At 31.7% G+C, this 67,246-nt stretch overlaps 3 protein-coding genes across 5 annotated transcripts; 1 reads left to right on the top strand and 2 right to left on the bottom strand.

Moving 5' to 3' along the window:
* Positions 1-8,581: 8,581 nt before the first annotated feature.
* LOC134684603 (toll-like receptor 4) lies at positions 8,582-11,228 on the top strand. The gene has a single exon (XM_063543902.1). The coding sequence runs from the start codon at positions 8,655-8,657 to the stop codon at positions 11,226-11,228; it is 2,574 nt and encodes an 857-aa protein (XP_063399972.1). The 5' UTR covers positions 8,582-8,654.
* Positions 11,229-11,481: 253 nt separating this feature from the next.
* LOC134685677 (aldehyde dehydrogenase, dimeric NADP-preferring-like) lies at positions 11,482-27,419 on the bottom strand. The gene is made up of 15 exons (XM_063545642.1): positions 27,121-27,419; positions 26,287-26,430; positions 24,595-24,738; positions 23,662-23,754; positions 23,013-23,148; positions 22,333-22,418; positions 21,382-21,545; positions 20,409-20,535; positions 19,900-20,003; positions 19,031-19,163; positions 18,292-18,362; positions 17,443-17,558; positions 16,471-16,600; positions 15,128-15,266; positions 11,482-13,351 (listed from the first exon to the last, which is right to left on the bottom strand). Exons 2-15 carry the CDS (start codon positions 26,302-26,304, stop codon positions 13,328-13,330), a joined length of 1,485 nt encoding a protein of 494 aa, XP_063401712.1. The 5' UTR covers positions 26,305-26,430; positions 27,121-27,419; the 3' UTR covers positions 11,482-13,327.
* Positions 27,420-29,549: 2,130 nt separating this feature from the next.
* Positions 29,550-49,096, bottom strand: LOC134685676 (aldehyde dehydrogenase family 3 member B1-like). 3 transcript variants are annotated; one of them, XM_063545639.1, is made up of 14 exons: positions 48,936-49,096; positions 44,227-44,370; positions 42,895-42,990; positions 41,827-41,962; positions 40,148-40,233; positions 39,534-39,697; positions 38,365-38,491; positions 37,206-37,309; positions 36,409-36,541; positions 35,636-35,706; positions 34,759-34,874; positions 33,791-33,920; positions 32,241-32,376; positions 29,550-30,783 (listed from the first exon to the last, which is right to left on the bottom strand). In XM_063545639.1, the coding sequence occupies exons 1-14, from the start codon at positions 48,951-48,953 to the stop codon at positions 30,742-30,744; spliced, it is 1,503 nt and encodes a 500-aa protein (XP_063401709.1). In that variant the 5' UTR covers positions 48,954-49,096; the 3' UTR covers positions 29,550-30,741. The 3 variants fall into 3 exon arrangements, with proteins under 3 accessions (XP_063401709.1, XP_063401711.1, XP_063401710.1); XM_063545641.1 differs by lacking the exon at positions 32,241-32,376 and adding an exon at positions 32,422-32,524; XM_063545640.1 differs by lacking the exon at positions 41,827-41,962 and adding an exon at positions 41,999-42,134.
* Positions 49,097-67,246: the final 18,150 nt, after the last annotated feature.

The following is a 67,246-nucleotide window of genomic DNA, read 5'->3' on the forward strand; positions in this document are numbered from 1 at the left end:
TAGGTATTTGTATTATATGGTGAAAATCAGATCTCGAAGTAAGATACCACAAATCAACAAAGATAAAAATGAATATATGTATGACGCCTTCGTGTCTTATGCAGATGAAGACCAATCATTTGTTCACAAACTATTACTTCAAACATTGGAAAAAGAAAATAATATTCGACTATGCTTACATAATAGAAACTTTTTACCTGGAAATGATATCGCGACTAACATCACTTCCGCTATTCACAATAGTCGTAAAACTATTGTCATTATGACTTATCATTACCTGAAGTCTTACTGGTGTATGTTCGAGTTTAATATGGCGAGAATGGAGAGCATCTACGAACGCAAGAATGAAAATGTACTTTTCCTTGTCGTCTTTGAGCAAATGTCTGCTCGTGATTTTCCTTTACATATTTTAGAAGTCGTTCAATCCCAATCGTACATAGAATTCCCAAACGACGAACAAGGGGATATAGTATTTTGGCGACAGCTTGTCACGGCATTGGAATAACATTGTACCGATATATTTTTAAAATAAAAGATTTGTGTAAAAAAGTGAAAAACACTAAGATCCATCCACGTTCTTTCGGAGATAAAAGGTACATAAAGTTATGTCTCGTATATATATTCACGCATAGACTTGCGCGGGCAGATCAGCAGTAAATTTATGTTACGGTTTTTTATGATAACAACATTTGATTAAATGTTAAACAGTCTGTTGATACTGAAATATATTTGTAAATGATATATAAAAACAGATCATTTGTTATAGTTTTGAATTGTGAGTCTGTTACCATCTGGATTACCCAAATCAATGTTGGTGGTTGCCATTTCTATGATCATCTTTAAAATAAAGATTTACTTTTATATATGTCCCTATTAGTTTGTTCTTAAGCTTCAACATATCTCAAGACTAGTACCAAAATCTTAACTTTTTCCTGGTAAATAATAACACGTCTATATAAGTATTAAGTACACCTAGTAGTGCATAAGTCATTAGCGGTGTATCTTATTCACTCTCAGATATCATTGCCAATGCAAAATGATAGTTTTGAATAATTTAGTTTTGACCATATGTTGTTGATTAGAACGAATGAATGATATATGCATGATATCCAAATTTATCTTACAACATTTTGTTGTAAATGAAAATACCGCCAACAATTATTAAAGGTTCGAAATCGTTTCAATATTGTTTATATATATTCACTGAACAGTACAAACATCTGCAAAAATGTACAGAGGAAATGTTCTGTAGTAAATTATCAGTATATATATATAGAATCATAATTTTAATGAAATAGAACCACTTTTTTGTCAATTTCTCTTGACAACCATGGATTGTTCGTGCCGAAATACGCACAAGGTAATGAAATAAGTAGGGAAGTATACGGATTTTTAATAGGAAAATATGTTTGCTAATACTACCCCCATAAATAAAAAACCACAGAAATATGCATCGCACAAACCAATAAATTTTACGTCCTGGTGATAAGTATGGAGGAAGATAAATAATGAAAAATATAATTGGACGTGTTTTAATCTTTAAAACAAATATTCTTGATCTTGTGAAGCATCGTAAAATATATATCAATAATCTCCATACATGTACTTTAAGGATGTACACCTCTGAGGAGCCAAAAATTTCTAGAATTAAACTTTTTTTCTTAACCTGATTTTTAGGTTTATAAGACTGTAACAAAACAATTGGTGAAAAAAAAATCATATGGTGGTGTGCTTCTTTTTTTGCTACAGCCCTTTGAAAATGCCCAATTTTGATGATTTTTTCACTTTTCATCGATTTTTACCTATTTTTGGGCTATTATCGTGAAAAAATCACAGTTCCACAATTAAACTTTTTTTCATACTTTCCATAAAGATGAAGTGGACCAATCTGAATAAATTTAACCTACAAAAACTATAGGTAGGTGTTAATATAAGAAAGTTTTATCATATTTTGATGCTTTTTTGTGTAAAATTTACCATACTGCCAATTTTGTATTTTTATGATTTTTCTCATTTTAAAGAACAAAATGCTTATTAATTCAACTTTTTTGTTATAAATGATTGAAAAAAATACATATTTAAGAAATTTGAATAGACCAAAATGAGATGGGATGTATAGTATTCTTGTAAAATCATTTTTTGTATCCCTCACCCATTTTCTCAAAATTTTGACTAAAAATACTGACTTGAACAATGTTGAATGGTCGTAAAATTTGAAAACTGGATTACTCAAAAACTGTTCATGGTAAATACACAATTTTTTCACAGAGTTATGTTTGATTATAATATTTATTGATATTTTCCACTTCTATCATATGTTTTGGAAATAATTTAAGAGCGAGATTTCAACGAGACTGAACGAGACTGAAAAGTCAGAAGAATACATCCTTAATCTTCTAACAGCTAATACTGATCATTAAGAATGACAGTAAAAAAAACAAGAGGCTCTCAAGAGCCTAAATCGCTCACCTTAATTTGTTTGGTTAAATCTCTCATCAATGATTATTTTGCCTTTTTCAATTTATTGAAATGTTCTTTGAATCGTCCTATTTTCTTCAAAAGCAAAAAAATAAATCATTTTCTCCGATGTTCTTTTTTAGCCATAGGAGCTATGTTTCTTGACATACTAGGAAATGAAATATAAAATTTATACTAGATACTCTGAAACTCATTTAGCCTAAGTTTGGCTGAAATTGATACAGCAGTTTCAAAGGAGAAGATTTTTTAAAGTACATATGTAAGTCAACATGATGAACAAATTGTGAAAAAAGTCTTTAAAGGGCAATAACTCCTTAAGGGGTTAATTGACAATTTTGGTCAAATTGACTTATTTGTAATCTTAATTTGCCTAACATTTTTGCTATTAACAGTTTATCTGTATCTATAATAATATTCAAGATAATAACCAAAAACTGCAAAATTTCTTTAAAATCATCAATTCAGGAGCATTATACCTGAAAAACCAATTACCCAATTCGGCTGAAAATTTCAGGACAGGTATAGACCTTGACCTAATAAATACTTCAACTTCTTGTCTTATTTTCTCTCAATGCTGGAGTATTTGTGATATAAGCCAAACACTGCATTTTACCCTGTGTTCTATTTTTAGCCATGACGACCATGTTTTTTGACGAAATAGAAAATAAAACACAAACTTTATTTTAAACACCCTACTGATCATTCAGTTGAAATTTGGTTGAATTTGGGTAGTTTAAGAGGAGAAGATTTTTTAAAGTTATCAAATATGATGAACAAATTGTGAAAAATTGTCATTAAAGGACAATAACCCCTTAAGGGGTCAATTGACAATTTTGGTCATAATAACTTATTGTAGATTTTACTTTTCTGATCATTTTTGCTGTTTACAATTTATCTTTATCTATAATAATATTCAAGATAATTACCAAACACTGCAAAATTTCCTTAAAATTACCAATTAAGTGGCAGCAACCCAACAACGGGTTGTTTGATTCATATGAAAATTTCAGGACTGATAGATCTTGACCTAATGAACATTTTTATTCCATGTCAGATTTGCTCTAAATGCTTTTGTTTTTGAGATATAAGCCAAAAACTGCATTTGACCCCTATATTCTATTTTAAGTAACGGCGGCTTTAGTGTAATGTATCTCAATTATAGGAGCAATCGTCTTTTAAGATTTATCGACGGTTATGATTAAGTCATATAATGTATATTTTATTCGTTACATGGTGTGTTAGTGACCTTATACGATATTAATGGGGTCAGTACATTCCATATGAGAGGGGGGAATACCTTTTTGTGTTAACCTATTTCCGGCCTATCAAAGTGACCAAGTCTTTAATACTAAGTATTAAAATCCTACTACCACTTGTCTATACAGAAAACAAATGCCAACAACAGCTTCGTTTTTTTTCCATTTAAAGTCATATGAAACGAGTGAGTGGTGAAAAATAATGTTAATCCAATATTTGAACCAATAAAATTGAGAATGGAAATGGGGAATGTGTCAAAGAGACAACAACCCGACCAAAATAAAAAAAAAATACAACAGCAGAAGGTCACCAACAGGTCTTCAATGTAGCGAGAAATTCCCGCACCCGGAGGCGTCCTTCAGCTGGCCCCTAAACAAATATATACTAGTTCAGTGATAATGAACGCCATACTAATTTCCAAATGGTACACAAGAAACTAAAATTTTAAATAATACAAGACTAACAAAGGCCAGAGGCTCCTGACTTGGGACAGGCGCAAAAATGCGGCGGGGTTAAACATGTTTGTGAGATCTCAACCCTCCCCCTATACCTCTAACCAGTGTAGAAAAGTAAAATCATAACAATACGCACATTAAAATTCAGTTCAAGAGAAGTCCGAGTCTGATGTCAGAAGATGTAACCAAAGAAAATAAACAAAATGACAATAATACATAAATAACAACAGACTACTAGCAGTTAACTGACATGCCAGCTCCAGAGTTCAATTAAACTGACTGAAAGATTATGATTTCATCAAATGAACATCAGGCACAATCCTTCCCGTAAGGGGTTTAGTATCATACCATCATAACATATATGAGAAGAACATAACCCGTGTCATGCCAACAACTGTTTTTAGAATAAATGTGTTTAGTTCCGACGCAAAGACCTTATCAGTGACTCAATATTAACGCCAAAATATGCAATCTTTAATGACTTGACAACAGTATCGTAATTATACCCCTTCTTAATAAGTCTATTCAAAGGTTTTGTAAGTTTATGAGGTGAATACTGACACCTTTGTGCTTTATAAAGAATATTTCCATAAAAAATTGGATGTGAAATACCTGAACGTATAAAAAGTCTGCATGTTGAGCTATATTTACGAATGATGTCTTTATACAATGCATGTATATATCATAAACTTAATCCTCTGTGCACGAATTTCTCATTTTTTACGCAAATATATCGTTTAATCGTCAATTTTTTTTTCTCTCTGTCTGTAATGATTTAACAAATATGGCTGCTCATTAAATGCCGTGTTTTTAAGCCGAAGTTTACTGATTGTCACCTTATATAAACAAATATGATAAAGCATGGGTATTGAACACGTGTTTAACATGTACAATCAGATAATTGTTTATTTTAATGGCAGATCCATGCATATTGCGATCACCGGATTTTTACGAGGAGGGTTACGCTAAGGTTACTATGCATACGGAAAATATGTCGGCAAATTGCTGGCAATTAAAAACAAGTAAACTTCTTCTAAATGTAGACAAATTGAAGAATTTTCCTCAGAAAAAAGTATTTGTACATAAGTTGTATAATGAAAACTATCCATTTATTTATTAAAAACTGATATGCATATTTTTTTTTAATTTGAGTTTTCTTATGACTTTAAATATTATGCCAAATGTACAAAAACAGACTTTTTTTCTGGTAAAACTGAATTGCAAAATAAGAATAAATGGATTTGATGGCATATCTCTCATAATCAGTGACCCTATTAAATCGAATTAAACACAGCCCAAACCTGACGCTTTCCCATGTGTTTTACACTTTTCAAAGATACATTTTGTAGCTAACTGTTTATTTTTATTAAAGTCTTAATTTTCTGATGGACCAGTGGCGGCACCAGAACTTTTTTTTAATGTTTTCCACCAAAAAAGGGCCGTGTCCCCCAGGGGCCCCTTGATCCCCCTTTGTTGGACAATATATAAATGATCTTTTACAAAAATATAAGGTATATACGAAGAGGTTGATCATGCTTACAAATTTTTTTTAACAATTTCCGTTTGAAGAATTGTGTGAATTAACGATCTTACGTATCAAATGAGGATTCTGTTGTTCCATTGGACAGCTTCTACCCTTAATTACTTTTGACTTTTCCTCGAGTGATATCTTGCCATTTAAAGTGAAATTCTACATCAAATTCATCGGGTGTAGCAGGGACAATCTGTCATTTCACATGTGTTCAATGAGATTAAAGTCTGTTGTAAATGCAATTCACTTTATTAACATGCAGAAAATCAAGTTCAAAGGGACACTGTTTTAGTATTTCTTGCTCTTTCATTATCAATTAATTTGGTTTGTGGTTGTCACTGATGAAAATATATTTTGCTTGCGTGGCGCAGTGCAACAATGCTACTGCCTTTTCATAGGGTTCTTTTATAGTTTCAGTTAATATGCAGCGCTGAAATTAGCGGTTTATTGTAAAGTTGATAACATTAAAGCGTCTATAGCAACACCACATGGACTGAACCTGGATGTAATGTTTCAATTGCTTGATTTGAATTTCATTGTTGAGTAGTGCGTTGCGAATCCACAAACGCTTAATTGATTAAATAAAAGATATTGAATGCAACGCATGCCCCATTCACTTCACTTTATAAGCCTTCATCAGGTTAGTAAGTTATCAACTTTTATTCTCCAGGAAGATGCACGCCATGTATAAATAACAAAAAAATCTTTTTTATACTTTTGTTGAAATAATAAAACTAAGGAAAGATGTTTTATATCTACAGTCAATCAGTATATATTTTTAAAGATGAAAGTGTCAAAAATAGGTTACAGACGTCAACATTGTGTTCAAATCTTATTTTAATCACTATAAAACAAATAAATATGTTACTTGGATTGAGAGTTGTCTAAATGGCACTCACACCACATCTTCCTATAACTATATAGACAAATTACATTAGCAAAATGCTATTTCTAAAATTTTGACGTCTTTTGATTAATACGTGAGACCAAATTCAAATTTGTGGAAAAGACTTGGTATGCTCATTGATTTTCAAATCGAAGTTACCAACACAGTAGCTTTCTCATATATTCTGCGTTTTCGCTTTAAACCAATCGTCGAAAAATGTTAAAAACCATTAGGATTGACGGAAGAAGCTCCCTTTCGATTTCGTGGATTTTCAAATTTTGCTATTCTAGAGTAATGACAATTAAAAAATGACATTACTCTAGAATAGCATTATTTTCTTTTGTTTCATCTTCTGACATCAGACTCGGTCTACTCTTGAACTGAATTTAAATGTGCGTATTTTTATGCGTTTACTTTTCTACATTGGCTAGAGGTATAGGGGGGAGTGTTGAGATCTCGTTAACAAGTTTAACCCCACCGCATTTTTGTGTATGTCCCAAGTCAGGAGCCTCTGGCCTTTGTTAGTCTTGTACGATTTTTAATTTTAGTTTCTGGTGTATAATTTGAAGTTTAGTATGGCGTTCATTATCACTGAACTAGTATATATATATTTGTTTATGGGCCAGCTAAAGGACGCACCCGGATGCGAGAATATCTGGCTGCATTGCAGACCTATTGGTGACCTTCTGCGGTTGTATGATCTATGGTCGGGTTGTTGTCTCTTTGACACATTCCCTATTTCCGTTTTCAGTTTTATTATGACACGTAGTTTTGAAATTTTCAAACACCTTTTACTACTAGTCCTTTTTTTAATCTTTTTTAGCAATGGTGTTATCATTCATGAGTTGGACGACCGTTTGGTATATTTCGCCTCTCTTTTGCTGTGATACATTTTCCTGCAATTTAATCACAGGTCTGGAATATATCAAAACTAGCTCCATTTACTTTTGCCATTTTTGATAGTCGAGCGAATATATCCATAAAGAATTCGACATAGCACCCAATAATTATACGATGCTTGTTCTGTTTTCTTCAAATCCTTAAATGTTACAGAAAAGAGGAGAATAATATAAATATACAGTCAAACTCAGATGTTAAAAACAGTCGGACAACGCAATGGCACAAAACTAAAATCGACCAAAGGACAGAGAACATTGTGAAATTTAACTGCCGAATGTAAATAAATTTGTTTGTATATTGGTCCATTGCTTCAATGTGCATTGACCAATTTACTTCAAGATTTACACAACAGTTGGATTTGGAAAAGATGTGAATATTTTGTGTATATTTAATTTTGTGTATTAGTTTACACCGTTCTTACAATTGTTGAATGCATTGCTTTTAACTGTGAACTTTTTCGATTTTGTCGTTTAAGCGTTTATTGATTTTTTACAGTTATTTTTACACCGCAGTGTTAGCTAACATCTGATATCGAACAATCTAGTAGCTGTGCAGCATATTCAACACACAGAGGAAGATCGTAATACTCTATAATGCAAGTCTCAACCTTGAACTAACAACAAAAACTTCATACAAATACGCTGATTTATCTATTAAAATAATAAGTTCTATTATAGATGATAACAAAAGCGGAGCGACGAATTTCTTTTTTTTTCTTTATTAAAAACACTTGCATGATTTCATTTACACAAAAAAAGCAGTTCAAACGATTTTTAAAAAGATGACACATATGAAAAGCAAGAGAAAATTGTACATGTAATATATATATATAGCTGTGAATGTATGGGGACAATGGTACATATATTTCAGATATCCATCTTCTTAAGTTTAACAAATGACAAGGAAGTATATAAGTGAATGTTTAAGTATTGTGTTCCAACATAAAGCGTCTTTTGAAAATGTATTATAAATGTAGAAAACTTCAAGAGCGACAGCATTGAATATACAACATTTAGCGAATACAAAATTTGGGATTTGAGATTATCTTTGAAATCCAATTGATTTTATAACCGGTAATTCATTTCGGTTTAGATATTCTATAGTTTATAAAGAGTTACTAACGATTATCATTTAATATTTAATCATTATGTGGTCGTTTTATATACTAGTTCTATCATTTGGAATACCTTGGACGACAACTACAATAATTAAAAGTCAAAATGACTTTACACCATGTGAGTTCTATCAGAGATGTCAGTGTAAAAAAGACAACAATTCACTATTTTACGATGCAGATTGTTCAGGGCTAAACATGACACACATACGGAGGTTTCCGGATATAATTGTGAAACTAACACTGCGAATGAATAGTTTAAACGAAGTTAAAGACGGTATATTTTTAGAAAACAAACTTCTGAGAACGTTGGATCTTTCTTTCAATAGCATAAATAAACTTTTGCCATCATCCTTCATCGGATTGGAACAGTTGAAAGAACTCGATCTTCAACAAAATAGTCTAAACAGGAAAAGTTTAACATACAATGTATTTGCGATTTTTCAAAGCTTGGTTTATTTGAATTTAAAAGGAAACGTTTATCAAGAATTTCAACCTAATATATCCTCCTTAATGCGTTTGGAAACGTTAAAAATGGATTTTGCATATAAAGAGACAACTATTCTAGGTAAGCAGTTCAGTAATCTGAAGCGATTGGTGCGTCTAGATTTATCCGGGTTTACAGGAAACTGTTCAATAATTCATTTGACACCACAGACATTTCAGTATGTTCTACAAATTCGTCATTTAAATTTATCTTTGTGCAAAATAAAATCAGTGCAGAAAGGTACTTTTGATAAAATGAAAAATATTACCTCTCTTGATTTATCAGGTAATACATGTTTAAAATTTCAAGTCTTAGAAAATGTTACGATCGATCTTCAGTTTTCCGCAATTAAAATTCTAAAATTAAACAAAATTCATAAGGTTTTTGATATGAACACATATCTACAAACATCTCATATCAGACATCTGAACAACACGGCTATCGAAGAATTTCATTTGGACAGCAACCGTCTGCAGCAAATAGAATCTGGTGCTCTGAAATATTTGCCCAAAACATTAAAATATGTATCAACAAGAGATAACATGTTTTCTGTAGGACCGTACCTGTATGACCTGATGTCTATGTCGCTAGAACTTTTTGATATTTCCGATATGTTTAAAGCTCACAAGGAGGATCGTCACCCCGAAACGTGCAACATTCACTTTGTATGTACCTGGCACAAAGAGGCTCAATTTAATGAAAATCAGAATATACAGATGAAAAAACTATTGTTTAAAAGCGGACAACATTACCATGATGATAATGCTGTCACCATCATACCTATACCCTATAGACTAAAAACATTGCTCTTTCGATCTAGTGACGCCAAATATAAGATCACGGCAGTAACTTTATCTAATAATAAACTAGAACGTATGGATGCGAGTAACAATATCTTGTCACACTTGATAGGTCCTTTAAAAAATACCAAGAATTTGAAATACTTAAACCTATCTTCGAATGTGTGCTCCAACATTTCGACATTCTTCTTTAGTCCCGACTTTAACAAATTAGAGGAACTACTGTTGGAAAATAATTTGTTAGGTCTTGTGTTACCGTCCGATACCTTCGGACAAATATTCCAAAATTTGCTGAATTTAAGAAAACTTGATTTATCTGAAAACAGGATTTCCATTTTGCCTAATCAGATTTTCAAGTCTCAGAAAAAGCTTGAAATTTTAGATCTTAGTTCGAATTTTTTCGACAAAATCGATTTTAAATTATCACATTTGACACATCTGTCGTACCTAAATTTAAGAAATAATCTTATTACATTTATTGAAATTCATACAATTCTGGGGATAAATCTTATAGCTGATATGAGTAAAAATCTATCTATAAACTTGTTAGAAAACAGACTGGTATGCACATGTAACTCCGAGAATTTTATAAAATGGATTGGTAGTGCAAGTGTTCATATTGTAAATAAAAATCATACTTTTTGTCAGTTATCAACTAAAGAACGTATCCTTATGATAAACATCCCAGAAATTTATAAACGTTTAGAAAAAGATTGTACATCATATGAAGTTCTTATTTCTGGACTAGTTGTAACAATTCTTCTATTTTTCATTGTTCTTATTCTGGGTATTAGCTACCGATTTCGATGGAAGCTAAGATACTTTTATTATATGGTAAAGATAAGATCTCGAAGTAAGATACCACAAATCGACGAAGATGAAAACGAATATATGTATGACGCCTTTGTGTCTTATGCAGATGAAGATCGATTATTTATTCATACACAGTTGCTTCAAACACTGGAAAAAGAAAATGATATTCGCCTATGCTTACATAAGAGAAACTTTTTACCTGGAAATGATATAGCCACTAACATTACTTCCGCTATTCACAATAGTCGTAAAACTATTGTCATTATGACTTACCATTACCTAAAGTCTTATTGGTGTATGTTCGAGTTTAATATGGCAAGAATGGAGAGTATTTACGAACGCAATAACGAAAATGTACTTTTCCTTGTGGTCTTTGAGCAAATTTCTGCCCGTGATTTTCCTTTACATATTTTAGAAGTCGTTCAATCCCAATCGTATATAGAATTTCCAAATGACGAGCAAGGGGATGTGGTATTTTGGCGGCAGCTTGTTACTGCACTGAAATAACATTGAAGATAGTGACATTTTGCTTTAATGTTATACAAATTAAATAAAATGTGTATGAAGACAAGTTCTTGTGTCCATATTTTCATAATTTATAATCTTGACATTTGAAATCATACAGATGAGCATATATTTGGGTGAAGATAAAATATCAAATAATTCCAAATTCACATAGATATGTAATAGAAATCTCTATATAAATTTATCGGTAACCTGACATCAATGCATAAAAAAACACTCAAACATGCATATGGTATGTATAAAGTTGATGTTTATTCTTCAATGCCAGCACAATTGAAGGATATTTAGAAACTAGAAATTCTATGATAATAAAAAACACATATCATTGAATTTAATGTGCGCGATATGATCATCGTGTTAAAGAATTTTGTTTCTGGTTGACCACTGGAATTAGAAATAAGAAGATGTGGTATGAGTGCAAATGAAAGAACTCTCTATCCAAGTCACAATGTGTAAAAAGTAAACAATAATAAGTCAAAGTATAACATACAACGCAGAGCCTTGACTCACACCAAACAGTAATTTATAAGTGTTATCAAAGGTGCCTAGCAGAACATAATGCAAACAAGAAAGACTATTTTGAATACAAGACTTCAACGATCTGAAATGCTTTGTTGTTTATTCATACACTATACATATAAAATTTTGTTGACTTATTTCTTTTTACTTGATTTCTTTATATATTTAAAGTATTAAATACAAGTAAATAGAATGAATTGTACAAACAAAACTCATCGCGATTTATCAGTCATTCGTCATGTTCATGACGATATCGATATAATTAACAGTTGCAAATGCATTAATAAATCCAACTTTGTCTGCATGACGTCACGTCACGTGAAAACATCTACTTGAGGTATATAATAAAGTGTATATTATATAGCTTTTCTTTAAATTCAAAGACCGTATGAATCCTCAAACATTATAATAACCCCTCGAGCAGAGCTCTCATTATATATTGGGTTTTCGGGTTGATACGGGTGCGATATAAAAAAAACGTATACTAGTCTATATATATTTTGTGTAAAAGAATTAAATTGGGATCCAAATATTATGCTCATTGAAAAACATAGAAACCCAAGTTGTTTAAAGGCTTGTAATCTTATTATTTCTGTGTGTAGGTAAATAACTTCGCAAACTATTTATAAAGCAACATCAACATGTCGCTCTTCGAGCCGTGCACAAAATCATTTTACGAATCACTGTCATATACGAATTAGGTATTCATTACAGGGCCTTTAAAGCTGACCATGCCGTATTGGCTTTGCTCATTGTTGAAGGCCGTACAGTGACCTTTAGTTGATAATTGCTGTGACATTTGGTCTCTTGTAGAGAGTTGTCTTATTTGCAGTCATAACACTTTTTTTTTATATAGACAAGTAAACAGTTTATATCTGCCTCGAATGTTATACTCCTTCATTTTTTCATGCTTAAATGTATAGAGCATGTAAGATATCCGTAAAAGATGTATGTGAATAAAAAAAGATATCCAACAATTGTGTTCTTACATTTTTAAAACAATTGTTTATCCGTCATTTTAACATATTAGCCTTTCCTTATACTTTTCAAAAGTATAGTAGAATCTTGAAATATTAAATAGGATCTGCTTACCCTTTCTGAGCACTAGAGATCACCCCTAATTTTTGGTGTGGTTCGTGTTGGTTATTCATCAGTTTTCTAAGTTGTTGTTTGTGTACTATTGTTTAACTGATTGTCTTTTTCTTTTAAGTCATTGGGTTGGGGTTTTTTTTATTTGTGAGTTTGATTATCTTTTTTGGTATATTTCGCCCCTCTCTTGTACATTTTCAAGTGTGAATTGTGGTGCTAAAAAATGTATCCGAATAGAAAAAATGAAGGGTTTCAAAGTTACACTATAATTATCCTTCGTATGATAGATATATAAAAGAAGCAGACATAACACTTTTTTTTATATAGACAAGTAAACAGTTTATATCTGCCTCGAATGTTATACTCCTTCATTTTTTCATGCTTAAATGTATAGAGCATGTAAGATATCCGTAAAAGATGTATGTGAATAAAAAAGATATCCAACTAGTTTCTTTTATACCAGGTTCCATGGACTATTCGATGAACAGTATAAGCATCTACAAAAATAACAACATACAGGGTGAAATGATTTTGTACTGTTCTATTATGTAAATAAAATATTTAATTTTAAATTGCTAATAAAAACTATGCATTGTTTAGATTTATAAGTAAGACATCTTTGTCGATCTAAAGCATCTTCGCGTGTTTCTGTTTTATTTGTGCTTGTCCATTTAACGGTTGGGTCAGAGCGAAAATGATGAAGGTAAATCAAACGCAACGAGTTCATAACGTTATCATATAATTTACAGGACTAATATTTTTGACTTGCATTGACTTTATACAACGAAGCTCATATTATAAAAAGGCTAAGCAAACACTGTTCCTTTTTGCATCAGTGAGAAGTTAAAATGAATATACAGTAAACTTATTGCGGAAAAGGGAAATAATAGTTTTTAATAAAATTGTTCTTTTATTATTTGTCCCTAGAATGTTAATCTAAATGAATATCTACATTTTCACCATTTTAATTTGGTTTTGCTCCTTTCACATTTAATATGTATGTTTGTTTGTGTTATTTCTTTCAATCTAACTTATTTTTGTTCTACGTACCATTAATTATTTTGAAAACCATTCACCATTTATAAATTTATCCTTAAAACACTTTAAGTGCACTACTCGTGCTTCTGGCTTAACGCCATAGAGTAAAGATATTAAAGCTGACCTGACTATTTCTTTTATATTTTAAACACAGCAAATTACAACGCGTGTCTTTCCGAATAATTTGTGTAAAACATATTTTAACATGGATTTTAAACAAGTTCATTCGAGTTAAATCATCTCATAGAAAATGTTTGTTACATTTCAAGATTGGCCAGAACGTGCATTTATGACGTGTGCTTTTAAAATGAACACAAATCTACCATTTCATCAGTTAGTGCACTCAAATACACTAATCAAATATGCCTAAAAGTTGTTCTTAAATTTTTTCCAATTCTTACATTTGCTCTTTATGACGAAATAAAAAATAAACTAGCTTTAAAGATCAACGAAATGTCACATAAGACAAAATGTAAGATAAATAATGGAATTTGATCAATACATGTAAAATTAAATTTTGGGTACTGTGTTGTTCAAGTTCTTTGTATGTATTGTTATTAACTTGAACGAATGGATACAACAAATACAAATAAGTTTGTTTCCTATCTTGGCTTTTTATCTAAACATGGAGAATGAATATCGATTGATAACTGAACTTAATGGCAAGTATATAAATTCAATGTGAACATTCCGTTTCTGTTCTGTTTTCAAGTTGATACGATATTCGTGGGTCTGTATTTCCTACCATAACTACATGAACAGAGGAGTGTTGCTTACCAGAAAGGTATTGCACTACGGTTTCGAATATGCTCAACATGAAATCCCTCCTACGATGATTTGTCGATACAGTCATGTTTGTTTTGACCGTAATGTAACATACATGAATACGACTTAGCAACACATTTCCACTTGTTATAAATAACAGGAAGATTTTGACTTCAATGGCAGCAAATGCCATCAGAATATTCTGAATTAACCTACATTTTTTTAATTTAATTGGTTTTAGGTTGCTTCATCGTCAGTTTCTATGTAATTAAATGGGGTTGCTGTTTGTCTTTAAATTTGGTCTTTGATTACTTCCTTATTGTTCACTACAGTTTGTTGCAACTTCTGACAATATAAATTTTCAATTTCATAATATTTGAGTTATAGTATAAGAAAAAAGTGTATATGTTTAATGAAACACAAACATGTATATCTAACTTATTAAATAATGAAATTGTAAATATTTTTACCTTAGAAACAATTGCCGCTACAATCATTACTATGACAAGAAAATACGTAATCGTCATAAATGATGACTTGTGTAGTGTCTTCTTTGTTACCATCTGAATAATACGTATCTTCTTTTGTGTGTATGGAGGGTACCGTACACTGAAAAAAGGTTAAAATACTCTAACATTTCTTGTAATAAATTAATATTTTTTGTCAATGTTAGCTCGCACTACTAAGGACTCCTTCTTTCTTTGGTATATTACTGGTAAATCGATTGGTATATTTTCGCATCATTCTGTGACAGTACTTTTATTCGTAGAGTATCAATTTTTCGTGGTTTTCGTGGATAGCATTATAAATTAGTTTAAGTGTACAAAGAAATATAACAGCTGTTGTTCAAATAAAAATATTGAATATCCCCTGTAAGTTTGATTTCATTGATACAAGCAAATACGAGAAACCATTAAATATTAGTATAAGCACTATTAATTGTATACAGTGGCGAAGCACCTATGTAGCATGCACATCTTCACACAGGATTTTAATTGATTGATTGATTGATTGTTGGATGCTTAATGTCTAGTGGCAAATATTTCATGCATATTCAGGATTTTTATATTTACAAAATAACTTATTTGTTTAATTCTCATGAAATCTTAGATTTGAAACCGGAATGCCAGACTTTCTCTGATGATAAATGATAATAAAGTGTTCACTTCGTGTTCTCGTAATTGTCGCACGAAAGAAATTATCATTTCATATTTGTCTTGCTTTTTTTTATTTCCATACGTATCATTTCATTCGTATTAATTCAAGGTTCATTTGTAGCAATTTTTATGTAACCTAATTTTTAAGTGACATGTCAATGACCCAGGTCATTTAACACCTTCTTCTGATTACAAGTTTGCAACAATTACATGATTTTAAAGTTACTTAATATGTTTTCATGTAGATGTAACTGTTGAACCGTTTCGCTTTGAACACTGAAAACAGTGTTTTATTGGATTGCAAATTTGTTGAGATGTCATTGCATGTTTTTCAAAAATTTTGTTATACTTTTGGTATTTGTCTCCGACATGTCCAAACAATCTCTCACATTAACATCGTTCTGGTAATTATAACCACGTTGAACATGTTTTTTTCTATGTCCGCATCTTGAATGAATATACCCAAAACAGAGATTCGTGAATAAGTACAAAAAGTAAAATCACAAAAATACTGAACTCCGAAGAAAATTCAAAACGGAAAGTCCCTAATCACATGGTAAAATTCAATAATAAAACACATCAAACGAATGGACAACTGTGATATACCTAACTTGGTACAGGCATTTTCAAATGTACATTGACCTGATCAAACTTACGATTGTAATCCTTCCAATACAAGTTCTCTCTCTAAGCAAGCTCGCTTGTGACAAAATGTATCAAAGGTCAACTTGCCATGATAAGCTCCTACACCACTGTTTCCAACACCTCCAAAGGGCAAGGTCATTACTAAAATAGACAATATAGCGTTTTTATGTGTTCAAAATTCATCAAGTAAAAATATCTGCTGGTCAATTTATTTCAGTCAAATATGACAAACTGAAATGCAATACATGTTGTTTTCAGATGACATTATAGTCTCACAGTTAGTTCTAAGCATATTTTCGAAAGCGATGTTAACGAGTTTGAACATAGTGAGACTCTGCAATAGACCAGTTTCGAGAATGTTCTTCACCGAAAAAAAAATCATTAATTATGCGCGTCTTTGTGACGTCATTTGCCACTTAGAGAGGATCACCTGAATTCCTGCACTATTAAAATTCATCCAGCGTCTTTGTGATCGTCACTGGGCAGGATATATTAGAAATAATGTTTGTTCTGTGGGTACTAAATCACAATTGCCTAATGATTTCAGTGCTGACTGTCAAAAATGAGAATTGATTTGCAGAACAATTCGTACAATATAGCATCATAGTTTTCCAAACACTTGCTCAACATTAGAATGGAAGTGACGATGCCCCTAAACTGTCAAATGATGTTTACTAAAGCCAAAGTTATTGACGGAAATGCATCAAACTCGAAATTGGTCTATTGTTTTTAATTTCTGTAACAAACATTGATTCAAATCGTAATGAACAAATCACTAGAAAATGCCGTGAATACTTTGTAATACTTCGTAAACAATATATGCACAAACGATGGGTACCTTTATTTTTGAGTTACCACAACATCAATGCATGGATCTCAACGTGCACAACACTAACATCTTGATTTAAAAAGAGTTATTGTACGACACTTAGGCCAATTTTGTTAAATATACTTTATTATTATATATTATATAATATACTGACCTCCAGCGTGTAACATTGTATCATTAATCACAAGACCACCACTACTTGTACAATTCCTAAACTTTTCTTTCACTTTCTTATCATTTGAAAAGATATACATAGCCAGAGGTTTTTCACTGTAAAACATACGTAGATGTTCAAATAATAATGAACTTGACATCACTTTTGATTTATCAAATTCTTTTAAATCAAAAACTGTGTATCTCATTGAACGCTGTATCTTTACTTATTCATGAAATTTTGGCTTGTGAAATTCAACTTTAGTGATTTGCTTTTCGTTTAATAGTTTTCCCACGAATAAGTTAATAAACAATACTGTTGTATTTAATATTTAAGTCGTTCTAATATCTATTTATCTACGATATAATCCACTGCCATAGCCGCAATGTTTTACATTTGTGCATGTTTCTTAAAATTACAAAAATACTGAGCTCCGAAAAAATATACAAAAAGGAAAGCCCATTATCAAATTGCAAAAAATAAGAGCTCAAACACATCATACGAATGATTAACTGTCTCATTCCTAACTTGATTTGCCGTCCGTTTAAAGCTGACTCAGAGTTTTATATATTATAAAAAAAAATTTAAACAATCAATGATTAAATGCTTGCCTTGAATTATGTATTTCCTCCTTTCGATTCTTTAAATGCAAGAATTTTCAATGTTTGATTGTAATTTTGATTTTCAATTCATGATGATCCTGTCATTGCAGACGTTTATGTCCTCTTCTTTTCTATAAATATGTGTGTTTTTACGGTTTTAAAATGAATGTTGTCTAATATACTTGTAAATGAAGATATAGTGCGTGAAAATATATAAAATCAAAATAATGAAAATCCATCAACTTACCCATTTACAATATATTCGATGGCTTCATCCTCGTTGTTTACAGGTACTATTGGCAAGACAGGTCCAAACATCTGTTTTTGAAATACAGTTAGTAGCATTGCATAACAGATAACGTATATTGATTAATAACATAGGCAATAGGAAGATACACAATTAAAGTAGGGATGGTTGATTTGTTTAAAGGTTTCTGTAACGTTTGGTACTGGCATATAAGTTCGATATCGCTTATTTAAATTTTCAGTTAACTTTATAACTTTGGAAATAATTTTAAAATCAGAAATGCACCTTCCTCGTACATAGCTTTGATGCCTTGTATGGGTTAGGTGATACTGTTTTCTTGTCATTTTTGAAATATATAAGCATAATAATTAGGATAGACTATTGAATTTCTTTTATTTGGGCTCGAACGTCCCTTAAACGACGTTTCTTGTCAAAGTGCGCATTTGTTGGTGTTAACATGTGTGCATTAATTTCATTCATATAGTTAGTTCGAAACCGTTTAAAAAAATATTTACCCGTTTATATTTTATATTACAGATTACGGATTGCTTTTTTTCTTTTTCTGACATTCAGAACCACTTGACATATAACAAATGCACTTCCACTTCGTACTTTATTTGGCCTTTTTTAACACTTTTTAGTTCGATCATCACTGATGAGTCTTTGGTTGACGAAACGCGTGTCTGGCGTTAATATAAATTTTCATTCCTGGTATCTATGATGAGTTTTTTTATATCACCTCTTCTTGCATAGAAGGATCTTTAAACTTGACATCTTTTAAAACTGTTGGTGACACGAAATTTTCCTTCTCATTTGTTATCCCACCAATAGCTATGTTGTCTTTACTGCTGTCAAGTATCTGTTTCACTCGTCTGAAATGTAAACATTAAAACTGATATTTACATAATGAGTGTGTTCAAGAATATAATTTTAGTTTCGCTTCTTTAAAATTAGTACCAGAAACTGTCTGAACAAATTATTTGTTCACCTAAATCGAATCCCTTTGGTGGAAATGAGCATTAACCAGATCAATATTGAACTTGATTTTGGAAAAACATATTAACTAAATAAAAACGATCTAGTGAAAAATTAAATGCTGCTACTGATAAAAATCGAAATAAGAGTCTGATTCAGATGAGTAATCGTTCTATAAATAGATAAAAGAAGATGAGGTATGAGTGCCAATGAGTCAACTTTCCATCAAAGACACAATTTGTTAAATTATAAATAGGCCAAAGTACGGTCTTGAACAAAGTGTCTTTGCTCAAACCGAACAGCAAGCTATAACGAACCCCAAAAATTACAAGTGTAAAACCATTCAAACCGGAAGAGTTTATATTGAAATATATAGTTTAATAATGATGTATATTTTGAAGTTATTTTATAGGCTTATACATATGCGTGAATACCCATAGAGGAATAATAGTGCCTGTTTAAAGTTATTATAAGAACAAAATGAAAATGATTCGTTTTATTTTTATACCAAATTCTAATGTAAACATATGCAATTAGATATTGTAAATAAATTCCATTTGGTTTGCTGTTTCATTCATGTATAATAAACTTGATAAATTTAATGCTGAAAAGATAATGTAACATGACAATTACTGGAAATGTCTTTCGTTCCCCAATCTGCCATAACTGTCTGAGCTTGATGGGTCACCTTTGTAGAAATCATTTATTGTTATCTTCATTGATTCAATCAAATCACCCTGTAAATGAAGACAGAATTATTGTAAATAAACAACCCCTGTGAATTGTACACCATCCGGGTTTTTTAAATATTTGTTTATGGTTACAAGTCTACTGAACAGAAACAGCTGTACAATTGACTGCATGTTTCTAAAATGTGAGGACATATGCATATGATTGTTTATATTATAAACCTAAGCTAGAACGATTTACTAACTAAGTACATCAAATCTAATTCGACGAGAATATGTAACAATGTTGAGCATAAGTTGTTGTCGTCCAGCTTACAGATACTACTATTCAAGGATTATTTTTTTTATTTCAGATATTAATTTATCAATCACCATAATTAATTATCAGTGCGAATCTAAGTAAAATTCTGTTTTAAATAGCATGTAATTAACATATTGAACTACAATTCTTACCTGAATGTCTTTTGTACACATGACATAATCAGGTGCTATACATGTCTGTCCAGCGTTTATAGTCTTCCCCCATATAATTCTGTTAGCTGCAGCTCTAAGGTCACAGTTTCTGTCCACATATACTGGACTATGGAACAAGGAAATGTGTTTTATTAAACAAATAGTATAAAGTACTCATATATTGTAGTGGAAAGACTGTGTTTACCTAAAACTTATGAATAGTGTCACAAGTAAAATGTACAATAACTACAAACTATCTGTTAATACAATATATTTATTATTTCATTTCGTGTGTTTGTATGTAATTATAGCCTTTTTGTTTTCTTGTCTATTTCATTAGTGTATAGTTTACTATGAAATTTAGTTGCTTAGGTACTCTTTGAGTCTTTTCCCGTAATTGTTTCTCATCTCAAAAAACAAAAGTGATAACATAACTTTGAACGAGATCAAGCCATGACTGACAATGCACCTTCCTCTAAATATCAAATCAACTAAGCGCATTAAATTCATTTCTCTTTTAAAAAAAACTTCTAATCTTAAACCTGTTAGATATTTACTTTAGATTTTCTTTGGATTACTCGTATGAGAATCAAATTAAACAAATTAAAGATAAAAAAAATAGTTAGGGTTATGAATTGAATTATCTGTGTGATATTTTCGTGTTTTTTATTTGTAGTAAAAGCACATTAAGTGTAACTGGATTAACGTCTGTTCCCGGGTGATAGAGGGTTGATAGTTTTCATATAGTTTATCTTTACTATTTCACTTGTAGTAATATACAATGACTAAATAAAGGCAACAGTAGTATACCGCTTTTCGAAAGTCATTAATCGATTGAGAGAAAACAAATCGAGGTTATAAACTAAAACTGAGCGAAACACATCAACTATATGAGAAAAACAGTGAAATCAACTGTATAATTTGAATTGATTGTTATTTTTAAACTTGATCTTGAAGCTAGGAAGAAACATACTTTTTGCCTCCTAGTTCAAGAGTGATTGGAGTAAGATATTGACTTGCAGCTTTCATCACCATCTTCCCTATAGACGTATTTCCTGTGTAGAAGATATAATCATATCTCTCCTTCAGTAAATCTGTTGTTTCACCAGTACCTCCATTAACAACTTTTACACATTCCTGTGAAATTGAAAAATTGAATTACAAAACGGAGAAGGTATTTTTTGTAAGATCAAAAGGCATTTTCGAAAGCATTATTTTTAATAAACATCGGACGTGACTCTTTAAGAAAATTAAATTTACAGGAGTTACAGATCGAGTGCTGAAATCACCCTCAGTGTTTGGAAGGAGGCGTGTTACTAATAATTTAGTCTTTGTGTAGTGTTTTGTAATTAATTTCGATCGTCTGGTCATCCTTTTTTCTATTAATGTGGCGATGACTGATTTTCGTCGGCATATGGTTTTTGATTGCCTTCTTGGTATCGGTTGATTGTATAGTTGCCATAGGAGTATTCAGGAGTCAAAATATCTCGTTTAAACCCGCAATACGTTTATGTTCAAAAACAAGTAAATGTACGACAGCCGGAAACCTTAAACATTGTTTATGAAATATACATAATGATATGTCTCTACAATTACATTTGAGTTTGATACAACTACACTAACATTAAAAGTACCTATTTTTCTGTACCTGTGCTATTCGACAATAAAAACCAGTGATGTTTAAGGATGAAAAATTTAAAAACAAAGCTACAGGTAGAAAAGTGCAAAATGAAAAAAGTTTGATTTATGTGTGTGAAATAAGGAAAAAAGTGTAATCGTAATTTTGGCGAAATGATTCAATTTTCAAAATGGAGAACTTATTAACCATTGTATGCAAGGTTCATATGCAACAATTACAATTTTGCGGCTTGCGTTTTCTATCAATGAAATAATTCAATGCTTTCTGATAAAGCGGTCTACTTACATTGTCTAAGTATTTTGGAACCATATTTTCTAGCAGTTTTGATATACTCCAAGAAATTCGAGAGGTCTTCAGTAAAACACAATTTCCTTCAAAAACGAAGAAAAGAATTAAAAGAATAATTCACAACAACCAGATATCACAAAACAAAACACTAACTATTTAAAAAAAGGTCGTCTCCATTGTTATAGTATTTACTGACTTCTCACATGCAGTGATAACTCATTGAAATGAGTATATTGTCTCAATTTACTATTCTGAATTATGTCTCATTTTTTCTTGTTAAATTTTGAATTATCCGTAAATATTCACAAATAACTCGACGTATTTTGCGGAAATACATCAGCAAAACGTAATCTTCTTCCTTTTTTTTTTAGTAAAATCTGTATATTTACCACATTCATATTTTCAATCTTCAAAGCAAAGCAAGAACTTATTTACGTAAGAAGCTAAAACCTACAAATTGGTTCATTTTGTTCACTAGCTTAATCGATCTTAATATGTCTGCCATAGCTGTGTACGTGGCATGCATACCGTCTAAATATGCTTAAATTAATATGTATTCGCATTTAAAAGAAAGAACTACAACAGATGAAACGTGTCTGATTGAGAATGTGATTTCAATTTTATATTTTAGAACTGGGAACGTTTTTAGATTTTCATGAATGAATTGATAACCATACCTGCAGCTAAGGCACCAAACATTGGCATAAGTGTAAGCATAATTGGAAAATTCCATGTTCCTATAATCAGAACTACGCCATATGGTTGTTTTTGTATGAAAGCTTTGTCCATTAAATTAACCAGTGGTTTCTGTACCTATAGAATTAAAAGTGTAAAATAAGGATGTAATATAATTGGCTGTACAATAAAAACATATTATAGACCTCTAAATATTTACTACTCAACGCGGATTCATTGTACGTTTGGAAACTTTCAAAAGTTATATTAGCTGACCTAAATGGATATACTCTTCATATGGTCATAATAATAATTTAACTGTTTACAAAACTTTGAAATATTGAAATCCTAAGGCTTTCCTACTTCAGGATTAGATAACCTTTGGTGTTTTTGTCAAAAATTCTAGGAATGTTTGGTTCCCAATGCTCTTCAACTTCGTTTTTTATTTGGACTTTTTCACTTTTTTTATTCGAGCGTCACTGATGAGTATTTTGCAGACGAAACACGCACGTCTGGCGCAAATATAAGATTTCGATTCTGGTATCTATATCGAATTTATTTGTCAATCCTGGTATCTATAATGAGTTTATTTTTCAATCCTGGTATCTATAATGAGTTTATTTACATAGTAAATGCATCCAATAGTGATACCTTATGTGGTTTCATCCATTCTTTTAAATTGTTCATCGTGTCAATCAAGTCATTTCTACACTGATCAATTTCAAAAAAGGCTTCGAAAGGAGGCTGCAAAAAAAATTGCAATATCATTTCACACAATGTATTATTCTAAGCACTATTTCGATTTAGAACGAATGGTTGATGGAATACTTGTAAATTTTGTCCAGACAAAAGTGTATCAAAAATGTTTTACAACAAAAAGTATATTATTAAAGTATATAGAATATTTAACTGCAACTAAAACGTTTTAGCCAAATACAAATGATCAAATTTGTATTTGATATTTATTTTGTACGTGTTCGATTATTATTCATATTGATGTACTATAAGAAGCGCTCTTGTGCATACACATAAGTAACAGTTAATCTATTTCAACTATCTTATTATATCAGTAGTGTTGTTGTATATCGAATTTCCAATACTAGTCCTTTATGGGTATTTTAATAAATTAACTGTTTACAAAATTTATAATATTTGAAAAACTAAGGCTTTTCAACCTCCGGAATAGATTACCTTAGCTGCGTTTGGCATAACTTTAATGAATTTTTGTCCTTAATGCTCTTCAACTTCGTTCTTTATTTGGCCTTTTTAACTTTTTTGGATACAAGCGTCACTGATGAGTCTTTTATAGACGAAACGCGCGTCTGGCGTATATACAAAATTTAGTCCTGGTATCTATGATGAGTTTATTTACTCATATATAAGAATAAATAATAATTAAATAAAATAAATAATAAAGTGTCGCAATCAGTGTTTTTGCTCTTTTATAAAATTATGCTAAAATAAAAACAAAATTTTGATACAATCCATTGTGTCCAGTTTTGAACGATTTCTGCACTTTTATTATTTGAGACGCCTATGCTAATTTTGTCCTTAGGGCTTTTCTAAAACTATAAATTATCTTACCTTATGCAAATCTTTTTTTAAAGATTTTATTATTTCTTCTTTGTTTTCGTCTAACAATTTAAGGACACCCTCTAATTGTTGTCTTCTCCATTCATATGGTACAGTTTTACCCGTTCTGAAGGCATCTTTTAATCCCTTTACAATCTACAATTTATTGATAGCATTATCAGGTTTAATTACCTGTTCTTTGTTCCATATTCCTTTTAGTATAATATAAGTACAAATTATATTAATGGTGCCAATTGCACTGCACAACATGTGCATTTCGACTATTAATGTCTCTTTATGGATGCTTATATAAGGCAAAAATATTTAAAAATCCAAAACCTTAAACAAACGTGGTAAATCAAAATGAAAGTGACCAAAAGTATTACGAAACCGAAAAATGAATCAGAGCTTATCTATTCATTTATTTGCGTTAGAGATGTACATTGCTTCAAACAACATTATTTTCAAAGATCTACCGGGGGGTACCGGTCCCTGCATCTCGTCGGATGATAAAACCAAATCAGCTTTTATGAATTGGGTGAGGATCGACAATCCTGTTTATATTTGTTAACGCTTTTGTTTTATTTCATGATTTATTCTTTAACTGATTTCCGAAGTAAAAGTTACTGTAACTATATTTTTTGTATTCGTTAAACTATATTTGTTTAGAGAATAGTTTGTAGCCAATTATTCATCGTCTGTACATGTGTGGTCAATTATGTATCAGATAACAAAGAAACAGGCCGGTAACAACTGTTGCCAGATAGTTTGTCTGCACGAGTAGTCATGTGTAGGTTCGACGCGATAGCCCTTTACCTGACTAAAATGCAGAAAAAAACATATGCCGGCAGTTTATTTCCGGCCTGCTTTGTTGGTATCTTTGATTTGTATCTGACTGGTATGACGTTTTAGAAGAAGAAGCAAAGTTAACAGATAAGAAACTTAAACTGTCATATACTATTGTCGCCGTCACGTAAAAAAATTGGCACCATGATTTTTGTCAAAATGTTCTTAAATATCGACCGCGTTTACTCGAGATCATGTTTTTCAAATAGCGGAATTAAAATCCAATCCAAATATATACTACTGTCCTACCTTTTATTGTGTTTGCACTGTATAATCCTGACCTTCAAACAATAAAAGATTATTTTGTATGGTGGAATCCGACATTGTTATTACCGGAAGTGTTGCCGTGGAGTCCACGTGCTCTCAATTTTCTTGTTTCCCTCGGAGCTCATCGTCATCTTTATGTAAAAAGCGCGGGAAATCGTATCATCAATGACAATGATATTACCGGAGAGTAACGAATGTTATGTAGTAAGGGATCCTCATAGAAACCAAGATGGCGGTTTTACAATGAAAACAATCTTGAAAAATGTGAAGATCAGGATTATACAGTGCAAACACAATAAAAGGTAGGACAGTAGTATATATTTGGATTGGATTTTTATTCCGCTAATTGAAAAACATGATCTCAAGTAAATGCGGTCGATATTTAAGAAAATTTTGACAAAAATCATGGTGCCAATTTAACGTGACGGCGACTATAGTTAATGAAAGTGTTCGTGTAACCAAATAAAAAGTGTCCGGGTAACAAATGACAAGTATCCGTGTAACAAATAAAACACCCGTTTATGAACTGTATTTCTATTGTTCTGCTGTTATGCTTTAAATGGATGTTTAGTCAAATTGAATGTATATTACCTCTGTGCAATTAGCCATAAGTTATATATCTTCAAAGAAGAATCTGCAGGAATCCAAGCATCAGCCAAACAAAATTAACTATTGCTGTAACTTGGTATATTTGGTTGATACTAGCCCTTTTTAGCAAGTGCCATAATTTAGCATCTATTAAATAAAAAGCAAATAGATGTTTTACTTGTGTCTCGAATTTTTGCGACCACACAAAAAAAATTGTAAAATTAAAGGTATTGTAAGTGGTTATAGAAACAGATGGCAGAAATACTTTGTGGTGGCTTGATCAAGACTTTAAATCTAAAATTAGTCATTCGAAGTAATTATTATCGAAATAAAGTGACAAAGTTGTTAATAGATGAAATGTCATTTTCCGTTCAATGTCGCGGTTGATTTGAACGCTTTCCCATTTACTTGATCATACCATCATATAGCTAGCAATAACACTTCAACTTAGTTTCACTCAATGTGTATTTAATACGTTATTTAATATGCAAGTACAAAAATGCGGGATGCTTACTGGTGAATATTTCCACATAAGGTTATGCCAGTCTCATTTTTACTGAGCAATTATGAAATAAATGTGTAATCTGTGTAACATTGTTGGATTATAACAAACCTCACTATTGAAAATAAAACTAGAACACATGTTTTCATAATTTCATATGGTAACAAAACGTTTTATAGAACATTAATTTCATAAATCAGTGACTATTCGTTATCAAATTCGTCTTTCTTTACTCGATGCTTAAACACACCAATAAAACTATACCATTTTTCCAGATGAAAATAAATCTAAATGTTATGTATATAAAATACAGTTACAAATGCATTCCCACTTACCCAATTGATTCAGTTCAAAATGTGATGGCCTTGATCTTTGGAAAATAATTGTCCAATTGAACCTATATTCTTCTTACTCATCTATCCGTGTTCAACCGTATGCTTCATATTAAACGGTAGTGTATAATCCATAAAAATGAAACTTTGTATGATCAACAATTTGCTTGCAGTCTAAATAGATAAATAGTTGGTCTTTGACTATTGAAACTAGAAGAACTTATAGAATATATATGCTAACACCACAAGCGCTTTAAATGATGAGTAGAGAATATTTGATGTTTTTATCAAGGGACCGCAAACATTTCATGCATGCTTTAAACTAACTAAGCATCACTAAAATCTCCAATGATATGGATCTGAAAAACATTTCAGCTTCGATTTCTCAAAATTTCTCAATTACAGATGACAAGTATCCTTTGATACCAGCATTCCGGTTTTGTGTGTCGACATTCCACTCTCTCATTTAGATAAGCAATTTGCAATCAATTTTATCATTTTTGAAAAAACAAGTTTTTAAGGGCATGCATATGATTAGCACATCCTGATAGTCGCTATTGTTGTAGTTTCTGCCTTTATGTCAAAGTTTTTAAGATAAACAGTAAAACTCTTCTTTCAAGACCAAAACCCTATCTCAAAATGATTTCCGTATTGTTTTATATCGGTATTTATAATTTCTTTCTCTATCCAACATAGTGTCTGCAACCAAAATAAAAAAAAATTAAAATCGTCTTTCAAAAGCAGTTACTCCTGTTAAGGGCCATGCTGTCTAGTTTTACTGATGATTTTTTATCACTTAAAAAAACAACGGAATTGTTAATATTAAATTCCATTGAAAAACAACTTTTCTGTATCTACTATAGTTTCTTTCAAATGTAAAAAAAAATTGTAAATATTATTATTCAAGAGAAACAACTCTTATCATGTGTCAATTGATGGTTTATTTGTCAATCGGCTTATTTATGAAACTTTTTTGGTTAAATAATTAGCCACTCAATTCATCGAGGTCATTTGTAACATGTGAAGCAGGATCTGCTTTCCCTTTAGAAGCAAAAGAGATCACCCCAAGTTTCTGGTGGGGTTTGTGTTGCTGAGTCTTTGATTTTCTTTGTTGATTTTTGTGTTCTATAATTTTTGTGTTTGTTTTTTTCTTTGTTATCCTTGACTTTGTCAGTTTATTTTCGATCTATGAGTTTGAATGTCTATCTGGTATCTTTCGCCCTCTTTGGCAATTTCGTCCAGCTTAACTGTTTTGAAGATCTTATTGTTTAGGTAATTGGTACTGTATAAAATTCTCTTGGACTATAAAAATTTCATGATAATAACCACACACTGGGAAACTTGTTCCAACGGAGATTAAAGGGGCTATATTTCAAAATTAGTTGTAAGACTTTTTTTCTGTAACTCCCTTCTTATGATGTCTGTTGGTTTTATTTCTCAAATCGTTGTCAATATAATAGAATTTTATGCAATTGACATACAAGTGAGAGGTTCAGCTAGCTGTAAAACCATACAGTTTTAATCCACCATTGTCTACAGAAAATGCCCCTGTGCCTGTTGTTTTGCTGTTGGGACTAACTATCCATCAAATGATGAACATGTAAGCAATTGTATACCACTGTACAACCTTCAACAATTAATCTATGATTACTTAATTACATCCCCAAAAAAGTTATAAATGGATGAAACAGAGACTGTCACAATGATATGATGTATCATAAAAGATGCACATCACCCATAACAAAACAAATACAGGGCGAGTAATAAAACATCAAATCTAAAAAGAAAATATTTTCCATTCAATGATGTGCAGAAAGGTTTATAGTGTGTGTGTTTTTAAAATTAAAATTTGAACCTTTTTAGCCCTAACTATAGAAGGTTCACCCTACATAAAGATTATTCAGTGTTCAATTATATATCAGGTTAAACAACAAACTTGTAGATGGCAATGTGCTGCCTTTTCCAATTAGTAGACATCATTTCAGAGTAAAATTTATGTAAAGACTGGTAAGTACATCTTGACCAATTCTTAAATCAGACTTCCTTTAAACTAAGTTATACTGTGCATTCTACTTTGTGTTTGTTTATTCCACATTGGCTAGAGGTATAGAATGAGGGTTGAAATTTAACCTTTGTAAGTATTGTGTTGGGTTTTTGTCATGTTGAGTGTGGCTTCCATTTCTTTGAACTAGTATACACTATTGTTAAGGGGCGAGCTGAAGCCGCCTCTTTGTGAAGGAAATTTTCTCACTGCCTTAAACAGCCATTTGTGGCCTTGTGCTGCTCTTTAATCGGGTTGTGTCTCTTTGACACATTTCACTTTCCCAATCACGTTTCTTGTAATCCAATTAACATGGGAAGTAAGTATCTCTTAGATATTGATTTGAACCCTAGAAATGCAATATCTGCAGGACTGGAATAAAATAAATGAATCTTAGTGCAAAATATTTCTTTATTACTTAAACATTTTCATACAAATAATTATACAAAAAATGTCATGTACATGATAATATAAATACAATTATACGATGTACTTCAAAAACATGTGTCTGATTGTCTGATATTTAGTCAGTTTCAAATTAGGATCGGTTTATATCTGTCTGTTCTATGTGAGTTCTTAATCAATGAAGACTTTCCATTCATTGGTAATATGTGGAACATCAATAAACACTTGTTATTTTGATACTAGCAATTACTTCACAGAATAACTCAGAAACTTAGTCATATATACACCAAAAAATATCACTTATTCTCAATTATCATATATTAGTCAACAGATATAAATAAAATACCATATATAATAAAACAACAACAAAATTGATTCAACCTTATGGTTAATAAGCTCCTACTATTATGGGGATATAGGAATGTACTTTTAAGCACACAATCTAAACATCAATAAAGACATACCTAGTTCAAAACATTTTTATGCAGTCAACTTATTTTGTAATGAACTATTTCAATGACAACACAAAAAGATTATACATGGAACAGTGAAAATAATAACAAAAAGCAATAATATTATGATTTGTAACTGAGGACTTGTCCTTAACCTTATAAAAATTGTATATGCTTTTTACTATGTAAAATCATTATCAATAATATGTTTAACAAATAATCAGATGTAAAATAAAATGTCAACTTATTAAATATTAATACTAATGGCACTACTTAAGTTTTAAAGCTATTTAAGACAACCAACAATTTATCTTTTGCTATCAAGATAAACTAATATTCTCAATACAAAAGGTCATGGATAAAAAAAAATGTCTGCTTCTCCTTTCATACCCGCTGAATTACAGTAGAAGGTACGTAAGTTTTTTTCTGGAACCCAGATGAAACTTATTCTATTACTTGAAGAAAAAAATATAAAAATCACTGAATGAGTCTGTAAAAGGAGAAACAAACAATTTTACATAATTGAATTTTTACTTATCATTATTTACAACCATACATAAAACAAAAAGTGTATTAATGATATTAACTTACTTATATGTCAAACAATTATTTTCACAATATTTTTTTTTAATAACATATGATGCTGACTTTCATCAAGATATATGTTTTACTTCAAACAAACAAATGTGTCCCTGTAAATACCATATAACAGTTATTAGTCTTTGGTTATTCATTGAAGAATGGCAATTTATTGTGAAGTCCAAATACCTGAAAATAAAACAAGTGTTTTAGAGAGATCATTTGAAGATTAAAGTTCTTCATATACATTTCAATAAATGTGCTATGTAACTAATTCATCAAAGCAAATTATAGAAAATTAATTTGATAAACCTATCCAACCTTTAAAAAAAGAGTTTGAATACATAATATCTTTTAATCTTCTTATAGAAATTTAGCTTTTCATGCTGAAACCAGATCTAGACATTCAAAAAACTTCACAATCAAATGTTGGAAACAGACACTAAATCAGTAAAATACAATGTGAAACAGTTAATCCTTCTCTTAAAAATATAGCAGTGAGAACTTTCTCATTTTGTCTTACTTTTGGAATAAATCAAAATTCAAAATAAAATTTCACAATTGCATTTACCCTACACTAATGTTGGTATTGAATGTCACAATGTGTTATCTTCATTCAGAAAATACCATGCTCTAAAAAATATCACAGCCTATCATAATATTTGATTGGTTACCTTAACATGGGATAAATGAGCCCATATCCCCTGGGAAAAAAGGAAAAAAATAATACTTAAATAATTATAAATATATTGTTATTTCCACTTCACAAAAGGTATGATATAAGGGGATAAAAAAACACTGACATGGAATATAAGCCCATTTCCGAGGTAAAGACCAAGAATATTGAATATAAATAAATGTTTTTATAAAGCTTAAGTCAAACCAAGTCTACAAACTTATGTTTAACTTACTTAGACTTATGCTGTGGCTACATCTAGGGTTCATTCTAATGTTAAAAAAGCTCTGATATTTTAGAATGTTTGCAACTTATTTTTGACTCTTCCCTTTTTTTTCAATCCTACTGGATTTTTTCTAGGGAATGCATAAAAAAGTTTTGAAGAGCCACCTAGGCATTGTGCATGCTTTAAAGTATACATAGCACATAAACTTTGAACCAAATTATCATTTATTTTCAAATGCACTGCATATTTTGAAGTTTCAATTTCAAATGTGGTCAAGAAATAATTTTATATACTACCTTTATGTTTTGTAAATTTGAGATAATCAATATTGTACAATTTTTTCCTTTGAATAAGTGGTTTACCAAAAAAGTAGACACTTAAGAGTCTGGTTTCGTTAGTTTTGTTTGTAGTTTTGGCCTTGGATTGGAAGTTATTTTTTGGCAATTTGGTGCATTTTTTCTAACAGGGTTAATTTTGCCTAATATACAATGTATCTACCTTGAATAAAGCTAAAATTTCAGGAAATAACTAATTTTGAATTTCAGCATCAAACATTCTTAATATCTAAAATTGTTACAATAGGGAGGAATTTGCAAGTATCAATGTCATATATTAAACAGCAACATATATTCCAATATTCCACAAGCTTCTGCTTTACATTGAAGAATATAATGAAACAAGCTATATTTATTAAACCTGCCCACATCTAAATAAGAGTCATGCAATAAAATCTCTCTGTTTTACCTTAATTACATAGGCAGCAATTGTTCCAATCACAAAGAATGGCACATAGGACATAAACGATCTTCCCTTCAGCTTCTTCGTTGTGGCCCATCTAATGTTTCCCATTTTCCTCTGTGTATATGGAGGGTAACGGATACTAAATAAAGGACAATACAACAGCTCTAAATGATGCAATATTTACCTAGAAGCCAAGAAAGGAAAAGAATCCTCCTTTCTTGGGACTTTTCTTTGACAGCCAGCCAATGACATTAAGGTTTTTTTCTGTGTAAGGTGGGTATCTAATACTGAAAAGCAAATCATCAATACAGGCTAGCTCAAAGTTTAGATAGTGCTGTGTGAATGTGATTTAGAAATATTGTGTGTGTGCATTCCAAATCAGTCCTACACATTTTTTTTTTTATAATTTTGTTTTTCATTTTATGAAATAGTTTCAAAAGTGAAGTTTCTACATAATAAGAATATTACTGTACCAACTCCGAATTATGACAGTTGTTCTACCTTCGTTGATGTGTTTTAGCTTCTGGTTTTGGTCATTTGATTAGGGACTTTCTGTTTTGAGCTTTCCTTGGAGTGCAGTATTTTTGTTATTTTAATGTTATTTTGTAGTAACGTTCTCACTCCCATGGCTTGATTACATCTATGCTATATATAAATCATGTTCTGATCCTTTTTGTCACTTTGATTAAAATATAAAACTCATACTGTGCCCTTGTCCAAAAAACTGAATGGGTTATAGCTGATTTAAGGTCAAGTTTGTTATTCTCTACTATATGGTAATTCATTTTTAATTTGTCTTCTCTTCAATGTATGTAAGAATGCAACTGAAGTTGTTTGACAGCAAGTTCAAATAGCACTTTTAATATATTTTGTACTTTTTTTATCACTTTTAAAACATTTTGTACTTTTTTAAATTTGTTAGATTCTGTTTTCTGAGTATTTTGAATAATATCATATATATATTATCATCTATTATCAGCTGATAATACCAGAAAAAAATTCCATTCCCTTAATCTTACTTTTGTCTGCCTCAGGTTAAGAACTTTGTGATGGAGAACTTATTGGATGTGTTCGAAAACATCTAGCATATAAGATTATTTAACAATCCAATGATCATTTCAAACATCAGCTTTTATTGCTTTGAAGCAGTAAATTATCAAAACTTCTTAAGGAAAGGCTGTGTTTACAGAAATGATAAAAAATCACATAAGACTGCAGAAAATCAAGCAAATTAATAGACACAACTATATAAATATATATTTATACATTTTTTTCGTGAAATGTAACTATTCCATATTTTAAGGTTTAACTTGAGTTATTAAAACTAGACTTATCTTATACTGTAAACCAACTTTTTGCACAATTAGTTTGTTTTGGGTTTAACTCTTCACTAGTCCAATTCGAGGCTAGTTAATTTTGTGAATTTCTAATTTATTTGATGTAGTTTAATAAGAAAAGAGGCAGGTTTTTTATATTTACAACTACATATATTCACGTAATTTCCCAAAAAATCATGAAAGTTGTGAAAATATTGCTATACAGTAATAACTTACCTTTGTAAACTTTCCATTTTAAGTTCTCTCTCTAAGCAAGCTCTATTATGACTGAATGTGTCAAAGGTCAACTTGCCATGGTAAGCTCCCATACCACTGTTACCAACACCTCCAAATGGCAAGGTCATTACTAAAATATCAAGGTGACTTAATCAAAATATTTCTACATTGTTTTATAATTTGAATTGCCATATGATAATCCAATTTCGTAAACTTCAAAGTTTTCTGATGAATTATTAATTTCACCAATATTTACATTTGCCAACTTGTATATATCCCTTAGTTTTAAGTTTCTATTACAAAATGTGAAGTTTATTATTAATAAATCAGCAATGTTACCAACTAGGGTCTTTTATAACAAAACTGTATAAATTTAGCCTCAACCTTTGTGATTCAATGTACAGATCAAACTAAATTTGAGAAAAAATTTACAATAATCTGGGTTCACATATAAGAAGGTATGCATTTTCAATATATGTGTAATCTTTCTGTGAAATTTCAATGAAATGGTTGGTGTTTATTATACATTTTATGTTCCATTTTTCACCATTTCTTAGACAAAAAGCCCTTGTAATTAGCAGACTAAGTATCCCATATCATGAGTATGAATTGGCAAGAAGTGAGTCATCAAAGGATTAATTCATGGTTTATTGGTCTAAAATATCAAAGCCTATTCAAAAGGCCTTTTTCAAAAAATCCAAAAGGGAGGATAACAAAAGTTTAAGACTACAATGTGCCCTCTCCTTATTTAGTTCAACCAGTCTTAATCTAATAATATTTGTCAGTGGCGGATCCAGAAATCTTCATAAGCGAGGACCCATTGACTGCTTAGGAGTGGGCCCACTCCAGTCATGCTTCAGTGAATTCCTACATAATCATCAAAATTTTCCTAACAAAACAGGGGCACGGGCCCCCTGCACCCTCCCCTGAAGCCTCTTTTTATATTAATTACAACAAAGATTACTAACCTCCTGCATGCATCATGGTATCATTAATAACTAGACCACCACTACTTGTAGAGTTTCTAAACTTGTCTTTTACTGTGTTATCATTTGAAAAGACATACATAGCTAGAGGTTTCTCACTGTAAAAATATCAAAGATACAGTAAAACAAGGGGAGAAAATGCACAACCTTAATTCATAGCAATCAAGAATGTGTCTATAGTACACAGATAATGAACTCGCTCTATCAATTTCTATTTTCAGTGGACCTTGAATTTGGGGTCACAAATCTAATGTGTAATTGAAATAAGAAAGATAAGAAAGATCATATCATAGGGAACATGTGTACAATGTTTGAAGTTGATTGGATTTCAACTTCATCAAAAACTACCTTGACCAAAAACTTTAACCTGAAGCAGGATGAGACATACAAACGTTCAGACCAGAAAACATAATGCCCATCAATGGGGTAAAAAATGTGGCATAAAAACATGGTATACAAATATATTGGTATGTCAGTAGGCAAATAATACATATTATTTTATGTATTAAAACATTTCATACTATTGATTACCAGGTACCCCTAAAAGTTGGAATATTTATCTTTTTGCTATAAGCTATACAGCATTTTCTCAATTTTAAAATCTGTATGGTCATGCATAACTGTTTCCATCCTTGTAATTTGTGGTTTCTGATTGATAGATGTCTCATTGGAAATTATAATACATTTCATTTCATTATAAATTGTACAAGAATTTTTGGAAATGAGTCACTGGTCAAAATTAGATTGCAATTGAATAAATGTTATATTTTTAATATATACAATACAATAATTTGGAATATGAACAATACAATAATTTGGAATATATACAATACAATCAGTTTTATTTTATGATACTAACCCACTGACAATATGTTCGATTGCATCATCTTCATTAGCTACTGGTATTATAGGTAGAACAGGCCCAAATATCTGAAAAATAATTAATGCCATTATCTTATTGGAAATGTGTTGTGATCAAGATTTATTATACATTTTTTTTTCTCCAGGTATTAGTACACCAAACAATGCATTGATTAGTATTTCTATCATCTTATGGTTAAAAAAAATCAGCTTTTCAATGGTTAAATTCAGATACAATATTTCTATAATCATATCATGTCTAAGCATGCCTCCAAACGTAAATTTAACTGTCTTTAACTAATATGTATTATTTTCACACAGGATACAATGCTATATGATATTTATTGTATTCCCTCAAGCTAAGATGGGTACTCACTTATCATATCTTTGATTTGTTCTTTAAATTTTCTTACTCACTAGCTTTTCCTATGTCTTGTTAACTTCAAAGTGTATTAAGGGTTTGTCTGTTGCACATATGACTGTCTAAAGGATTAAACATGTAAAAGGGGTATTCCTCACACTGTCTTTTTTAAATGAAAGTGTAAGAAAACTATGATAGTACATATATGTCACTAGTGGGTAGTTGACTCATTTCACATCTCATCTTTAATTAAGTGTTCATCCAATGCCCTTAAAGAATCTTATACCCAGGGGGGTATACCTTTTTAGTGTGGTTTTTCGGTCTTAGCGTGTTGTATAATTTTGATAGCAATGATGAACTTTTTGGTTTAAAAATTCTTAACAGAAGACAATTTTACAATATACATGTACCTCTTCATTCATGGCAGCATCTGTAAACTTGATATCTTTTAATATTGTTGGAGAGATATAATTATCCTTCTCATTTGTATCCCCACCAATAGCAATACTATCTTGGTTGCTGTCAATCATCTTTTTTACTCGTCTAAAATAATTCAATAAATCTCATTTTATTTTTGAAAATTTGAATAAAATGACAGAAGCACAATAGGCGCATTCCGCAAATGCTAAGTTGGGATATTTATGAATTTATAGCATAAAAAAATAATGGTTTGTGTCAATACCGAATTTTATATGATTTAAGTAGAGGAAACTGCAAATTCTGATAACAAATTATGTCAAATGATGAAGAAACAGAAATTTGCCAACATTTCTATAAACAGCTGCTTTAACCTTGACCATGTTTTAACCAAAGGTCATATACCCAACAAAAAGGTCATGGACAAAAATTTTTGTCAAAATTAGAGTTTTTCAATTACTGCTGTGACTTTGACTTATTGAATATTAATAGGAAAAGGAGCATTATCCATTACATTGACATAAAAAACATGTTTTTATTCAAAAATTATTTAAATTTCTAATCATATTTATTAACTGAACTGAAATTCTTTATAGTACACATTGAAAAAAAATTAGAGAATGCTAGCTTCTTTCAAAACCAAAATTTCTCCAGCTTAGAAGGGTTTACAGCCCATTGTATTCAAAGCTTTTAAATATATTTAACATAGCTGTCAAAATCTGTTTAATAATAATAAACTTTCCAAAACTGTTGAATATTTCTAAAACAATCAGGTGTAAGCTATACTTACTGGAAATGTCTAGAATTGACCATTCTGCCGTAACTTTCTGACTTTGAAGGATCATCAGGGAAAAATTCACCCAATGTTGTTTTCATGCTCTGAATTAATTGTTCCTACAAATATAACAGTTTTTATTATGATAATGCCTTAACACTTGAAACTTTGTAATTTAATAATAAGGCCATGTTAACATGTTAATGAACATTTAAAAACGGTGTCTTTTCCTGATAATCCTCTTTTTCAACATCTGTTCGTTGTAAATACATGTAATTTTAATGTTTAAATATTTTTAAGTGTGCTATAATATTTTGAGTGGTCATGGTGTTTAAATGGTTATAAAAGTATTTCAGTTACCTTAGGTCTATAAAAAGTACTGTGCAAAAATTACTAGCAGAAATGTTTAATCAATGATTCTTATATGACATGCTTCTTTCGCTTTGTAAACAACACTTAAAAAAATCTTTTTTCTACCATTAGACATTTCCTGAAATTTCCTTTTTTTACTAAATGTTGCAAAACATAATTGTTTTTTTTTTATTAATTATTACAATCATGTTATGATAATATAGGGTTATCTGGTTATTGTATAAATATTGGGCAATATTGTCCCGAGTAAAATTTTATATTGTATGAGTTTGCAAGTGAAATCTATGTTCTACAAGGGACAATATTCCCCAATATTCATGCAATATAAAACTTCCTGAAATTTCCTTTTTTTACTAAATGTTGCAATTATTACAATCATGTTATGATAATATAGGGTTATCTGGTTATTGCATAAATATTGGGCAATATTGTCAAGAGTAAAATTTTATATTGCATGAGTTTGCAAGTGAAATCTATGTTCTACAAGGGACAATATTCCCCAATATTCATGCAATAACCCTTTTATTGTATAGCAATATAATATTTGAAAGTAAAAATTGGTTGAAACTAAGATTTTGTCATTGATGTCATCACGAATTTTGAAGATTTGTTGCACTAGTGCAAGATTGGAATTTATTGCACGATAACTTTTGGTTACTTTCTTTGGGAAATATTATATTGCTATGCAAACAGTATAAAAAAATTCATGTATGCATTTATTAGAGAGAAAAAAATGTTGATTAACACAAATCTGAATTTTCATCACTGAATGGTGTATGTCCCATGAGTTATCTTCCCTTACCTGAACATCCTTTGTACACATGACATAATCAGGAGCTATACATGTCTGTCCAGCATTACATGTTTTCCCCCACATAAGTCTGTTGGCTACTGCCTTCAAATCACAATTTTTATCTACATACACTGGACTAAAGAAAAAGAAAAAAACATTAATAGTCATTTATACACGGAGATTCTTAGAAGTGATGTTTTTATTCAGAGTGCATAAATGGAAAATGATTATATGGGGTAAAGGTATTTTATCAAATATTTCTGTTCATGGTTTTTAGTCCAAGAATACGGAATTTTCTTAGAATACTTTATACATTTAATGCTGTATTTTGTAATCTTATTTTGAGAATTGTATGAGTCTGATGAGTTAAGCCCTTTACAACTGATTTTTATAGTATTTTCTTATGTTGTACATGTGCAGTTATACCCCTTTACAAAGTTATGGGAGGGTTGTGCACCAGCAAACATAGTAGAATTAACCCTGGCCCATTATTTTATACATGTATGGTTGTACCAAGTGAGGAGCCTGTTGTTCAGTGGATGTTGGTTGTTGTAATATATAACTTGTTTTTTGTTTAATGTTTTGAACATAAATTAGGCTGTTTTCTCATGTTTAATTTGTTTTACATTTGTCATTTTAAGTCTTTTAGAGCTTTTATATAACATGTATAATAAACTCATTAAAATTTTATATTTACGCCAGATGTGCGTTTCTTCTACAAAAGATCCATCAGTGAGGCTCCAATCAAAAATGTTTAAAAGGCCAAATAGAGGACGAAGTTCAAGAGCATTGAGGACCAAAATATCTTTAAAGTTTTGCCAAATACAGCTACGGTAATCTATTCCTGAGGTAGAAAAGCCTTAGTTTTTCAAAAGTTCAAAGTTTTGTTAACAGTTAATTTATAATTATGAACATATCAATGATAAATCAAGTCAACATAGAAGTGCTAACTACTGGGCTGGTGATACCCTCAGGGAAATAAATCTCCACCAGCAGTTGCATCCACCCAGTGTTTGTTAATAAACTCATCAAAGATACCAGGATTTAAGTTATGAGTTTGTTCACTGTTGAAGGTTGTACTTGGACCTATGATTTTTGAAATTTTTACATCATTTGGTTTCTTGTGGAAAGTTGCCTCTTCGGCAATAATATCAAATTCTCTTATTCTATTTACGTACCTTTTGCCTCCAAGTTCTAATGTGACTGGAGTTAGATATTCACTAGCAGCTTTCATGACAATTTTTCCTACAAATGTGTTTCCAGTGTAGAAGACGTAGTCATATCTCTCTTTCAGTAAAGCTGTTGTTTCTGCCACTCCTCCATTTACAACTTTAACACAGTCCTGTTTAACAAAATTCTAGTATTTAGTTATGCTTTTTTATTGAGAGTATTTGAGAAAACAATACATTTTTTCAAAGGCAAAGGGAAGTATGAGACTTAACTATATATATAATTTTGTGTAAATATTTGAATAACACCTTATAACTTACTCACTAATTTGTAGTTGCCACAAATTAAACATAAATTGACTTTGCAAAGGTTTTTTTACAAGAGTTGTCTTTCTTTGTCCCATATACTATGATAACCATGATAACAGTTCCCAAATCACATGTTTTTCATATGTTATTCATTTTTTTTTATTTCTCAAAAGAGATAAATGTGATCCATGTCTTTAAACGTGATAAAACTCAAAAATCAATGCATTAGTTAACTTAGCTTTTATGATACGAAAAATTTTACCCACGAAATAAATGAATTCACAGTATATCATATATGTCTGATTACAACTTACATTGTCCAAATATTTTGGAATCAATTTCTCCAGCAACTGAGCTGTGTTCCATGATACTTCTGAGGGCTTCAATAAAACGCAATTACCTAAATGAAAAGTAAGCATTACAACTACACATCAGCGTAGGTGGATTTATTCAGTTCCATCCATCCACAGTGAGAGTGGACACAAAATAGGAAAAAAACATCAAAAGGTCCCAAGTGCACACATATATCTTTTTATGTTGTCATAAGATGATCTGGAACAGAACATACAATACCTTGGAAAAATAAGTTAGTCTTTTGTCCAAAATATTTTTAAATACTGTAAATTCAGGAATTATTGAATGCATTTATTTTAGTGATTTTTTTTAAAATAAATTGACAATAATAAGAAGTCATTACTGTCATCTCAAAGAAATCTCCATACACTTAGAGTTATATGTAAATGATATTGATAAATGCAAATTCTAATTATTGAGATACCCATTCAGTCACATTACATTTTATTTGCATTATTAAAATAAAACCCTTACAATAATTTCTGAATTTACAGTAATCTGTATTGCTTAGTGTGAGGTGGATGTCCAATATTGGCAGATGGAAATCATAGCAAACACATGACCTGCAGGAGTTTAGTTAGTCTAGTTTACCATCAATACTGTGTACAATTTAATTTTACACAAGAACTCCATATAATAACGTCAGAAATCTATGCATCGTTGGATCAGTTCTACAAGGACTGCAATAAAAGATCAACACATGGATGATATCACATTCCAGTAGGTTTTTATAGGGGTCAAACTATAACAGCCTACTTCGCTTTTTTATGTGGCAGTCAATTAAACTAAACATTTAAAAAAATTAAATTGTTTTTTCATGTTATTTTCCGTGTAAAAAAAACTAGGCATTTGCATAAAAAAACTTCCATGTGATACACCTTTTTCAATCTCCACATTGAAACAACAACTACCGGAGAACTCTCCTATTTTGAAAAGAATTGATTAAACAAATTAGAGCTCTATAGGCTAGTATGAGTGGAATCAGACTAATGTGCTGATTTTTCTTCCTTTGAAAAATTGTGATTCTGTTATGAAAACTTTAAATTATGTCGCTGAAGAAATCTACGAAAGTATATTACAACTTGGAAAAATAGAGGCAAAAAACAACACCTTAAACTGCTCACAATGTAAGTTTTTCAGGTTTTTTAAGTCATTGTAAGTGGCAATGGTAAGTAGGGGAAGAAGGGAATATTGCTGATGGACTTCATCTACCAGCAGATTAATGACTAAAATGAAGTATAAATCATAATTTTGTTCTTACTGGCCAAGTAAATTGTTCAATTGATAAAGTTTTGAAACAACTAGTACTCAGTTGGAATAAAAAGCTACTTTGAACATTTTTGTCCAATATATAAATAAATTACAACACATTTTAATAGATAATCCAATATGTTGTATTGTTCCTGTTACATATACAGATGTACTACAGAGGCAGGAATGGATTGTGCACTAAAAAGGTGTGTTTGGAATATGGAAGGCATTTAAAAAACAAATGCAAGCTGCAAAAATGTGAGAAAGAATATTGTGTTCTATCATTCACTGCACTATTAAAAAGATAAGCTTGTGATATACATTTGTACATGTAACAGGAACAACAAAATATTTTGGATTGTCCATAAACTTGAAGATTTGACTTTACCTGCTGCTAGAGCCCCAAATAATGGCATAATGGTAAGCTGTATGGGATAATTCCATGCCCCTATCACAAGGGCTACACCGTATGGTTCTTTCTTTATATAAGCTGTGTCCATCAAATTCAATAGTGACTTTTTAACCTACAAAATCATCTTAAATGGTATTAACATTAGTACCTGCAGCAATAGCACCAACCATTGGCATGATAGTTAGTTGTATAGGATAATTCCATGCACCAATCACCAAAGCCACACCAAATGGCTCTTTCTGTATATAACAAGTATCCATAAAGTTTGCTAAACTCTTCTTTACCTAAAATTGTTTGCCCAAATAACATCTTTTATTTTTTTAAGTGTACACACTTGCAATTTACTTAAAACTCTACAAAGGACAGTGAGTCCCAACACCATAATAATTTCACACAATTATGGTAGAAGATCCAGAATGAAAAGACATTCTTCATTGTTACAGACCTGGTGCATTTAAATTTAAGATTATGAATAAAGGAATTGTCATAACAAATCTTTGATGCCAACTTTCCCTGGGCACTCCATTGTCAAACATTGAAATTCTAAACTTGTACATATTTTTCCAAGTCTAAGGCCATTAATGCTCTCTACAATCATGTAACTAAATAAATCATACTCCTCATTTAACATGTTTAGTATCAACAAGTAAACAAAAGGATGTCTCAAGTTTTGTTTAAATTGGTATAGTAGTCTCAGATTAAATGAAGATCTAAAAAAAAGTTTAAAGTACAATTGAAGACAAGACGTCAAAAGATTGGCATTAAAGGCCAAGTTATCTAAAAAAAAAAGTTTAACACTTTATAGACAACAAATTCTGGAAGACAAACTAGTAATGGACAGATTGATGCTTCAACCCTTTGATCTTTATAAAATAAAATAAACAATTCAGTTTTTGGTACCTTCTAAAAAAATTCTCTATATTAAACACAAGTACCATGAGTACATCTCAATCTCCATAAAATATACCGGGAAATAACCAAAATACTGGAATTTCAACAGTACTGATATCTGCTTCCTTCTACCATGTCTACATGTATATATACCTTTTCTGGTTTCATCCATTCCTTTAAGTTGTTCATTGTTTCAATCAAATCATTTCTACAAAAGTCAATCTCAAACACAACAGCTTCAAGTTTGGGCTACAAAAGAAAACAGTGAACAGCTATTTACAGGTACTATTTCTATTTACATGTTATATTTATCAAAGGTACCAGGATTATAATTTAGTATGCCAGACACACTTTTCGTCTACATTTGACTCATCAGTGACGCTCATATCAAAATATTTGTAAAGCCAAAAAAGTAAATAGTTGAAGAGCATATTGAGGATCCAAAATGCCAAAAAGTTGGGGCAAATACGGTTAAGGTAATCTATGCCTGGGATAAGAAATTAGGTCAGTTCAATACTGAATTTTAACCAACTTATTGTTATGAGTATTAAATTTCATGTTCAGCATTTAAACCTGATACCATGACAAATTTATACCATTTAAAATATACCACATAGTTTTATATTTTCATGACTATACTAATATTTCACATAATTTCTTTTACAGCCAAAATTACACAAATACAATGAAAAAGTGGGTACATTTGTATTACAATACTACAATTGAGTTATAGGTTTATGCTGTAAACTTTTGATATGATGTTCAAACAATTCATGATGACTTATGTAACTCATAGTATGAGAAATGCAGTATACTATTAAGATAAGAAACGATTTTTAATTCATTCAATCGAAACTTGCCTTGTAGACTTATAAAACCAATGTTTATACGTATATACACATTAAAATTCTTGCAAGAATATGAAGAAATCAATTACAAAATCCAGGTACACAAACATTGTTCTCCATTAATTTCTTTTTGTTAAAACTAGAGATTCAAAATTGAGATATATAACTGCTGTAATTTCATTAAATGTTTTGATAATATGAAATGTATCATAGATAGCAAATGGTACAACATATTATTTTTAATTTCTGTGTACATAATAATTAATAAACTATGGATGAGGGACAATTAAAAAAAAATTACAAGAAATTTTCTTAAATCTTGTGTTACTACTTTAGAGGTTTATTGTTCATGTGGTAGGCTTCTTGTTGTGAGGAGAAAATTTATGTATACTAATTCTCTGCTAAGCATGCAAATCGTTAAAGAAAGAGCAAAAATGGAGGCCGAACAATGTGACCATGTCTTTCAGTGGACCACCATTAATCTAGCAAGTTAAAAAATCTTGTTTTAGCATGTAGGTCAACATGGTCAAGTTAATGTCAAATGAATATACAAAGCAGGTTTCATAACCATAATGATATACTTTATATATAAAGTCCCTTTTTCTCGTCATGATGAAATGGTACAAGTCCTATTTACCTTGTGTAAATCTTTCTTTAATGCATCTGTAATTTCCTCTCTATTTTCATCCATCAGTTTGAGAACTCCCTCTAATTGTTGTCTTCTCCATTCATAGGATTTAGTTTTCCCACTCCTGAAGGCAGTCTTCATTCCATTCACAAGCTACAAACACAGAATAAGGAAAACTATCAAGACCTTTGTCACATAAATAATCTTGAGTGTTCTTTGAGACTCAGAGGAACAAAATTATCTACCCTTTTTGAAAGCTGAAGGAAATATTAGAACTATTCCTCATGTCTATATGCAGCCATTTTATTCTGGTACTTGTGTTAAGCAAAATATTATCCTATGAAATAATGTCATCCAATATTTCATGACTTTGTATCATGAAATTTTGTCCCTATCTTAGTATGAAAAATTGTCAAGGGAGAGAAGGAAAAATTTCCATATTTTGTCCATACATGTATACATGTACATGGCCTGAGAACACAGTTATTTCATAGTGCATTTCGTTTATACAATAAATTCAAAATAAGAAAATTGCACCTGATCTCAATAAGATATTAACAGTGTACTGTACTACATGTACTACTAGTCGGACAAATAATTTCAAAATTACAGAAACTTCTACCAGCTCTAACTCAAAATATTGACAATTATGTACATGTGTTTGACAGCTTCAGACGTAATAAAATTTTACCTTTTTGAACTGGACCAAATCACTACTTAACATAAAGATTCAGCACCCAAATTTTTTAACATGTAATTTCATCCCCCTTGTTAATATTTCATGCATTAAATATCAAGAAATAAATTGAGAAAGTGTATCACATTAAAAATCAGAGTTTTACACTGTTCACACTAGGGACTACAAAACATGTATATAGACAACGAAAACCAAAGGACAATAACTCTGTCCTTGGACCACATGTACAGATCATGTTTCTTGTTAACATGATCATTCATGATGGTTAATAATAATGGGAGGTTATATCTATGAAAATTTCATTCTAACATACAACATTGTACAAGTATCACAGAAACTTAACATGTTCCAAGAAAATGAGGCTAAGGTCAGATAAACCAAATGGGAAATACATGTACACCTTACAATCATTCAATAGACAATACACCAAATAAAGTTATCCTATTGCTTATAGTTTCTAAGAAACAAACTCAATCATGAATGAAAACTAATCATTGCTAATAGCATTATCCAATGAACCATGGAAAAGAAGTCAAGATCAGAAGATGCATGTATTACACATGCATGTATACACCTTACAATCATTCCAACAATTTGGTTGACCTATATATATTGCTTAAAGTTTAAGAAATGCAGACCATACACAAAAATTAAATATTGAGCAATGAAAAATTAAAATTAAAAGCATTGAAAAGGGTAAGGTCAAATAAAACTTGTGAGACCTGACTTTCACTGACATGTACATGTACATGATGTATGTGTACATTATCATGACCATAAAATATTTCCATACAACAAATATAGCTGACTTATCATGTGTATTGCTTATATCAATATTAATGCATTTATATATAGTTTAAGAAGAAAAGAAAAAAACAACACAAAAACTTGCCCATTCAGGACACATTTTCACAGTTAAATATTGTCATGGACAGAATTTCACTGTAAAATATTGTCATGGACAGAATTTCACTGTAAAATATTGTCATGAACAGTGTCTTATATGCTTATATTGAAATATTAATCAAAGGACTCTTTATACGAGCTGACAATATTTCATGGACAACATGGACAAGGACACCATTGGGCACTATACATGTTCTAAGTACATGTATTTCATGATGATTTTTATTATATAAATTTTGTCTGATGGACAATATTTCATGGGAGACCTCTCTAGGAACACTAGTCATGCTAGTGGAAGCATACTTATTTCAGCAAACAATTTGTATCAATGATGCTGTACCAATCACAGGTATCTGGAATTTCGGATCCCAGACTGAACAATTATCTGCAAAATTGTATAACAGTTAACTGAAAACTATAATGATAAGTACAAAATGTAATAGGAATATATGCATCATTAGCCTTCAGCATTGTTCAGAAGCCAATCAGGTGGTAGGTGGATCCTGCCACAATCAGGGAACCGTATGGTACATGTATATCCTCCAATTTTTCCTTGTCTCATAGATTTTTGTACAATTACAAATTCATTGAGACGTCTCATTTTCCATTGAAAAAGCATGCTGAGTACATGTAGTACAAATTCATATAACATTGTATAAGGTACAACAAGAGTGCACACACTGAAATGTCTCGCCTTCTTTACTAATCCTTGATACTATCTTGATAGACCTGAATATAAAGCTTTATTACAACTGTCACATAAACTCAACATTAACCAAGAAAATGAAACATCGATCAATGAACCATGAAAATGAGGTCAAGGTCAGATGAACCATGCCAGGCAGACATGTACAGCTAACAATTCTTCAATACAACAGTTATAGTTGACTTATTGCTTATAAATAAAGAAAAACAGACCAAAACACAAACACTTAAAACTTAGCAATGGACCGTGAAAATACAGTCAATGAGGTCAAGGTCAGATGACACCTGCCAGTTGGACATGTACACCTTACAGTCCTTCCATTCACCGAATATACTAGACCTATTGCTTAAAGTATCTGAGATATGGACTTGACCATGAAAACTTAACCTTGTTCACTGATCCATGAAATCAGGTTGAGGTCAAGTGAAAACTGTCTGACAGACATAAGGACCTTGCAAGGTACGCACATACCAAATATAGTTATCCAATTACTTATAATAAGAGAGAATTTAACATTACAAAAAATCTTAACTTTTTTTTCAAGTAGTCACTGAACCATGAAAATGAGGTCAAGGACATTGGACATGTGACTGACGGAAAGTTCGTAACATGAGGCATCTATATACAAAGTATGAAGCATCCAGGTCATCTACCTTCTAAAATATAAAGTTTTTAAGAAGTGAGCTAACACCGCTGCCGCGGCCGCTGTAGTCGCCGCCAGATCACTCTCCCTATGGCGAGCTTTCTGCAACAAAAGTTGCAGGCTCGACAAAAACATATGATCTGATGAATAAATACATATATCATTATCACACCTCAGGTAAATTATCATGTTGTGATTGGTTAAACGCTATCTCATGGTGACCCCCTATAAGATCGTAGAGTTCATTAAATTTCATAGGGGGTTCATGACGCATCTTTTAATGTTGTTGTTTATTTTTCAACAAAACGCAGCAGAAAAAGTCCAGTCTGCGATAAATTTGTTTAACTGTTTACTTCTGACCCCCTACAGATCCATAGAGGGTGAATAAAATCCTCTATGGATCCGTAGGGGTCAATAGCGAACCATATAACTTATAAAAGCAGGACAATGATGACTAGTCCAAGATTACTCTGACGTCCAACGACTGTTTTGCCAGACAAGCTGGGGCTGCGGGACATCAGAGCTCGTCCTTTATCAAAAAGTGGATATTTGATCATCCAAAAAGATGTGCTGCTTCGTTGCTTCTGGTGCCAATGAACAGTCTTGGAATTACTGTATATTAATCGGGTATCAATTTGTTCATTTTTCATTTATCTCTTCATTTATGTGTAAGTTACACCTACCTGCCACCCTTTATTTTCTCATATATGTATTTAGACAGTTTTCACTGTGACCAACCGATTCTTGCATTTTAACTTTCATTTTGAAAGGTTGTCATGTTATCACATGAAAAAAGTAAGACACAATGGACTATGGGAAATGATGTACAAATGCACATGACCCTAGGTCAATATGAATATATATAATCTAACACCTTGCTCATTTACGGTGCCAGCAATGTAAATATCTGAGAGCTTCTGAATGTTATCATGGTTGGCACTAAATGCTTAATACTGATCTCCTATAAAGGAGGTGAAAAATCGTGGTTGGTGACCAAATGTGTAATATCGATCCCCTATAAAGGAGGTGAGAGAAGTATAAGTATTTGCATATTTGAGTCTCCAGGTCGCAAAATCTCTTGTACAATGTTGTAACTTGACATCCATTTAATTTGCAATTGAAAATATAAGTAAAAATGTCTGAATCGATGGGTCACTGTGAAAACTATCTAAAATTCTAAATATGAAAAAATAAAGTGTGGCAGGTAGGTGAAACTTACATAAATGAAGAGATAAATGAAAAATGAACAAATTGATACCTCATTTAAATAATTCTGAGGCCATACATGGCACCAGAAGCGACAAACCAGCGCATCTATTTAGAATGGGCAAAGATCCACTTTTTAATATGAGAGAGCTCTGACGTCCAATGCCTTGGCCCCAGATTGTCAGGCAAAACAGTCATTGGACGATAGAGTAATCTCGGACAAGACAATGATGTGTGCATGGGCCCACAGACGTCAATTTTAGAGATTTCCAAAAAAATTGGCATAACTCGGGAAACAGAAAATGTCATTATTCAATCTTTATTGTTTATCGATGTGCAATTGATAAATTAGTTACTATCATTCTGAACTGTGAAACAAACCTTAGTTCTATATTATGAACTGTGAAACAAGCCGAAGTTCTACATTCTGACCGGAATGATATCTCGAGACTCAAGGATGAAGCTCATACAAAAAACATTTAGTCGTTCTGTTTTCAAATTAAATTTGCTGTCAATTCCTGTACTTTTCATATTTCTACTTTACAATGTTTTTAACATACCTCTGTAAAACTGGCCATTGTTTTTAGATAGAGCAAAGCTGCAGCCTCAACAGTTTGTTTTTGAGATGATGAAAAGTGAACTTTAACCTTGTTCAATGTTAAAAAGTTTCTTACAACCTAGTTAGAAATCAAGTATTTTATAAACGTCTATCTGACAAGGACAGAACCTAGTTGACTACCAAAACAACTCCGTTTATTTAAACAACGACGTACAAATTTAAAATCAATGATATCGAACACTATAAAAAACGGTTAAACATTTAAGAAAAATCACTCAAATATTATTGGAATAATAGTTTTGAAAAATTAAGAAATTCAGTTTATTTTTTTTAATCTTGTGAAGACAAAGTCCGTTTTATCAATAGTTGATTTATAGTTTTACCGAATTTCGATTTGACCTAGAACCAATTTCAAGTTTACATAACTGCACCACAACGGCCTAGAAAGTCACCATACTTATTATTACTTAAAAAATCTGGACCACTAAAAAATGCATCATTCAGTCGTCTATTAAAAAAAAAACAATTATGACCTATAATTCAGAAGTAACATATTTAGATACATATATTTCTTTTCATCGAGCCAAAAGCAGAGCCTTAACTCCAGTAAAAGAAATCATAATCAACTTGATTTTATAGACAAAACCCCCATAGAAAATATGCATTTTGAATTTTGTAAATCTACTCTAGGGATAAGAAAAAATGCATCCAATTTAGGAGCAAGAGTTGAATTAGGAAGATTGCCTATAGAATGTTTTATTAAAACACAAACCCTTTTATATTTAGCTAGGCTCATGATATAATAATAATATTACTAGTAATCCATTGTTAAAGGAAGCTTCCCAGATAGCAAGACTTTGTTGGGCCAACATTGGTGATTAGTTGGTACAGTTGGTAAACAGTTGGCGTTGGCAGGACAACACGAGACCAATGTTGGCCCAACAACACTCAGCCAACAGTTATTTTGACACTGTTGGCCCCTTCTTGTCCCAACAACACACAGCCAACAGTTATTTTGACACTGTTGGCCCCTTCTTGTCCCAACAACACACAGCCAACAGTTATTTTGACACTGTTGGCCCCTTCTTGTCCCAACAACACACAGCCAACAGTTATTTTGACACTGTTGGCCCCTTCTTGTCCCAACAACACACAGCCAACAGTTATTTTGACACTGTTGGCCCAACAACTTGGCACCAACTGTCCTTTTTGTATGGTTGGCCAAATGTTGGCCCAACATTTTCTTACCAACTGTTATTTAAGTAGTTGGTCCAATGATATTCGACTTATTTCGTCAACTGACTGAACCCCCTGAACCAATTTTAAACAATATTTATTTAAATGCTCATTCTTAGGATATATTTCATGACAATATTGAAATATAAGCCAACATTGTGCCAACAATATGCCAACGTATTTTAAAAGTACTTATCTCCCCGTTTTATACCACATATTTAAATATGTTTGAATATTTTTTTGCGCAAACAAAAAATATTTAAAACCAGCCCAAAAAAATAAATTAAATTTGAATATAGTTTCATTGGGAAAATATGCATTAATTTCTTCTATCATTAGACACGCGTGGGTTTTCTCACTCCATAATATACTGATTACTAGTAAAAAATAATATGGAAAACAAAAAAAAACGTTGTTAAAGACGTTGGCAAACTGTAGTACGACCAACAATGGCCCAACATAAATTCATAACTAGACTACGTTGGTAGACTGTTGGCAAACAGTTAACATTGTCGGCAGATTGTTGGCAAATATTTAACTTTGTTGGCATACTGATGTTGGCCCAACAAAGACCCAACATGTTGGGCCAACGAAGGGCCGATGAGCAAAATGACGGTGGCCCAACATAGTTTTCCAACGTTGGCCCGACAATGTTGCCAACAGAATGCCAACGTTGGCCCAACACATGTTTGCTATCTGGGTTTTTCTCTAGCACAGTCTCCAGATTTGACAGGAACTTACTCATGGTATACATATGCTAAAATATTGTTAAAGAGACTAACGTTGACCTTAATATTCTTTCTACTTGTAAGGACATAAAAGATGTAAATAAAATAAAAAACGATATAAAGTTAAAAATGAAAAATAGATATGAAGATTTAATTCAAAATAAATTTAAAAACATCGATGATAAAAGTAAATTTTTTCTCTATAAAAAACTTAAAAAAGATTACAAACTAGAATATTATCTAAATACATCTAATTTTCAGATCAGGAGATTAATCACTAAATTTCGAATAACTGATCACTCCCTCTTGATTGAAAAGGGGAGATATTTTAAAATACCCAGAGAGGAACGTCTTTGCCATAAATGTAAAATACTAGAGGATGAGAAACATTTTTTACTATATTGTGAGTATAATAAAACTCTAAGAAATGACTTTTTTCATCACATATGTGCAGAAAATAATAACTTTAATCATTTAAATGAAGAAGAAAAAAATCATTACTTACTAAATCCATCATCGCCTTTACAAACAAATAAGTTAGGATCCTTCTTGAAAAAAGTCATTAAAACTGAGGGCAGGGGACTCTGAAAATCTTGTTTGTTGTCATAAATTTTAATGCTGTTGATATTTTGTATGTTTAATATGTATGTATATATGTTTATTGTGTTTATTGTTATGTATTAATATTTGTTGGTCACAAACTGTAAAGTTTATATGACAATAAAATATTTGATTTGATTTGATTTGATTAAAACTGAGCAATCGTGAAAATAAAAAGATGTGGTATATTTCCAGTGAGATTCCACAAGAGACCAAATGGCTAAGAAATTATAATTGAGGTCAACTAGATGTCAATGCCAGAGGCGGATTTAGGGGGGGCCGGGCCCCCCTTTTTGGAAAATTTGTTTTGCTTATATAGGGAATCACTGAAGCGTGACTAAAGTGGGCCCCCACTTATGAAATTTTCTAGGTCCGCCACTGAATGCGGTATGGCCTCCAACAATACCAGCACAAACCCCGTTCCACATAAACCGCCGTAAAAGACCTTGTTTTGTAGTTTTGTATTCAAACAAAGAATCTATAAGAATTATAAACGTTGTTTCCGGCAGAAATGTATTTCATTGGATAGGGATCCGGACCTCTTTTTTTGCAAAATTCATGTTCAATATACAACGGGATATCTTCACCAAAATTCAGACAGCAGAAGAATCAGCTAAGGGAGCTACCATTTGATTTTTATGGGGGGGGGGGGGGGGGGGCTAGGATGAAATTTGAAAAAAATAGGCAGGACAGGAGTTTTGAGTAAAAAAAAAGGCAGGATGAGACACTTGCAAAAAAAAAAAAGTCAGGACGACAATTTAGGTAAAAAAAGTCAGGATAAACTAAAAAAAAAAAAGGCAGGACCGAACAGAGTGAAAAATAAAAAGGCAGGACAAAGATTACAGTTAAAAAAAAATGCAGGACACAATTTTTCATCCTAGCCCCCCCCCATAAAAATCAAATGGTAGCTCCCTAAAACCTTTAGTGAAATTGTAAGGGGGCCCAACTTAAGTAATTTACTTGACGCACGCGCGGTGTATTAATATCCTTGGATGTATCGCCGCAAACCTATCAAGATCAAGAAATCAAGATCAAGACCCCTTTTTCTTATTGTCCTTCACAGAATTTTCAGACGGTTTGTCGATTGGTAGGATAAAATGTAACAGAGAAACATTATTTTCTCATTTTCCATTGCCAACAAAGATATTGATGTCATCAGTTAAATATGCAATATCCTTTGTCATCATTCACTTCATTCGAAAGTTTCATCATTAATACTTTCAACATCAAACCCATTGCAAATTTAATTCAAGTCTAAACCTCCTGATTCATTTGAGCTATTTCACCATTCTTATTTATCACCCTGTTGATCACACTGTATTACTGGTGACATACACACTAATTACACGGGTGTCATTCGGTTTATCGAGAGAAATGAGCGTGAAAGAATATTTAAAGGCGGTCAAGTATTGAGCGACGATCGTGAACGTTCTGGTAACGGATCGTGAAAGACATTTAATCGAGAAGACATATGAAAGGTCAATACATATTCTAATTAAATTAATTACACAGACAAATTTACGACAAAATAAAACTGTCTGTCAAAATGGTTCAACATTATGATCAGTATGTCAGAATATCCAGTTTTAAAAGTACATAGTTATTACAAAACAACAAAAGGCAGATTGCTTCTCGACATTTCAATGACATAAAAAATGTAAACAAACATGATTTTTTTCACAAATTCGACTAGAAAACCTACTTTAATACGAATAAGGGCATTCTATTTGAATTAATCAAATGGTTCTTATAGTTATTTTGTATAAACATAATATGAAACTTGGTAAATAAAGAACTATTTACACAAAAATGGATTTTTTGGATCGTGAAAGATCATGTACCGTATTTTTGAAGATCGTGAAAAGGATCGTGAAATATCTGATGCTACGAAGACGTTCAAATTTTTCTTCAATTATATCAGAGACATATATACACATATATGTGTATATATGTCTCTGATTATATCATAGTTATGTCACCCTGACGGAGGTCGGGTGACATATTGTTATTGTACGATTCTTTTTTTTATTTATAGTTTTTATTATGGCACCCTCAACGGAGTTGGGGTGACATATTGTTATTCTACGTTTCTTTTTTTTCTTATTTTTCTTCCACACATTTTTGTCCAGGCGATTTCTCGAAATCCAATGGACCAATATTGATGGAACTCTACTATAGTGAGGACCCCCAGATCAAGTTGTGCACGAAGCATGGAATGGTTTAAGATGGCTGCCGTTACCATGGAAACAGAACAAATGTGAAAAAATCCAGTTTTTTGTTTTGGTGAACTATTTGGATATGCTTTATCTTAGAATCATTATATTTTGATACAATGTAGGTGCCCACTATATACAGGTGTTGGATGATTTTGGTGATCATTGGAACTACTATGTTGCCATGGAAACTAAACCAAAAATTTCAAAATTCTCAAAATGTTCCAAACTTAATGAAACTTCACAGTAACGATGAGCAACATTGGACGATGTGGAATTTGGCGTTGGAATTTCCAAAATCGCTGTTGTTACCATGGAAACAATGCAAAAAGGTCAAAACTTTGAATTTTCACAGAACATTCTAGAACATCAATGTTTAATTTATTCTAGAGACATTAAATGGTATATGATTGTGGAGGAAAAAATTGCAGCGGGGGTTAGACTTTGGAATATTCAAAATGGCCGCCGTTACCATGGAAACAGCAAAAAAACAAAAAATTTCAAAATGCTTCAAATTTATTGAAACTTATAACAAATGTTGCTCAGCTAATGTGGACTTGACTTTTGAGTTTGGAATTTCAAAAATGGCCGCCGTTACCATGGCTACCGCTCACCTGGCAATAGAGGAAGGGTGCCATCCGCTATTGCTTGCAATCGCAAATCTAGTTATTTTTATTATTATTCCACACTTTTTGTCCAGACTATTTCTCGGAATTGGATGAACGAATTATATTGAAACTATATAATATTGTTGACCTCCATGTGCAGATGTGCAATCGGGGGTTGGCATTTCCAAGATGGCCACCGTTGCCATGGAAACAGTAAAAGAGTGTAAAAATGAGATTTTAGGTTTTAGTAGATAATTTGAGAATGCCTGAACTTTGGATCATCAATTTTTAACACATTGTAGCTGTTCTCTACTTACATGTTTTGGATGATTTTGGGAATCCTCAGATCTATAATGTTGCCATGGAAACTGATCAAAAATATCAAAATTTTGAAAATTCTTTAAAAAATATTTATAATTATGCAGAATGGTTGCCTGGCAAATCTTGATGTGGAATTTCATTTTGGAATTTCCAAAATGGCAGCCGTTACCATGGAAACAAGGCAAAAATTTCAAAATACTCAAAACTTCATAAAACTTTACCAAAATGTTAAAGAGTAAACATGAATGAACTTTTTGACTTTGAATTTTCAAAATGGCCGTCGTTGCCATGGAGACAGCACAATTGTTAAAAATTGAAAAACGTACATAAAGCTATGAAAATTGTAATGGATGTATATGCATTCACTGATGGAAAATTTAGAAATGGCTGCCGTTTAGTGTCAATTGGGGAACCAGGGTGACATCCGCTATTGCTTGCAATGGCAATTCTAGTTAATATTTGTTATTGGTATTGAGAAAAGCTATATAGGTCAACATCCTCACTAGGTTTAAGCTTTTCAAAGTATAAATATTTTCAGAAAATGAAATGCAAAATAGTTGGATGATTGTAGGATGAAGCTTTTTATTGTCATGTGAAGTACTCACTTATCACGAGTTATAGGATATCCACATTTGGTATATTGGATCCTATAAACTACATGTCCGTCAGACAGGATTCACCTGACCCAGAATTTGCCTTATTTCATGGATGAAGATTCATTTTTGTGGTCAAGTCCGTATCGCGGATTCGTTAAGCTTTATGATAAGTGCCTGTTGTTATGATTGTGAGGTGTACATTTTCGACTTCTGCAAGGTTTCAACTGACATTGAACCCATTGTCATGCATCATTCGGCAATGCTCGTTTTATGTTGTCTAGCCTTTGGATATATACATGTATGCTATAGCGCCATGGCATTTCGTGTATGGTGTACATGTCTGTTTGCATGTTTCATAAATGACCATAATATCATCAATTGTATTTGATATATTGAATGATAGAAATATGTCTATGTCTGGCTGTCGGTCAGGGTTAATATACTTTTGACCTTATGTTTCGAATTAATTGGCCAGCATAACTTTTATATTTGTCAGTTTCTAAGGCACTGTAAGGATCGGAACACATTTTGGTCTACGGGATATTTGTAGAGATCTGTATGTCCTGGTTATCTGACCTTGCACTCTTTTTATTAACCATTGACAATCATAATTTTAAAAAAAATGTGGTATGATTGCCAAAGAGACAATTATCCACAAGAGACCAAAGTGACACAGACATTAACAACTATAGGTCACCATACGTCCCTAAACAATGAGCAACGCCCATACCGCATAGTCAGCTACAACAGGTCCCCATAGTGACAATGTAAAACAATTAAAACTAGAAAACTAACGGCCTTATTTGTATGAAAAAAAATGAACGAATACCAAATATGTAACACATAAACAAACAACAACCACTGAATTACAGGCTCCTGACTTTGGACAGGCACATACATTAATAATGTGGCGGGGTTAGACACGTTATTGGGATCCAAACCCTCCCCCGAATCTGGGACAGTGGTATAACTGTACAACATAAGAAAGAACTATAAAAATCAATTGAAAAGGATTAATTCATCAGATGGACAAAAATACATTAAGCGCATTTGACACTTCTAGTAAAACCCTTGATTTTATAGACGTTCCATAAAATTAACTATCATAAGTAAAGCAGACGAGACATTACAGCATTTGCGATTTGGTATTCTATAGTCTGTAGTATATAGTTAAATCAATCCACATCTGCGTTGCATATAAAGAACTTAAGAAAATACTGTTGCACAAAATATTGGTTATCGTTCAATCTCAAATTACTCATGAAAGATGCTGTTTTGCTGTAATTTTTTGTTTGATGGATATCATTTTGGTTTAAACGTTGCATATCCATATTATTGGCTATTAGTAAATAGTGCCAGTCTGCATGAATTGCACTTGACCGATTCTAAGAGCTGAATCTTTCAAACTTATTATCTAGAGATGTTTTAGTTGTTTTTTTAACTTTCGAGGTAAAGCGTTGAATAAAAAAAGCTTTAATGTTCATCCTTATCAAAATAGTTACAGGCTTCAACCAGTTTCAGGTTTATCAAATGGTAAAAGAAATACTGATTTCTGATTACTAGTAATACGTCTGGTCACGCATTATCTTTCACGATCAAAATAATGCGTTGCCTGATCTTTCACGATCAAGTTTGATGGATATTCAACAAATTCAAGGTTTTCATAAACAAATTAATGCTTTTAAGAGGAGAACATACCTTAATTTTACTGTACTATCAGATACACCAAAGATTACATTTATATCACGATGAACTGAAACATGACCATTATAGTAACAAAAAGTGTGTTATTTGTAATTAATTGCATATACATGCATTGCGCCTTTTGTGTTTTTTCATAAAGTACTGCATATTTTCTCTTTCTTATTTCACAGTTATGTTGGGGAAGTTAAACCATTTTGACAGACAGGTTTTTTTATTCGGATTTGTTCCGCGTTTTGAAAATTAAGCGATATTTTTAAAGATTCTGACCTAGAATTCCCATTAAATGTCTTTCACGATCCGTTACCAGAGATTTCACGATCGTCGCTCAATACTTGACCGCCATTAGATATTCTTTCACGCTCATTTCTCTCGATAAACCGATTGACACCCGTGAATTAGCAACACTTCTCTGCTAAATGTGACAATCAAACTGAGACCGAAACTACGGTGATCCAAGGATTTGTATCGTTATCTAACTATACAAACCCTTGGGTGATCCTAAATCCATAATTTCGATAGACAACTTTAGATACCAATGCATTCACTTGAGGAATACGTACCTGGTAAACTTATGGTTTACAACAAAAGAAATGGCCGTATGCTTCTCAAAGCAGTACACGAACTAACAAAGCCAGACTTTAGAGTAAACTGCGTACTCGATGGATAGTGTCAATGAGGATAATAAAACAATCCAAAAATATGTTAGAGTACATACACACTACGTTGCTTTTCTCGTGCTTCAATATTATTAAAAAATAATATTTGTATGACTACTCTACCTTTTACACTTGTATTTTCCATTCTATACATAAAAAGTGCCAAAGAATTAGTTCATGCAAACTTGTTTCATTAAAAAAAAATGGCTAACGTGGAAACTAATATCTTGTTTCTGGTGGAATTTATCGTACCTTGTGATACGCCGCTCTGATTTTGAGATAAAAGGGTACTAAGTACTTTGATCTTATTTGTTATTTGAAGTGTTGTCGACAAACAATCGGCATTCTAATAGGAACAAACAATGCTCTCATTATTCCCAACTTGTTTTCTTCTTCATATGAAGCAGATTGTATCGTAACAGAGCTTCTTGCGAAAAATAAAAAAGAAGTTAGAATTACCCTTTAACTTTTCATTCCGCAATATAGATGATGTCCTTTCAGTAAATAATGCAAAGTTTTGTTATTGTATATGTTGAATGCATCTATAATATCAAACTTGAAATAAAAAAAAATACCTCATTTTCAGTTTAGTCTACCGCAGCTCGATAGCGGATCAGACAGTATTTTACATAACACAAACGTACAACTTTGAACGTACTAATCTAGTACGCAAACCTGTTCAAAATAATGTTGACACTGTAATTGTTTATCTTATACAATATATTTCTGACTGAGACAGCTTTGTATAGAAGTTATGGTTCAATACACTCTGTTGACATTTTATTTTAGCAACACATGTACACAAGGTAATGTTTTCTTTCAGTTAGCCAATGCCTGCGATGTCTTTAAACTAAATCCGTCTGAGGTATACTAATTGATATTTTAGTCTTGTAAAACATTACTTATTCATTAATTTTCATTCGGGTTTGCAAAATCTTTAAGTAACTGCAAGCACTTCTAGGTTGGTACATTGTGTCCTTTGTCTTTGTCTGTTTTATCTTCATGTCATTTGTTCTTGTGCGTAGTACCAATCGATGAGTTATTTGTATCAAATAGAATTACCCAACTTTCCTTAATAGATATAGGAAGATGTGGTGTGAGTGCCAATGAGACAACTCTCCGTCCAAATAACAATTTATAAAAGTAAACTATTATAGGTTATGTACGGCCTTCAATGCGGTGCCTTAATAGTTGTTCTTATGTTGAATTTCAAGAGTGCTCATTCACATTTGTAAGGTAAAAAAATCAAAAGCGATTAATAAGATATCCAGTTATAGTCCTTAGTTAATGTCTGTCATAGTTGTTTTTCTTTTAATTTATTATTGCATTACATAATAAATCATGATGTGGTTTCGTCATTTAAATTGTAGTTCATTTTTTTTTTGTCATTCCGTGCCTTCAATAGTTTACTAAAAGGAATAGGTTTGGTCCACATGAGGCGTCAAGTAACATGTTTTTTCCTATATTTTTGTCCATGAGCTTATAATGGACAAATGTCTTATTTGAAATCATACTGCCATTATTCACGGTGGGTATGGTTGTCCTGCGAGAGAACGTACTGTGCTGGTGATTCGGTCCTGACGGGTGCTGGTGATCAATGAAAAAATGTAAACAAAGACGAAAATGATGATTTTTGACGTTTTCACTAATAAAAAATGGAAGAAAACAGTTAAGATTTTTCAATTTTGTTTCTTATGGGTTCATATATAACCCATTGAAAAGTTGACCCTCTAAACTGTTTCAGTTAGCCTAACACAAAAATGCTCATTTTCAGAAAATCTCAAACTGAAAAAATAAAACAAAAATGCTCATAGAGTCCGCTTTCTATACCACAATCCACACGACAAAACTATTTTGTAAAAAAACATTGCAATTTATAAAAATTTAGCATTTTCTCAATTTACTCATGTCCTGATACTGTGCTGGTGGGTCCTGTCATTGTGCTGGTGGGTCCTGATACGGTGCTGGTGATTTTGGATTAGAAGTTGGTCATATTTGAACAAATGTTACAAAATCAATAAAATTGGGCAGCTAATTGTTGTCAATAGGATCTATTACTCCTATTTAGCTCTTGTGCATCCATTTGGCTGTTTAATATGTGTTTTCAAATGATCGTAACTTGTATAACATAATTACATAAAAGGGCAACATCTTTCGTCCAATATCAGAGAACAATATATAGTATCTAAAATAAGAATAGTTTTATTAATATATTAAATGCCCCTTACATTGATGCCTCAACAATGATCAAAGCCCATGCCGCATAGACATGTTTGTCAGCGCTCCGCATACCCCTCCCCACTTCCACCCAACCAACCCTCCTCATTTCCTCCTTCATTGTTACAGTGGTGTACCAACACAACAATTTATCACATTAAATAATTACACAAAGACACGCATTATTGAACAACGAATGCTCGCAGGTACTGAAAGCTAGTTCAAAGCCGCATTTTCAACTTATAGATAAACCATGTTCTCATATACAAAAAACTCAATCGTGTCGATTAAAAGTCTCAAAACTTAAGTTCACATTTTAATGTTTGATGAGCGGCAGAAATTTGAAAGTGTGCAGTGAATCTTGTGCTCACAACAGTTATTGTCATAATTATGTTTACATGAGACTTATAAAGGAATTAAGGAGGTATCAAGAAATGTTTTACAGTTCAATTTAATGATCATGAATGGAAGGTGAATGGAAACTGTGAGGGTCAAAATCTTAAATTGCTTATAAATTTTGCTGGACCCAGTTTCGTTATCTGATCTGAATTTTCTGAAATGTGCAAGGTGGAAAGACATTTTGATTTTTTTTACTCGGAAAGTTTTGCCCTAATTGCTTGAACTTTTGCAATATTAAAGCCGATTTCAATGAGTGTGAAGACAAAGGGAATATCTTTGGTTATATTGCTTGATGAACAGAAAAGTCATTGTTAGGTTATGTAAACTACCCTACTTTAAGAGTATACTAGTCCGACAAATGACACATCTTTCTGTCTGTAGGACCAGGCTACTTCGAAAGGAGGGTACGGTTTAGCTTACAAGCAAGCTAACCTAAGATATTATGTTTGCCTATATACTCGATGGAATCGGCTGTAACTAAAAACTCGAATACATTTAAACAGACAGTGGTCATATTTGTTGATGAATATTGTTTTTCCTAGATTCACTCTTGAAAAATCATTTGGTAACATTTGGTCAAGTAATTTCAGAAAAGATCTTTTTGTAATTGCGGACGCCAAGACAATACATGAACCTCACACGACCCCTCGACACATGTGAGCTTATATGTGATCTTATAGCGATTCAGGTTGATAACCATTTGAAATTAAGCCAGTTTTTGTGTGTGTGTAGATTTGCATTGTTTTAAACTGTTATGACCTTTTAAAGTTAAATGTAGGTGTTTAATCTAAGAATTTCTTTTTTAAACTCAATTGGTAGTATGAAGCTATTGATTGATCGATTATTGGTTGCTTAACGTCCAGTGGCAAATATTTCAGGCATATTCAAGACGAGAACAAGTTCACAATAAATACAATAGGTAGGTCTTGTCATAAAAGAGGCCAATAGTCGTGGATATTTGGACTGCCACTGGAAAATGAGGATGTATTGGATAGGAACAGAAATTTTGCCTTGTAGCAGGCCACCTACGGACCCATCAAAGAGTTGCTGGAAGGGTTATTAACGTGCAAAGAGCGTGTCACTCTCTTTACACGAGACATAGGATTTAACGTCCCCATTCTGACCGGACGCGAAGTAGTTGCGAACTTGATACATCCCGCACAGCCAAACGGACGCCCCACTTCGGCAAGCGTTTTACTGCCGGTCATGAGAAGACCAAGTGACCATATTTCTATTTCCCAGTAACCCTTGGGGAATTTTGAAATGCACAATTAACAAAGCAAACTTTAGTTTCAAATACTTTTAAATAGATTTTTAAGGATAATGTACCATTGCGTTGATCCAATGCTAAACATAACAAAAATCTCTTTGCAAATGTCTGTGAATTTTCTACAAAAATAGTGATTTTCTTTTCACCAAATTCCTTTTTTCTACTAAAAACAGTAATGAACTATAAATATTAATGCTTTGCAAAAAGTTTCCCCTTGATATATGTACAAAATTATGTCTCTATTATTCATTGTCTGTGCTGTTTTGATACTTTTGCAGTTTGCACATTTCGTAATTGACAAGCCACAGAAGGGGTCATAAACCATACACAAAAAGATAAAATATTGATCTAAGTACTTAATTTGCATCTCTGAACCCCCACCCGGTTTGTTTTTTAAGAGGGTGTCTAAAAATGATCGATTACAGACAGCCGAGTACGCATTTTACTTTCCAGGCGTGTTTACGTTGATTGTTACTGTCCTGAAAACAGATAGATGGATACAAAAATGTTTGATATATCTGGCTTTAGATTCGTTTTTTTTAAATATAAATTAAGGCTACATTTAAATATAATAATACTAAGAATTCACAATATAAAAAAATGCAAAAAAAAATGGACTACAGAGATGGTGTGTTTGACACACAAAACTTAAAAGCTTAGTGATATTATCAATATTAAATAATAATAAAATAAAAGTGTATTTTAGTTAGGTATTTTTTCCATTTACTCATTTTCAATTATAATTAAGGCACATTTGATTTTTATTCATAAAAATACTTAAATATAGTATAGTAGGACACATTGTTCACTTCCTCCCCCGTAATTCTTTATCAAAAATATTTATTTATTTTGGAATTTTGAAATGAAAAAGCTAAGAAATCTTAGTTTTGTTTATAGTGGTCTCAAGGTTATCTCGTCTTCATTCTCTGATATATTCTAGTCTGCCTTTTCATAAAATAGTGATTTGTTTTAGTGCTCTATCGAACTTTCGAGAAAAAAACCTGATAACCGTTCAGACAAAAAAGTTATGTTGAAAAAATCTTACAGATACAGCAAGTGATTCTTAATGGCTATAAAATACATTTTTCTTTTAAAATACAACTTTTTAATCTTACGGGAAACTATTCCAAGCTTAAAACTTTTACTGCAACCTCGCTCTTACTTATCCCCCCGCCCCCCCCCCCCCCCCCAAAAAAAAACCCCAAACAAACAAACCCGCAATACTATTGTCATTCTCAATTGTTCACAAAAAAATGTGATTTAAGCTGCTAAAGACATATGATTCAAACGCTCAGAAAGTTCTTTGTTCTATATTTTTTCTCTCCATTTTTGTGCAAAACGGTAACCTTTTACATTTTTATTTAATGGGTTTTTGTTGAAGGTATTACGATGACGTATGGTTATTAACACATACTTCCTTTGGTTTCTTAAGGAAACTTGTCCGTTGACAACAAACATACCACATCATCTACTTTTTATAAGTATTGTATATATTACAACGTATTTTGGTGATCTTGCAAAATCGTAATCGCGAAAATCGTAAATATATTTTCTTATCTTAAAAGGGGACAAGAAGGGTTCCATTAACAGGCCAATAAATAAGATTACAGTTAATTTAAAAAAAAAATAAAAAAAGGTATTTTTTCTTGCATAATAACAGTAAACGGATTCAAAACAATGTCAATTTCAAGAAAGCAGGCAACAGTTAATAAGTCAATAACAGTACAGCATCAATGATCTTGAATATAATTTATGCCACTTTTAAATAAAATAAAAAGGCACAGAACCAGGACATCGGAGCACAGAACCAGGACCGTTTTTCTTATCACCAGCACCGCGTCAGGACAATTCCGTTAAACGAATTTGCACGACTTTTGCAATATAATATTGTTGTAATATACTTTGCATGGTACTTATGACGCATCAGAGAAAAATTAAGCAACAAAACAGTCGTTTTATTGCCGTTCTGATACAATGTAAACAAACCCACCAGCACAGAATCAGGACCCACCAGCACCCGTCAGGACCGAATCACCAGCACAGTACGTTCTCTCGCAGGACAACCATACCCACCGTGATTATTTTCCGTGTCTTAATAAGAAATAATTTTCTCCGGTAGGTATGGTCATTAAAGTGTACATAGTCACAATTACAGTGGTGAAGTAACTAGTACGCTTTCGGAGATTAACCATTTCATCCAAATTTGGCATTTTCTCGATGTGTTGAAGACGCATTGGCTTTCAAAGGGTTTTTCTGCTCTTTGGTCTAGTTGTTGTCTCTTTGACAAATTTCCGTTTTCGAATCGCAATTTAATTACACATACATCTTTGTAAATACACAGCATGTTTTAATAAGTTATCAAATGTGACCTTTTTGATCTCATTATAAAGACTGTAAAAATCAAACATTAACCAGGCCTGTATTTCATGTTTCATCAAGGTAATTTTTGAATTCCAGATATAATAATATCCATTTTCCTTAAATATTAAAATTGTAATAACTTTATCAAATATAACCAAAACAGTATATGTATATATAAAATTTAGACACTCATATGAAAAATAATTTCAATCTGCTTAGTTCTGGACGATTCTCTATATTCATCTGCAATTAGAACGTTAGAAACTTGAATTGATTTGAAATTATAAGATTGCCTCTATATGATGTATAAATACAATATATACGTTGAGGGTTTTACATATCGTTCATGGGAAACAAAAGGAATATGAATATTTCAACCTGCATGATGTACTAATACTCTAAGCCATAGTCCGTATCGTGCTGTTGAATTTATATGAATTGTCGCTCTTTTTATATATATAGTTATTTTATTGAAACATCTACTTTCTGGATAACTCAATCTTTATACTAAGTACAGAAGACAACCAAAATATCTTTACCATACTTTATTTCTTTATCAACGTTTGATACAGCGGGGAAAGATGGGGGACAATAACTGAAAAAATCAAATTTGGGTATTTACAAAATATAGTGATAAAGCAAACAGTGGATATAGTGTCACAATGAAATATTTTTTCCAAAAAATCTCCGGAATTGTTTTTTTTTTGTTTTTTTTTTGTTTTTTTTTTTGCTGTTTAATCATCATTAGTCAAGTTAGTTTGGGATACGAGTTCGCGTTTTGTCGCTGTCAAGGCGTGACGATTATTTGTACCTCTATATCTTTTATCACACATAGGAAATAATTTTTACTATAATAAAAAAAAATGAAACCCGGGGATCCCATATATATATTCAATCATTAAAATGGACATAGTCAAGCATTAGGATAAAGTTACGAAGACGATAAACGAGCTTTACGAAAGAAAAAAAGAATGACCAATTGTCTAAAAACTTTTGGTGACTTCCTTGTAGAGTAACAGTAACGTACAATGCGAATTTTTGGTTCCTAGTGAAAGTTTTTATAGTACAATTACCGTAATAACTGAATCATCAACTTTAAACGGCGATGATAGAATTTTCAAAATGATTTTCTGTTTTCATCATTTTATCATCCCATAGTCAACGACGTCATTGGATTGTCGCTCTTTTTATTGAGCTGTTGTGTCTATGATGGATTTAAGTCTAAAACAAATAGAATAACAATATATCATGTTTTATTAAAATATACTTAAGCGAGGTCTCAATTTAGCGTAAAGCAAAAACGTGTCATGTAAGGTGTGTGGGTGTTTTTGTTAACTATCTTGTTTTAACAACATAATAAACTATCTAGTCTAAATCGAGCTCTAACTTGTTACATTTTTTTCCTTCTAAAATCGCATCCAGCTCATACACATTAGAGAAAAGACAACTTGAATGGTAGGGTTGAATTGAAAGACTATTTCACCGTGCATTTTACATATTTCAGATGACATCCTTAAAAGTTACTTCTTTATATGTCCAATTTGTTAGTTTATTCGTGTTTACATCCCAGCCTTTCCAACGTTTTGGGTTGAACGTTCCTGACGAATTAATCAAAGCCAGAAAAGTGCTTTGGATGCACAAATATTCTAATGAGTTTAGTTTTAAAACAAGCAATGCGTCGATGCGACTTCTACTGTACTGTAAATACCCGGGGGTATCATCAACTCAGTAGCCAATACTTTAGTACTGACGTGATTTTTTTTTATTTATACTCTTCTTTAAAAAAAAAACCTCCTTAGATAAATTATCTACATCGCAAAAAGCTGACCTTAGATGTATTTATGTTACTTTTTTGTCATATTTAAATCCCAGCGTTTATACGTATCTATACGTTTTTTATGTACTTCCCTGGTTTGCAAATTAATGACTGTAAGCGTTCCTGATAAAGGTAATCCAGAAAATCTTTTCGGACGCACGAAATTATTAAGTGTTGTTTCCTTTTATTAGCACCGAGTATATACTATTGTCGTGTCATGTTAGTCCCTGTGGATGTTTGCAGGCCAGAAGACAACGTCGGTACTGACATGATTCATTTCATACAATATACTTTTCTCTTAAATGATAAATTAAGCCTGACCAAGATACTAACCAATAGTGTGCTTCATGCAATTAATTTAATCTATGTCTGCCCGTTAAATCGCTTATAGTTTGGTAGAGTTACGCAACCTATGTTGCCGTGCTCCCAAGTTTCAACCAGTTATTCTCAGCCTCAACAAATTCAATAAAGTGAACTACAAGTTGGTTACTATTGATGCTTTCTTATCTGCATGGCAGGATTTATATGATATACATGTTTGTAATTTGTAAATGCAGATTTCCAGTTTAATGTTTCACCTAAGAATGGTTTGGCTGTTCTATTGATGTCCTGTAATGTTTTGATGAAAGCATATATGTGTAATGATTGACTCAATTCTTTGTAATTCTGAGCGTATTGTTGTGTCTTGTATACACTGAAATCATCACCCAATAATAGTATGTGATATCACTTGGTAAGTATGTTATGTTTTGTGATTTCCCCTCAAAAAAATAACCTCCGCAAAAGCAGAATAAAAAACCATTAATTTTCAGATTGTGAATTATGCCTATGTTATAAGAGTGCAAAGTAAACCGTAGAAGTCAACGAAACTCATTTTGTTTTTACGTTTCTGAATGGTTAAGTTATCTCTTCGAAACATTTACGGACGCAATAATGGTATGATTCCGTGACCGGTTAAAAATGTCTTACCACCAAAATTTCAATTTCGCATGGAATAAGCAACACGACAGCCAAAACAAGATGGACAAGGACTGTTAAACTTTCCAGAGCACCTGAATCAACTACCGATATTATGTTGGATTCGTATAGAATCTGTAGTGTTCTGCAGTGTTTTGGAGACTTATAGTTGATTATTCTTTCGTTGTTTTTGTTTTTGTTTTTATCTTATAGTGATTTCTACATGTTTTTATTCGAATCATTGTTTTTGATTGTTGTATCTTCTAGCTTTTTTGTATGTTAGTAAACATCAACGAGGTATTATGATAGTCCAACACTAATGGGGGGTTGTCTCATTTCCAAGCATGTCACATCCTTTTATTTTTGTATCGATTAGGGAATCCGTCGGACATTCGAAGCTTTTGTGGTACCGTTTAATATATCCCGTCTATCGAAAGCATACGTATCGTGTGGACATATTATACTACCAAATAAAATGACAATACGTTTGTGTTTTTAAATAATGCTTTAAAACAAGTTTATTTTTATAAACAATTTAATTCTTGTATATGCACAAATATCAACAAGTTTAAATATCTGATAAGATAACAGGAAGAGAAAAAGAGAGAGGGAGAAAAAAATAAAAGAAAG

The sequence above is a fragment of the Mytilus trossulus genome, chromosome 9 (assembly GCF_036588685.1).
Source record: "Mytilus trossulus isolate FHL-02 chromosome 9, PNRI_Mtr1.1.1.hap1, whole genome shotgun sequence".
NCBI lineage: Eukaryota > Metazoa > Mollusca > Bivalvia > Mytilida > Mytilidae > Mytilus > Mytilus trossulus.

Coding starts and splice junctions, on each gene's coding strand:
- LOC134685677 (XM_063545642.1), bottom strand. Junction 20,536..21,381: donor CTTGAACTAGGAGGCAAAAA/GTATGTTTCTTC, acceptor CTTGTTCCATAG/TCCAGTATATGTGGACAGAA. Junction 18,363..19,030: donor ATCCTTCTATGCAAGAAGAG/GTGATATAAAAA, acceptor TTTCAAAAACAG/ATGTTTGGACCTGTCTTGCC.
- LOC134685676 (XM_063545639.1), bottom strand. Junction 42,991..44,226: donor TAAAGAAAGATTTACACAAG/GTAAATAGGACT, acceptor TTTCTTTTGTAG/CCCAAACTTGAAGCTGTTGT. Junction 37,310..38,364: donor TGTGTACAAAGGATGTTCAG/GTAAGGGAAGAT, acceptor TTATATTTGTAG/GAACAATTAATTCAGAGCAT.
- LOC134684603 (XM_063543902.1), top strand. CDS start 8,655: ATGTGGTCGTTTTATATACTAGTTCTATCATTTGGAATACCTTGGACG.